Source organism: Panicum virgatum, chromosome 5N (genome assembly GCF_016808335.1).
Source record: "Panicum virgatum strain AP13 chromosome 5N, P.virgatum_v5, whole genome shotgun sequence".
Taxonomy (NCBI): Eukaryota; Viridiplantae; Streptophyta; class Magnoliopsida; order Poales; family Poaceae; genus Panicum; species Panicum virgatum.
In genome coordinates this window covers 60,371,570-60,438,496 of record NC_053149.1, presented here as the reverse complement: position 1 = coordinate 60,438,496, position 66,927 = coordinate 60,371,570, and the positions used below count along the sequence as shown (strand labels likewise).

Genomic DNA, 66,927 nt, shown 5'->3' with positions numbered 1-66,927 from the left:
GAGAAGTCTGATCAGAAAACCCTTTCCTAATCCAAAATTCACACGGTTTCCCACCCTCACGCAGCGAGAAAGAAAGAAAACAATTCCACTGTTACGTAGGCATCCAAGACAGATACAGAGAAAATCCAGCGCCGTCGTTCCCCATCCAGCATTCACGGAATATCCAAAAAGGAAAGGCAAGAAATCAGAGAGAGAGAGAGAGACGCACAGCCGGAGATTGGCGCGCACCCCCGCCGTCTTGCCGATGATACCACCGCCGCCACCGACGCCGCGCAAGTGATTTTAACCTAGGTCTGGTCTGGTTAAACCCGCGGGGCTTAACCTTTCGGATATTTGTAGGCCTCGAACCGACTCGAGGTCGATGAGCTGTTAAGGCGTTCTCGCCTTCCTGGCTACGTCACACTGCAATGTCGGTTACCGTTGTTTTGTCTCACTGCTAAGTGGACCCGTGTTACCCAAAATACATGAAAACAACCAGGTTTTAACTTGTGATTAATGTCACAACAATAGACACATCTTGGTGCTCACGCAAAACGTGCACGATTTTGTAGGGTCCATCGGCTAAACCATAGATTCAGCAAGTTTTTACCCACTGCATACTTCCATTCAGTTATAAGTTTCATAACCGGACAAATAAGCTCCCCGTACTGAGCAACAGAACTGATACCAAAGATGCAATCTATTCATCGGCCGGCCTATTTACATCAGAAAACGCAGCATCAGTATCAGCTGGTGTCTCTTCGCTAGTGGCCGGATGCAAAATCGCCGACTCTGCCTCAGGTCCACGCAAACTAAAACCCTGAAGAATAAGCATTGCTGCCGAAATTCAAGGCCCCAGCTTCAAATTGAGTGTTTGGCATGGCCAATGATGCAGCCTAGAGCTTCAGTACGAGGCCAAGGGGGCTGTGATCACTGGCAGAGATGTCCGGAAGAATATATGAATCGTGCACCTTTTCCGCAATAGACTCCGACACAAGAAAGTAATCCAGGCGCCAACCTTCAATCCAATGAACAGACAAATAAAAAGTGAAATAGTGAGCATGATCTTCAGTTATGTTGAAACAATGAATGAATATACAAATTTTGACATAGAGATTGTGCATCATGGATGTAAGAGAATGCCCAACAACCATGCAAAATAGTATGATAACAATAACTATGGTAAATTAAAAAAAAATGAGACAGAAGAGGCAGACTGCCTCCCCGCATTACACTTAGAAGAAGGCAGGACTCGAACCCGGGTCTGCTGGCTGAGAGCGAGCTCCACTAGCCAGCAGCCCGCGAGAGCGTCTGCATAACTATGGTAAATTACAGAAGCCTCCAGGCATCATGGCATAAAATGCGTAAGTTTGTAAGCGGGTGTTGCTTACATATTTCATAAACACACAATGCCTGGTGGCAAAGCCCATGTCAACGAGTACATAGTACATTATTTCAAAAAAAAAAACGAGTACATGGTACATACCTTTATTTGTTTTACGGCCATTATGCCTGTAACCCCAATAACTATATGCAACAACATTGGGATGCTGTTTCCGAAACATGTCAACAAATCCTTTGGACAAAAAGTTAGTCTCAAATGATTCTCTTTCTTCGTTTGTGAAGCCAGCACTTTTACGATTGCCCTGGACAAAAATGTGTTAAACATCAGTGAAGACTACCTAGAAAGAAAAGTTTGAAGAAGCTTAAGATGAACTGACATTGTCTATACACAACCAGATTTTGGTCACCAGGCACATATGTATGTATGAGCACCAGGGTGTACAGGTAGCTCAAATACAGCTGAAGCTGATAATGCAATGTAGGTTTAACACTTTAACTACCTCACAGCTTGGGCAAACTTTACTCTTCAAACTTTCTACAAATTTGACTGGACCACAACTCTCTTGTCTAACAAAGACAATCTAAAAATCTAAAATAACGGTTCTTTCTATATTTTGAAACAAGCATTTCTCCATAATTCTACTTTCTTATAAGGATGGTAATGTTTGTAGCATAAAGCAATAGCCACATATAGCATACAGTTAAGTGTAAGATTACCAATCTAAATCCATTCCAAATAAAACAATTCGAACAGATGGTTACTCACAGCAGGATCGTGGATATCAATCTCCTGATGGGCACAGTTAAGATCACCAGTTAGTATGACAGGCTTTGATTTTTCCAATTCCTGAATGATCATAAGATATACAAAGGGTTATGTAAGAACTTAGAAGCATGCCTTTTTTAAAAAAAAATGTATTGGCAGCTGCTTGCTACTGAAACCTATAAATTCAGGATGTGGAATTATGTTTGAAAAAACATGCAGATCTGACTAGCATGTTGCACATCACAACAGCTGTGGAGAAAGTAAAAGATGCCTAAGGTTTAGAAACATAGATGGTCATTCCACTGAAAAAAAAATCATGTTCAGATATGCTAGCTTGATTGGTAAAGAAATAGGCAGAGATTCAGAGATGATAGCCAACAAAAGAAAGAGGATGAGAACTGAATGATGCCCAAAATTATTGTATTAAATTTTTATATCCGCCACTCTAATTAAATTGGACATTTTGATGCATATTGTTATGGACCTGCCCAGTAATTGCAGCCTAGTTCACATATGCCCTAAATCCTATATGTTTGGAATTTTTTATCCCTCATCAAAATAGGTGCCAAGTAGCACAAAGAAACATGTATCCCTTGGAGGAACATGGCCTGTGAACAGTAAGGACTGAGGAATAGGAAGGAAAAGAAAAGAATCAATGCAGTGGAGAAAATGACATAAAGGTAAACGGGACATATAGTTTTGTTTCAGTAAAGATGTACTTTAATCTTTTAAAAAGAAAAGGATAAGTACCATAAGAAAATACTTCAAAATAATCAGAATAAAAAGGACATACTTTCATGTAGTTACCAAGGGATGGATCCCACTCTGTGACCCTGTAAGTCTGCGCAAATAGATACTCATGGATTTCAGATTTTAACCTCAGGTGGCTTATACTATCAAAGAAAATACAAATGATTTACCAGTCTTCTTAGACCATCACCAGAATTCGGCACATAAGCAGTTAGCAAGTAGAAGTCATCAAATTCCACAGTCACAACCCTCCCTTCAGTATCATGGTCTGGTACACCAAGCCCGTACTTGATCGAGAGGGGTTTCACCTAAAGGAAACACAGGACAAATGATCAATAGAAAAAAAATGAATATAACAATAGTCTTGGCATTGTATTTGTTGAGGCAGAAGTTTATGCATAAGGAGACTTTGTAATCAATTGGAGCATAAGAAAGTTAACTAATGATCAGGCCAGTATCAGAATAGGAGATATCTATTTGTCTAGTTATAACCTAAAAATCAGATACATTGACCCATGACTAATCGGGAATCACCAGACCAGTATAACCCACAAGGGAAGAAGAAACTATAACTCTGAAGGTATTTTGAGCTAGATATTTTAGACATTTTATTCCTATTAAAGTAAATCTCTAGCTGACTTATATTTCAGAAAGGGTTTAGGATTGAAGAGATATAAGTGTGATTATCCTCAAGTGAGGGAGCATATCCTGGCTGTTCCTTCTTTCCATTTTTTGTAAAGTTTCTGTGCAGTAAGTTCAAAGGCAGTAAAACAGAACAAACAAATAGGTCTCCAAGTGGAGCTCTATTTCTACTAGTCTACTAGTTATATGCATGAAGCATTAGGCAGGTGATGCATACTCGTGAAATTATTGCTGTTCCTGAATAGCCAAGCTTTGACACACTGCATGTCCAGAAACTATTTGTGTATCCATCAAGCAGAGTATCCTTAATAACTTCAACATCCTTCTCCTGGACAACAAAAGCAAAGATAATGAATGTATCATCAGGAAACGATTCAGAAAGTATAAAAGGTGCCATGTCAAGCGAACATAACTCAAATCTTGCCTGCATTTTTGTCTCTTGTAGGCATAGCACATCAAAGTCCTCCCTCTCTGCTAACTGCTGCACAGAGAAGCCTCTTGATTTGAGCAATGCTTTCAATCCATTGACATTCCATGACAGAATCTTCAGAGCCCGTGTAGCCTTGCTTAGAGGTGGAGGCCTCATAGTCTTAGGGTTGTAAGGAATCCACCCGGCTTGTGGTTTCTTATGTACAAGTACAGTCCAAGGTTCTGAATTGTCATTAGGACTTAATCCTGCCTTAGGAACGGCCCCTTTAACTGTAGTAGCGTAACCAGCAGTTAGCCAAGAGGAAAGTAATTTCAAACAAAAAGGAAGTTCAAGTAAAGACAAGTGAAAAAATGTGCTGCGTACCAACAAGTGTTTCCTTCTGGACTGAAGTCTTATTAATCTTGCCATTACTCACAGAATTCTCCTCAAGAGTAGTGGTCTTGATTAACTTCTGTTTTGTTCTACTTCTTTTATTGCTAGGAGTTTCAGATATAACCTCAGAACTTTCTAGTTTTTGTTCAACCACAACTGAAGCACCACTTTTTCTTTTTAAAGGTTCCTCCGAGGGGCTAACCAGCTCAGAAGATGACTTCCCCCCTTTACCTGTGGAGAGGAAAAAAGCTTCCAGCTAAAATGCTTCATAATAATATAGTATTTAAAAGGACAGCATATCAAATCAAGGCTATTAAAGATGCATTCATGCCCCTGCGGCCCTGCCTTTCCTCCATCATAAAACCTTGCAGTGCTGATATTGCAAAGCCACAAGAGTTCCAAGAGAAGTCATCCAAGAAACAGACATGTTTGGTTCACTATTTCACTTGCTACCTACAGTGTAATTTCAAGGGGCAAATCTGACCATTATACTATCTTATTGGTGAGAGACAGAGAGAGTATAACTGAAACTAACGAGTTCTAATGAAGAAAACAATGATTCAGTTCAAATTTACTGCTACAAATATGAAGTATCCATACCATTTCCTTCCACCCCTAGAGAATCCATCAGTGCTGATACTAAATCTTTCTTGGTGCCTTTCCCAGAAACACCCATCCTCCTTCAAGATTTAGTTCACAAAAAGAGTTGATAGGACAAATCAACCATCAACAATAGGAAATGCAGAATTGGGAGAATTTGAACCTTGTAAGCTCCCTGAGCTCTTTCACCGTCATTGATTGGAGCTGGCTAGGGTCACTCCTCACTCGCTCCATCTCCAAATCACTTCCAGCAGCATCTTCCTAGAGTCCAAACAGAAAGGTATAAGATGGCAGTAGGAGAATATGAGCACAAAGTGGAAAGAAGACCAACCTCCTCTATGACTGACTTCTCATCATTCTTGATCTCAGTTTTCTTAGAGACAGCTCTGCGTGAATATGTAGCTCGCATTCCGTCCATCATGAAGTTCAGATTTGTCAGCACGGACTTTCTGGAACTAAAATTCGCACCTCGGAGCCCACAGCTTCACCAGTGAAAAAGAAAAGTCAAAGTTTCACCATCTACAGATTAACCCTTCCAGGTTAAAGTGATTCTTATGACAATGAATTTAGGTAAGAGATAAACTGTGGGCAAACATCCTCAAAGCATTGTTGGAGATTTCTAGATCGATGTAGGGTTTCACGCTATCTCAGATGAGTTTGAGGCCAAGCAATTTCATAAAATAAAACCTGAAGCCCACCAGCCCCATGACCGGAGCCATATGTTTCATAATCATATTTCTTGACTGAATTGCGTAATCCACCTCAAGGACGCTGTTGACATTTGAAAGCATACGAGAAAAGGAAATAGGGATTTCCATTGGCGGCCAAACCCTCGCCCCCCAATTGAGCTGCTGCTCCTCAGATGGCCGAAGAACCAAATCGACACAGACCGCACGGGCTAAACCGACCCGACGGTAGCCAATGCGCCATAGGAGAGGAGAGAGAGCGGGGGGATAGGCACCGTACTGGTAGATGAGGAGGAGGGAGGCGCCGCGCAGCAGCAGTGGCATCGGTCGGCGAGCGAGTGCGCGGAGGCGCCGCGACGTGGAGCGGAAAGCCCTGAAGGAAGGAGGTGGGGGTGCGCTCGGCTCGGCGTGGCGAAGTGGGCTGTGGGCCTGTGGGGACCGTGCTACAACAACAACAGTGTGCGGCGCGTTTCGGCATATTAGGCCCGTTCTGATGGCTGCACTCCAATCCCGGCCCGCCTAGCAAAACCAGCGGGATCTTCAGTTTACAGTCAGTCTGCCATTGGCACTAGACCAATCTTCTGGATGATTTACCAAACTTCTTCCGGATGATTGATTTTGTTGACCCAAAAAATTCAATTAATTTTAAACCAACCATAATTCCATAGTCTATAGCATTAGCTAATGTGCGCATATGATTAAGGATGCAATTCGTAAATACTTTGAATCATTGGATGGATCAATACGTTGCTAAAATGAATTTACAGTATTTACATAATTAATTTGAATGGATAGTAAATTAGTGTAGCATGCTAATATAATCAATACGTTGCTGAATCCTCAAACATTTTTTTCCTTTTGTACTCGCATTGGAATTTGAAATGCGTTATCCAAAACACAAGCGGAGAAACTTGCTCATTGGAAAATCACCACAGGAGCATATGTACAATAATCCACAAGATTGTTAATCAATTGAACGAGAAAAAAAACCAACAGATGAGAGTTCAGTTTGCTGCGCTACATATTCTACTCGGGATCGGATCATCGGAGCTCTGATTCGATCGTGCATGAGATCAGATCGCAGAGAAGACGTGCATTTTTACAGGAGGAAATGCTGCAGATATCTGAGCCCCTCGTCGGCGCTCACGTACCGGCACTCGCACATCACTCCGAGCCTCACCTTCTCGACCACCCTCTCCTCCCCGGCCAGCTCCACGACCACCTCCGCCTCCAGCCTCTGGCCCCCGCAGCCCGGCGCGGGCAGCCTCGCCGCGACCCCGGCCTCCCCTCTACCGCCGAAGCGGACAGCGCCCGCCGTCCTCGCCGCCGGCACCTTGGCGTCCATCATCAAGACCGCCGCGGGCGCGCCGCCGTCCCAACGGTCACCCGTCCGCACCGCCGTCCACCGGACGCGCCACTCGCCCGGCCCGATCGCCGCGCTCCGGGCGCTCAGGTCGACCCCGAACAGGAACAGCCCCGCGGCGTTCTTGACGCCACCGGCCTCGGCGGCGGCGACCGCGAAGGAGACGATGCTCTCGCCCCCGGCCGTGGAGATGTCGACGGCGAAGGCGACGTCGGCGAGGGCGAGGCGCGGGGCCGGCAGCGCGCGGCAGCGGTTGGACGCGGACCGGAACAGCGCGAAGAGGCGGCGGTGCGGGGAGGATGAGGAGGAGCGCTGCTGCCGGCCGCTGGCGGTCTCGGGGAGGTGGCGGAGGAGGCCGAGCGCGGAGGGGTAGTGCTGCGCGCAGAGCCGCGCCCAGAGGTAGTCGGCCGCGAAGGCGGCGTGCCACGACGTGGAGACGCAGGAGGCCGCCGCCAGCGACGTGGCGTCGAGGAACGGCGCGACGAGGGGCAGCGCCTCCCACGGGGGAGGCGGCGGCGGCGCCCGCCGCGCCGTCGGCACTGCCGGCGCCTCGCCCTCGCGCATCTCAGCTCGGGTTGTTGCTTGCCGGGTTCGTAACCGGAAGCAGCTTGCCAGCTTGGTGGTGTAACTGACTGGTGTCCGTGTCTCGGGCTTGCGTAGATGGAGCCGTGCGCGTCGGCCGGCGGGTGGCGTGCGCTTATATCACCTGTGGCGCGTACGCTCGTCGAAGTACGGCAAGGGTCGCGGGGAAGGAAAGGCTAGCGGTGCCCGGCGGGAGAAGGCTGGGCTTGGGCACGCGCGCCTGGGCGGTGTGTGCGCGCGGGTGGCGCACACGTGTCTGGGAGGATGGCGGTGGTGCGGCGCGTGCACGGCGCGTGGCGCGCGGGGAGACGCCGTCGAAGGGAGCGTGCCGAGAGGGCGGGCCACGGTGCCACGCCCGCTTTCGGACGGGACGGGCACGAGACCTAAGACCTTCATCCAACATCCATGTTCGTTGTTATCAAAAAAAAAAAACATCCATGTTCGTTCGTCGGGACGGGACCGGGGCTATCGCTGCTCCGGGGCTCGAGAGGTGGTATGTGATCAACTGGTCATGCCCAAGACAGTCAATCCGTCACGTCCAGCTCAGCTCAGCCAATTAAATCCAGCCAAACAGGTTATAATACAAGGATGTAAATTTAGTAAAAAAAATAATATAGAACTCAGACTTAGCACCGGATCTAACATTTTCCCTTCTGCTAGCAGAACATCTTCCATCCTTGGAGCGTCTATTCCTCGCTACATGCAATTAGAATCGATCTAATAGTAGCAGCGAGCGCCCTCACTTCTCCTGGTTCCGGTGCCACCACCTCCGCAGCCTTCTCCTCACCTCGCGCGCCAGTGACGGCCCATCGGATGTTTGGCCCCATCCGGCCAGCGGCGCATCCGTGCCGCCTCACCCTCCACCGGCAGACCCACCACCACCAGACCGCCCCGCCCCCCTCATGTAGAGCCGCTTGCCATTGGGAGCTCCGACAACCCTAGAACCCTGAAGGCTCCGCCATCTCGACCACTGCCTGACCGCCGTCGACCTCGCCTGCATGCGGCCGCTCCACTCACCTACCACCTCTCCCCCTCTCCTAGCTCGCCGATCCGCTCTCGGGGAAAAAGATGAACAGGGGCGGGGCCACTTTTGCGACGTGTTGGCTGCTACCCGCTCGCGATGTATAGATTTCGCCGTTATTGAACCTTGGCTGGAATTGTTGTAGCCTGCAAAATAGTCCAAAATTCAGTCGAACGCGAGCTAAGAACAATCGATTCATAAACCACACAACAGACAACACAGACAAACACATCGTGTGCGTTGCTGACAGTCGAGAAGAAACCCGAGCATATCACGCCACTCGCTTCCGCACTTGTGCCCGGCGCGAACGGCCTCTTGCAGTAGCTGGCGACGTACACGACCCTGGGCATGCTGATGATCTCCTCGATGCCCTCGTCGACCTTGAAGCACAGGCACGGCACGTCCACCTCCCGGTAGGTGTCGCAGGCTCGCAGCACGCCTGTGACGGGATCTCCTTCGGGCTTCCGGCTGCATGACGTACATGATGCACATGCACCGCGGGATCAGCGAGAAGAGGTCCGATCCGAGACGCAGCTGGTGGCCTCTTCGGTGCCTGTGGCGGCTGGTATCTCTCCCTCTCGGGCCGTCGCCGTCGTCGCAACCACTGCGAAGGCGAGGGCGACCCAGAACAATCAACAAGCCCAGAGTTCCCGCCATAGCCCATATGGTACCTGCTAGCGTGCGTCTACTTCGCCAGGCTCTTGTCAGTGTTTTGAGTGGGATGGGCGGATGGTTAATTGAGTTTATATAAAGCTTGTTGTAGGAAGAAAAAAAATCTTTTTGATAGGATTCAATAATTATTAGTGCATATTTAAGATATGTAAGAAAATTGAACTCCTAATTAATAAGATACAGATATCTTTGAGCACATATTCGGTTAGGAATATTTATTGCTATGGATATGCATATGTCTTGGTATAAATTTTTTGCAGATTTTTTTTTCAAAGAATACTTTTATAGAAATTAATTGGTGTGTTTTTACCATCTCCCAACCTCATAACCATTCACAGGTTGTCTCGTCTGACATCACATGATGACGAAACATGTGCTACAATGACGGATCCAAGACTTTAACTTTTGGGGAGACTTGTTTCTCTTCTTCCTCCTCGTCTATAGCTAAAAATTGTTAGAGGGACTTTGGGAAGACTCCACGGATCCATGGGTAGAGTGGCTCCAGCCCCCCTGTCCCCACGTAGCAAGATGATGCCTAGCTAGCATGATACCTCTGACCAAGCAAAAACAAATTCTGAAAGAGATAAAAATACATATGCAACCACTCTTAACTAATTAATCACCACTATAATAATACGGTATCTTTGGATAAATCTTGCTAAGCCACCTCTTTTCCTCTCGTTTAATCAGACAACTCATAAAAATTTCCTTTTTCTTCCTCGTACGTTCTAATTTCAGTTATTACGGTGCCCAAAACACCTCCTGCTGTTTGTATATATTTAGGTATTATAACAGACTTATGTCTCTCTATTTTTCTGTTCCTATTTGGAGAAATATGGATCACAAATAAGTTCACGCTGAACAATCAGGAAATTTGAGAAGCCTTTATTAGCTCACAATATTTTCGATCACGAATGGATCTGTCTCGTGCCTTACAGTAGTCTCAACACAACCTCAGATTGCACATTTATCAGAAGGTAGATCAGCTAGGCAGTTGAGATCTAAGGACTACATCGAGCACTTCCCATCCTGTGGTCTGTTCATTTTGCTGCTGGAACTGTGTAGCCTGAAAAAAAATTTAACTCAGGTCAGAACAATTACCATGGATTGTTCATAATTAGTGCATATTTGTAGTTCAAATTAGTCTACACAATATTTGTGAAAAGATCCACATAAAACACTTACTTCCGCACTTGAAGCCATGGGAAAATGGCCTCTTGCATTTGTCGGCAACATACACAACCTTCTCCACGCACACCACCTTCTCAATCTCCTTGGTGACCTTGGCGCACAGGCACGGAATATTCACCTTTTGGACCACACCACAGCAGCCATCTGAAGGAGGCATCTTTGGGTTCGCGGGGAACATCACATATTGCTTGCATTCTCTCACCAGGCTTGAGAGGTCTTGTTCGCAATCCTCAGCCTGGCTGCCCAGTATGGATATGGCTACTACAAAAGCAAGGATTGCGAGGAATTTCGCCATGGCTATTATATCTACTAGTAGTGGGGCTTCTCTTGGATGCTAGCACAAGAACTATCTGTTTTTCCTGTGAGTGTTTTGAGAATGGTAGTCGGGTATATAGAAGCCTTGAGGGAAGGTCTGCTACTATTTTTTAAGTGTCCATATTAGCCATCGGATACGCAATCAATGGCTAGGATCCATGTGGGACAGGCTATATGGACAAGTGTCATCATTAGTGTTGCATGTTAGACAAGTGTCAAATACTAGTGTTGCATGTTAGACAGGTGTAAAAATTGATGCCAATACACATACAAGTGGCAGAATTGATTGTAATAGATATACAAGAGATGCTTTAATATCGATAAATGTCCAAACTGATGTTACCATGCCTGCACGTGTTAAAGTTGGTCCTGACTATACTGATGTGTGTTAAGATTGGTGCTACTACAGACACATTTATAATAATAGTGCCACCGCATGGACAACTTTCACCGGTCTTATTAATAGCATCTTGGTTGGCATATCATATAAGGATATGATGTATGCATACCACTGTATTCATGCTGGAGATAATATATAATCAAAAATATATTCATTATGAGAGTATACCTATCCTACAACATAATTTAGCTATCATTCATTCATACGAGATATTTTTAGTATATAGTTTCAAGAAAATTAAAAAAACAAAACAAATAAAGCCAGGAATATGCAAACGTAGACCACATCAGCAATAGAGTAGATGGTGAGATGATCACCCGTAAATACGTTCAGTACATGTGTCGGTACCTCTGGATTAGGTTACCCCTCTTGCTGTGTTAAGACTCGCGTAGTTATCCGTAACTACGCCCTAAGGGGCTGAGCAGCCAGACCCCTGGGGTCCGGCTCCATCTCACCAGACCAACGGTCTCGGACCCGCTTCCCGCTCGGGGACGGGTCCGGTGTCACCACGTGTCCTAGAGGTGTTTCTGTGTCTAGGCGAGAGCCTCGTAGTTATCTTTGAGTACGCGCTGACGGCCTGAGCAGCCAGACCCTCGCGGTCCGAGGCCCTTCTCACCCGGTCAGCGGCCCCGGACCCGTCCCTTGCTAGGGAAGGGTCCGGTGACGCCACGTGTCCCGGAGAAGGGGGCGCTCAGCCAAAACAGCCGGGGTCCCGGACCCCCAAATACTATCCGGACCCCTCAACGGGGAGGGAACAGACACCCCGCCTGAGGGGGTCCGGAGCCACCATGTATCCGCAGGCGCAGGCACGCGCGCGGCTGCGAGGCTTCCTCGGGAAGACTTGCCAACCTACCGCATTCAATACAGGAGGCGTTAAGTGCGCTCTGCCACAGCAGAGCCCGAGGTGACTTTTGCCAGGCTAAACTGTTTGATCGCGCGTTACCAAGGCGCACAGTGCAGCCGCTGGCGCCACCCACGCAACGCCCATCAGTCTGCAACGCCAGTTAGACACGACAGCTCGGCGACGGAGTATCATAACGCCTACGCGGTAGACCCAACAGTCTATGCCGCAACCTACACCGCCTCAACGGGCGCCTCGCCGATGGGACAGGTGAAGACCCCTCCTCGGTCAGAGAGTCTACAGGGCGATGAAGCGTATCCGGCAAAAGATTCTCCATCACTATAGCACGACAATGTCTTTTTCATGGTATACTATACATCCTTGTTGGGTCCACCTGTCGGGGTCCAACGCCTGTGTACGCGTCCACCTTGCGCTATAAAAGGGGGACGCCCGCTAGAGAAGAACTCAAGTCCAAAGAAGGGGACTTGAGAGGCAGAGGATAGAATCATCCACGGACACAAGAGCAATAGAACTCTCAGTGGACGTAGGGTATTACGCTCCGGCAGCCCGAACCACTCTAAACCTGCTGTGTTCATCGTGTTCTTCCAGCGAGATCGAACTAGTCCTAGCTAACCCCCGAGTACTCTCCCTCTGGGCTTAGACGGGTGCATTCCGCCACCTGGCTGTGGTTTACCACACCACGACATTTGGTGCGCCAGATAGGGGCACTTTAGCTGGTCTTAGTTCATCTTTGCTCGTCTCCATGGTTCGGGTGGACGACGTGGAGATGACGGAGGGTGTGGCGTCATCCGCGCCACACGCCTCTCGCCTTCCTGCGCCAGGGGCAACCGTGCCCGTGGAGCAGCCACCATCGGCGGCGGCGCGCGCTGCTCGTCAGCAAGAGTCAGGGCGCCCATCAAGGGCCCCCTCACAAGCTGCGAGCGGCGGAGGGCTGGCAGCGGCTAGGGAGTTGCTTCGCAACCCTCCGGCTGCTGCAGCCTCGCCAGACGCCCTGAGGCAGTGGCGGGATGACGTAGACCATCTCCTCCATCTGGCTCAGGCCTCCCTCAGTTCTGCAAGGATTGAGCAACGACCTCCGCCTGGCAATGCGGTGGTACCATACCACCGGCGCCAGGGCGGTGCGTCGGCGTCCGTGCGCTCCCCCACGGTGAGGGGTGCACGAACAGAAGACCTGCGGGCGGAGCTCAACCGCAGGCGTGCGGGTGAGGACGCCCGCATCTCCGTGGAGAGGGCGCGAGAGCGTCGCCTCAACATTGAGGGCCGCAACCTCAACGCCGACTTGGACGCAGCGGTACCCAAGCCTCCGGTGAATGCCCGGATACAGGCGGGCACCCCGGTGGCTGGGGTAGGCTGCGCTGCGCTGGCGGATCACCTCCGCGCGGTGGCATGGCCGTCCAAGTTCCGCCCCCACCTGCCGGAGAAATACAATGGTACCACTAACCCATCGGAATTCCTGCAGGTGTACGTTACCGCCATCACAGCAGCTGGTGGTAACGACGCCATCATGGCAAGCTACTTTCATGTAGCCTTGACTGGGCCAGCCCAGACTTGGCTCATGAACCTCACTCCTGGGATGATTCAGTCCTGGGAGGAGCTCTACGCGAGGTTCACTGCGAACTTCGCCAGTGCATACCAGCAGCATGGTGTGGAGGCTCACCTCCATGCCGTGAGGCAGAAACCCGGAGAGACGCTCCGGGCATTCATCTCGTGCTTCACCAAGGTACGGGGTACCATTCCTCGTATCTTTGATGCATCTATTATCACTGCTTTCTGCCAGGGAGTACGTGATGAGAAGATGCTTGAGAAGCTGGCGATGCACGAGGTGGAAAGCGTTACCACACTTTTCTCCCTGGCCGACAAGTGTGCCAGGGCCGCTGAGGGCCACGCATGGCACTCAGCCCCCCAAGACGGAGACGCCAAAGCTGGTGGCTCCAGTGCTACCGCCCAGGGCGGTGGCAAGAAGAAGAAGAACAAGAATCGAAGTCGCGGGGAGCCGCAACCCGGCGGTCCAGTCGCTGTTGCGGTGGCACCAGCTGTTGCGGCAGCGGCTGGGGGCCAGAATGCGCATGGAAAATGCCCGCGCCCACAAGGTGGCAGTGGAGGTTCATGCCCAGTGCATCCCACCATTCGCCACAGCGCTGCTGACTGTCGCGAGATCCAAAAACTCGCGAAGCGGGTCAGTGAGTGGCGTGAGCAGTCCTCCAAGGACGGCTCACCCCCTCCTCGCCAGCGGTCTGGCAAGGAGAAAGCCTCCGACAGCGGAACCGCTGCCGGGGAGAAGGAGCTGGGGTACCAATCCCCCGCTCGGGAGCTGAAGGGCGTGTACCACGACGACAACTCCGACTCCGACAACGACGACCGCCGCAAGAAGCTGTACGTAATATACGATGGAAGCTGGGAGCTTATCTCCTGGCGGGACGTGAAGGCCCTTCGCCGAGAGGTCCTCTCGGTGAAGCCGGGGGTCCCAAAGGCGGCGCCGCACCACAGGTGGATGAACACCATCATCTCTTTCGGGCCGTCCGACTGCCCGGAGAACATGGCCGGGGCTGGTGTACTACCTCTAGTCACCGCCCCTATCATAGCCAACATCAGGCTCTATCACGTGCTGATAGACGGTGGGGCTGGCCTCAACGTCATCAGCTATGCAGCGTTCAAGCAGCTGCAGATCCCGGAGTCCAAGCTGACTCCCTCTCGCCCATTCTCTAGAGTGGGCCCACATCCAGTGTTCCCTCTGGGGAGCATCACTCTGCCGGTCACGTTCGGGACCGAGGAGAACTTCCGCACAGAGAGCGTCTAGTTCGATGTTGCGGAGGTGAACCTCCTGTTCAATGCCATCATTGGCCGGTCGGCACTCTACCGCTTCATGGCCATTGCCCATTGGCCGTATTTGGTCCTGAAGATGCCTTCCCCTGCCGGTGTCCTCACCGTGCGGGGTGACCGCACCGCTGCCATCGCTGCAGTTGAGAGACTGCATGCTGTGGCGGCAGAAGCTGCATGATCCGAGGAGGACCCATCCACCTCGCATCCCAGGGCGCCTGCAAAGGCACCTAAGGTTCAGCCGTCTGATCCAGACAATGTTCCTGTGAAGACGGTGCAGATCGGAGTGGACTCCTCCAGGACCACCCGCATTGCGGGAAACCTGGAGGAGAAATAGGAAGTTGCGCTCATCACTTTCCTCCGGGAAAATGTGGACGTGTTTGCCTGGGAACCGTCGCAGATGCCCGGGATCCCCAGGGAAGTGATTGAGCACAATCTGAGAATCTACCCCGACGCCACGCCGGTACGCCAGAAGCCTCGGAAGCAGTCCGTGGAGCGGCAGAACTTCATCCGTGAAGAAGTCCGCAAGCTGCTACACGCTGGCTTCATCTAGGAGGTCCACCACCCCGAGTGGTTGGCCAACCCGGTCGTCGTCCCAAAGGCCAACGGGAAGCTTCGGATGTGCATCGACTACACCAGCCTCAACAAGGCATGTCCTAGAGACCCCTATCCTCTTCCACATATCGATCAGATCGTGGACTCCACCTCCGGATGTGATCTTTTGTCTTTCCTAGATGCATACTCTGGTTTCCACCAGATTCAAATGTCTAGAGAGGATAGGAAGCATAGTGCTTTTGTAACAGTGGATGGACTTTATTGCTATATTGTCATGCCATATGGTCTGAGGAATGCCTTGCCTACGTTTGTACGAGCTATGAACAAAACTTTCTGTAATCTAATTAGAGATATTATTGAGGTGTATGTTGATGACATTGTGGTCAAGACTAAGGTAGGGTCAACACTAGTTGAGGACCTGTCCCTCGTCTTCAACCGGCTACACGCCACACGCACGAAGCTGAATCCCGAAAAGTGCATCTTCGGCGTCTCGGCAGGGAAGCTGCTGGGTTTTCTGGTCTCACATCGAGGCACCGAGGCAAATCCAGCCAAGATTAAAGCGATCGAGGCGATGAGGCCTCCTGGCTGCATCAAGGACGTCCAGTAGCTTACTGGATCTCTTGCCGCTCTTAGCCGCTTCATATCGAGGCTGGCTGAGAGGGCCCTTTCCTTCTTCAAGCTATTGAGGAGGTCCAGTCCATTCTCTTGGACTGAAGAGGCTGAACAAGCCTTCCAGGAGCTGAAGCAGCATCTCACCTCACTGCCAGTATTGGTGACTCCAGAGCCAGGTGAGACATTGTTTTTGTATCTTGCTGCGTCTGCAGAGGCGGTCAGCATGGTGCTGGTCGCCGAAAGGACGGAGCAAGCTCGCCAGGGGGACACCAGGGTCTCCCCAGCCAAGGATGGTGAGCCGGACCCCGGACATGGGGGTCCGGAGGAGCCTCGTCCCAGTGGGAACCCAGAACCGCTGGGGGCCCAAGGACCTAACGTGGTGGATAAAGGCGAGCCGGACCCGGTCGCCAGGGTCCGGACCATCCAGAAGCCAGTCTACTACGTCAGTGAAGTCCTCCACAAGGCAAAGACCAGTTATCAAGAGACGGATAAGCTTATCTATGCCATACTTATTGCGTCCAGGAAACTGCGCCACTACTTACAGGCACACCGAGTTGTCGTAGTGACCTCTTACCCGCTAAGAGCGGTCCTGCACAACTCCAACGCCATGGGCAACATCGTCAAGTGGGCAGCATAGTTGTCTGAGTTCCAGCTGGACTTCCAGCCCCGCCATGCAGTTAAGAGCCAAGTCCTGGCTGATTTCATAGCGGAATGAACTCCTTCCCCAAGCAATTCTGGGGGTCCGGACCTCAACGCCGGACCCCCAGAGCTGGAAGTCAGGACACCAATCTTCACCGAGCCCCACTGAACACTCTTCTTCGACGGGTCCGTCCGCAAGAAGTGGGCCGGAGCTGGTGTGGTCCTCATCGACCCAAGCGGAGATCAGCTGAAGTACATGGTGCACCTTGAGTTCAAGGCCACCAACAACAAGTCCTGTCTCTCGGGGTCCGGCAGCTCCTGGTGAAGGGGGATTCTCAGCTAATCATCAAGCAGGTCCGAGGGGATTGCAGCTGCAACAACCCCCAGCTCGCGGCATACCTCAACCACGTGAGGAAGCTCGAGAAGGACTTCGATGCCTTGGAACTGCAACATGTTCCCTGCGAACTCAACTCGGCAGCAGATGATCTCTCCGCGAGAGCATCTACCTGGGCATCTGTGCCCGAGGGCGTCTTCGAAAGATGGCTGCTGAAACCTACCGCCCAGCCTGCCGAACTGGGTGAAGGGGATTAATCTAGCACCTCGAAGCTAGCGGTCCCAGCGGCATTCCACCTGTGGTGCCCGCCCTGGGTTGTGAGCTCTGTTGAGGATCCTGGAGACCTCATAGAGCCACTCCCACCTGCTCAGGGAGCTCCCGATGCATGGATCTCCGAGATCCGGGACTACCTGAAAGACAATATCCTCCCTGATGACGATGTGTCCACTGAGCGCATAGTACGATTGGCTAAACGCTACGCGGTGGTAAAAGGAGATCTCTACCGCCGTGGCGCCAATGGTATCCTCATGCGGTGCATTTCCTAGGGAGAGGGTCGCGAGTTGCTCGTGGAGATCCATGGAGGTGAGTCTGGAAGTCATTCCTCATCTCGCACGCTTGTTGGCAAGGCCTTTCGGCATGGCTTCTACTGGCCGACAGCACTCCAGGATGCGGCTGAGCTGGTAAAGTCCTGCAAAGCATGCCAGTTTCATGCAAAGCAAATACACACACCGGCTCAAGCTCTGCAAATGATCCTGCCCTCATGTCCATTCACCGTATGGGCGTGGATATCCTGGGGCCGTTCCCCCGGGCCGTCGGCGGGTACCGGTTCCTCTACGTCGCCATCGACAAGTTCACAAAGTGGCCGGAGGTTACCCCTATGGTAAACATCACTAAAAAGTCAACAGTCGCATTCCTCAAGTCCATTGTGTGCAGATTTGGCGTCCCAAACCGCATCATCGCGGACAACAGGACCAAATTCAAAAGCAGACTCTTCCAAGAGTACTGCGAGGACATCGGCATCCAGCTATGCTTTGCGTCCGTGGCACACCCCCGCAGCAATGGACAGGTCGAAAGAGCGAATGCAGAGATCCTCAGGGGACTCAAGACCCGCACCTACAACTGCTTGAAGAAGCATGGTGCCAAATGGGTTGATGAGCTTCCGTGCGTGCTATGGGGAAACCGGACCACACCCAGCCGAGGCACCGGGGAGACTCCATTCTTCCTGGTCTACGGGGCTGAAGCATGCCTTCCCCTAGAAATTCACCTGGGCTCACCACGGGTCCAGGGTTTTGACGAATCCATGCAGGAGCAGCTGCGGCGAGACGATGTGGACTTCGTTGACGAACGAAGGTGGCGAGCAGCAATCCGAAATGCACGCTACAACCAGGCGCTCAGGCGCTATCATCAACGGTTCGTGCACAGTAGGGAGCTCCGGGCTGGCGACCTCGTCCTGAGACGGATCCTGAACCGAGCAGGGCTCCACAAACTCTCCCCTAGCTGGGAGGGGCCCTTCAAGGTTACAGAAGTATGCCGGCCCGGATGCGTTCGCCTTGCCACAGAAGATGGGGTGCCGCTGCCCAGTCCATGAAATATAGAGCATATGCGTAAGTTTTACACTTAGGCAGAGCAGGGAAATGAACTTTTTATTTGTAATAAGATAGAATCAGCGTGCGGCCAAGAGCGGTTGGGGTCCGCCCTCGTAAACCCGGCCTCTGGCATCCATCGCACCGTCGGCTAGCATTAACGTGCGGCCCAGAACGGTAGAGGTCCGCCCTCGTAAACCCGGCCTCTGGCATCCATCGCGCAAGCCATGTATATCAAGTTGCAAAGGAAAGATTTGCTCCCAGTTCTGTTTTTGTGTCAAATTTTATTTCGCATTTTGATTCTCGAAATTTTACTTTTCTAACCCCCGCGCGGACTTCCACTCTGGTCGCTGCAGCTAAGATCTGTATTGAGTTGCGGGACTGCCGTACAGGTCCGGACCCTCTTGCTGCTGGGAGAGGGGTCCGGACCCCTAGGGACATGCTCTGGAGAGGGGGTGCTTGTTTCCTGGGGTGGTCCAGAGTCCTGTGTAGCCGCTTAGCCGGTTCCGTACCCAAAGCCTACACACTCCACTACCCTGTAACGAGTACTCTAGTACCCGGAGCTGGGTAATTAGGGGCCCGGACCTCGTTCTAGCTCAAGGGTTGGCTTCCTGAGTCCTACACGGCAGGTCCAGCTCCAAATCTTAAAGGATCAAGTACGACAGAATGACATCACCCACTGTTAGGAGGGGTCTGGAACATCGAAGCCAGGTCCGGTAAAGTCGTGTTTGTTTCCTGGAGTGGTCCGAAGCCCTGTGTAGTGCTTTAGCTTGGTTCCGAACCCTAAGCCTACACACTCCACCACTCTGTAATGAGCATTAAACTGCCTAGACCTGTGTATCCGGAGCTCCGGACCTCGTACTAGCCTGGGGGCCGGTCCAGAACAAGTCCCGCGGGCCTGCTACTAAGTTTCGACATTGAGTGGTATGCAGGTTAGGCCTAGACTGGTGGTAGCTAGCCTCAAACCATTGAGCCTACCTACCCGGGGGTCCCGGCATCCGCTTTAAAGCTTCATGTAGATTGAGGTCCAGTCTCTATAGTAGACAGACTCAAAACAACTGAGCCTGTCTCCCAGGGGGCCCGGGGTGTTTGCTTTGAGCCAGACATCATGGATCGATTCTGCATACGTCAAACAACTAAGTTGCAGTATCATTACTACCATACAAGCGAGTTTGATTTTCCTCTATGTAGTTTTTTCTGCTATACAGGGAATAAGTCACTCGTTCGAGTTGCAATTTATGCTACACCTATGCCCATGGACACTTGCTCAACCTCATACGGGGGTCCGGAGTGTCTACTTCGGCTCTGGTGGTAGATAGGTCCTAACAACTGAACCTATCTACCAGGGGGCCAGTGCGCCGGGGTGCTGTATACCGCAACAGAGCAACTGACAAACAGCTAAGATGAAATTTTCTTCTATTCAAAATTTCAACAAGTACAATGTTTTTACATTTACATAATACAGAAAGCAAAAGTACAATGTCCAGCTCAGGGATCTGCAGGCTCCCGCTTGAAGTAAGCAGCGACGAAGTCGACGACGTCCCGCACGCTTTCTCGAGCAGAGGCCTCCGTCTCCGCCACTGGACCATCGACCACGGGGGCTAGCGAGATGGTTGGGTCGTGGCTCCGGAGGCAAGTCAGAATGTGCTCCGCCACCATCCGGATCAGCTCACGGTCCTCGGCTTCAAGCTGGCCAGAAAGGATCGGCTCCAGACGCCGGAGTCTGTCTGAAGCAGAGTTCAGCACTGGGAGGGCGTCAGCAATCAAAGCTGGCGGCCCCGCCACTTGGATTGGACTCATTCCAAGTAGCTTCCGGACCACCTCCTGTACCGCCTCCTGCACCCGGGTGTCCAGGGCTTCCTTGGCCGCCTCCACCTCGCGGGTCCTCTCCTCGAGCTCGGCCTTCTTCTTCGCCGCCGACTCCTTCATTGACTTGAGGGCCTCGCGCTGGCGCACGAGCTGGAGCTCCATGTTGTTGGTGAGGGATTCCCGCCTTGCAAGGGACTTCCTATCCTTCTCAAGCTCCATCTCGGTAGTAGTCTGCTTGCTGGCAGCCTCCTGCAGCTCCTGGCGCCATTGGTGCAGGCACCCGGAGAGCTTGTCGAACTCCAGCTTGTGGACCTCAAGTCCCTGACAGCAAGACTCGAACTCGGACCACTGCGCCACAAGGCTGGCCTCCTCTTTGGCAAATGCCGCCTCTCGCTGCGCCAGGGCCTTCTCCCGGCTCGCCACCGCAACCTCCCGGTCGAACACCTTCGTACGCCCCTCCAAGCGGGTGTGCCAGTCGCCGAAGCGCTGGCGCTCGCTCTCCAGGGCCGCCCACTCCCGCCGGAAGGCCACCTCGGCAGTAGAGGTTGCCTCTTCTATGGTCCGCCGGACCCGGACCAGCACCTGGGGAGCGGAGCTGCTTCCTTCTCCGGGGGACCCTGCAGGAGCTGCCTACCAGAGACCTCCTCCAGCTCCTCCTCTGCCGCAGGTTGAGCGCTGGGGGAGGGGACGTCCGGTACAGACGCCGGGACCTCAGGAACCGAGGAGCTCGCCGTTGCCGCGCCTGCCGCCGCTGCGCTCGCCGTCGCCAAGACCGGTGTCGGCGCGACTGTTGCCGGGGCCGGGGCCTCGGGGGCCACCACGTCGGGTGTGGCTGCGCCTGGCACTGGCGCATCCGCCACCGCCGTGTTGGGTGTGGCTACGCCTGGCACCGGCGCATCCACCGCCGCCGCGTCAGGCATTGCTGTGCCTGATGCTGGCGCACCCTCCGTCGTCGCGTTGGGCGCCACCGGGTTAGCGGAAGCCGCCGCACCCGAGCTCCCCGCACCCGCCGTCGCCGCCGAGGTCCCGGTCGCCTGAACCCCCTGCTAACGAGCCAGCGGCGGTGGAAGAACTACTTGGGCGCAGGGCCCTGGCAAACAAAGAGAAGAAGCCTTCAGCAAAAAGCGGAGCACCAAGAATAAGGGGAGTGAGCGAAATAACACTTACCCTGAAGCGCCGGGTCTCTAGCGTCCACAGAGGCTCGGTGATTGCTTCTGCTGCTGCTGTTGCTCCCGTGGCAGCGGCGGAGGCGCATCCCGTGGCTGCTGCTGCTGCCGGGGGGAGACATCTCTCGGCGGCGGTGGTGGCGGTGCGGCTACCCCGGAGGTCCCGCGAGGGCCGGGGGCCCGGGAGCTACCCTGGCCCGTGTCCTCAGCGGTCCTCTAACGCTTCGCGGCGGGCTCCACAACTGGGGTCCCGTCGCCCCGGTGCGACCTGCGTCGGCCCGCTTCCCCCGACGACGCGCCGGAGCTGCCCCGGGCCTGGCTGGAACCGCTCGTGGCGGCGCTACCAGCCACAGCCTGCTTGCCCTTGGTAGTGGGACCGGACCCCGTGGCGCTCGGCACGGCTTGCTCCTCGGATGCACCAGGGATCCGGATCCCACGGTTCGGGTCGCCTCCAGTCTGGCGCGGTGCCAACCCACCGTCGTCGAGGGTCGGCAGGGTGGCCAGCACCGCTGTCCTCAGGCGTGAGTCCTCGCAGAGGGGAACGACACCCTGAGGAAAGATCAGGTGCTCCGGGATGAAGATTTCCCCCGTCACCGCCCGCACCAGGACCTCCAGGGATTCCTAGGTCAGATCGCTCCCCTCTCCGCGGTGGGTCCTGCTGCAGTCGTTAGGGCCAGTGAAGCTCCAAGAAGGACGCGGCCACTATTTCAGGGGAGCGATCCAGCGCTTCAGGAAATCCCCGAGCACGTGCAGCGAGGAGAGGCCGCCCTCTGCCAGCGACCTGATCTTGCTCAGCACGGGGTCGAACGCCGGCGGTAGGGACGGCTTGGCCCGCCAGGACTGGCTGTCGGTGGCGGGTCCCTCGGTCGGCAAGACGAGGCGCTCGTTGGCTTCGGCAGTGGCGATCACCCATTCTTTGCGCCACTCCTCCCACTTCCCGCCAGTGAGGCTGGGAATGTAGGGCGTCGGCAGGTCGCTCCTTGTCTGGAAGTAGTACGCCCCCACCTCATCCTTACCCTTCCCGGACTTCACCAGGACGAAGAAGTGGCGGAAGAGGATGACGCAGGGCCGCACCCCCATGAACATCTCGCATAGATGGACGAAGATGGACGTCAGGAGGAGGGAGTGGGGCGTGAGGTGCTAGAGTTGGAGGCCGAAGTCTTCCAGCAGCAACAGCAGGAATAAAGAGACCGGCAGGCCCACGCCGGTGGAAATGTGCGAAATGAACATCACAAATTCCCCGGCGCGCAGATTGCTGAGGGGAACCAAGCCTGCTCTAATCCCCCAGACAGTCTCCTGTGGACTCCACCCAAGCAGGCGGCGCACTGTGTTCAGCTCCTCCTCGATCTGGAAACGACGGGGTGAGCGAGGGACGCCATCTCGCTGTGAAGGGGTGGAGCAATCAACGCAGAAGAGCAAGGGAAGAGGAGGCTCGAAGGCAAAGGGGCGCAAAGGTTGGAAGGGAGAAGGCGAATACGGAAAACTAACCGCGCTATGCGGCTTGTCCCTTATGAAGCCTGACCCAACCAGCGCGCCCCCAGAACCGTCGCTGGAACCCAAGCGGCGCCCACGCCTGGTGTTAACCGCCCAGTCCATGACAAGGGGGCCCAGGCCCGCCTGTCAGGGAGGGCGGGTAACAAACAAAGGTGTGATAAGGCGGGATCTGAACCGTCGCCCGCGCGCGAAGCGAGGCGGAAGCTGAGCTGACGTGCGCGCATTAAGCGCTGGCATGACTAGGCTTTTCGGGAACTGCGCTGGTGGTAAATATCCCGTTTACTCCGTCCGCAACAATGCCGAGCGTCGCTCGCTTGACTATGTGTACCACTGTGCGTGGGGGCCACGAGTCAGTAAACCGTTGCGATGTGATGAGGCAGCGAAAAACCCGATGGATGATCAAAGCCGGACAAGACTCCTGCAGTAAGAGGCTTCAAGCTATGCAGAGCCAAATCATAGTATTGGCCCCACCTGCGGGTTCGTCACCTCTCCCTAGGTGGGCCCGGGGGCTACTGTCGGTACCCTGTAGCAGGGATACCCACTCGCATAGTCATCCGCGACTACGCCATAAAGGGTGGAGCTACCGGGCCCCACGGGTCAGGCCCCTACCTCACCAGGACAACGGCCCCGGACCCGCTCCCAGCTCTGGGACGGGTCCGGTGATGCCACGTGTCCCTGAGGAGGGGAAGCTCCGAGCCAACGGCCGAGGGCGCGGACCCCCCATAGGGGTCCGGGACCTCCTCGTGCCCATCCGGGCCTCCCACGAGTGGAGAACCCGCGTACCGCCGGTGGGGGTCCGGAGCCGCCACGTGTCCCGCAGGCCCGGGCGCGGGCGCGGGCGCGAGTCTTCCGCTGAAAGACTCGCCCACCCACCGCATTCAATGCGGGTGGTTGAGGCGTGCTCTGCCGCGGCGGCACGCGGGGCAGCCTGTGTCATGTCTCACTGTGGACCGCGTATTACCGAGGTACACAGTGCAGCCGCCTGCGCCGTATCCACGCAGAGCCCGTCTGCCGCATTAATTGGATACGACGACACGGCACTTTTCCATCATGCCGCCTGCGCCGCAAGCTACACGGCCCGTTCAGCCACGCTGCAGGCGACGCCGCAAGCTACGCCTGGTGCCGTTTCGACAAGACAGGGCAAAGCACGCCGGTCGGAAGATCCCCGCGGGCAGGCAAGAAAATCCAGGAATAAGATCTCTTTCGCCTGCAACGCCATAATGTATGGACAGTACGTTGTCTTATACTACATCGTTTGGGCCCACCTGTCGAGACCCAGCGGCCATGTACGCGCCTCTCTTGAGATATAAAGGGGAGGTGCTCGCTGCACAGGACGAACCCTCTCGGACACACACAGACACACACTGGACTCAGCACCAGAGACGCCAAGACTCTCTCGAGACTAAGGCAATACAACACACAGTGGACGTAGGGTATTACGCTCCGGCGGCCCGAACCACTCTAAACCTGCTGTGTTCATCGTGTTCTTCCAGCGAGATCGAACTAGCCCTAGCTAACCCCCGAGTACTCTCCCTCTGGGCTTAGGCGGTGCATTCCGCCACCCGGCTGTGATTTACCACACCACGACAACATGTCATGAAAACAAACTTATTCAGCGGAGGGGACAGTCTGACGGTACAGACTACATCTCTCGTCGCGGACAGACGAGCAGAACAGAAGGATGTACACAGTACATAAGGTAGTGAGGAAAATGGCATCGTTCGTTCTTATTCGACACATGACACGAGCATCAAGGGAGCAAGCCACCGGGAACGTGATAGCCTGCAAAAAGAGAATTCAAACACGACAGTTGATAAGTCTGCCTTCCGGTCCAGCATACGTTTCTGGTTGTGCATGGTATACTCGTGGTAGTGAACATGAAACATTCAAACTTACTTCCACAGTTGGAGCCTGGCCGGAGGGGCCTCTTGCAGTAGCTGGCGACGTAGACGACCTTGTCCATGCAGATGAACGTCTCCACCGTCGGGGTGACCTTGGAGCAGAGGCACGGTATGTTGGCCCTCTGGATCACGCCGCAGCAGACCGACGACGGCGGGATCTTGGGGTCGGCCGGGAACTTGACATAGTCCTGGCAGTTGGCGATCAGGTTCTGCAGGTCCTGGTCGCAGTTCGGCGGCACGTCGGTGGCGGCGGTCGTCGTCGTCGTCGCCGGCCTCGCCGCCGCTGCGGCCATTGCGATGCTGAGCAAAACCATGCACGCGAGGAACAGCTTTGTCGCCATGGTAGCTGCTGCTGCTAGCCTACGCTGCTACGCAACTGTGACCTGCTAACTCTGGAATGTGGTTTGCCCAACGGGATGTCTGGGTTTATGTAGGATCATGGTCCGTATAACAAGACAAAGTACCGTGGGTGTGCATGGCAGATACCTTGGTTTTGCCGTACGTTTTCTACAGCCGTCCAGCCACGGCAAAACACAGCAGACCGGAGTCACCGGAGCATTTTATACAAAAAAGATCGTCAGAGCCGGTAATCACACTCGACGTCAATCTGTGATTGACGCAGATGTCGCATCGGCGCTTTGATATTTCCCCCCATGGCATGGATAAAATAATTCCAGATTTCAGGAGTAATGGAGTATAGTGGTTTTTCTATTTGATTTCTCGGGAAGTGAAGAACATAATCAAATTTCTGAAGTTGACACTAACGTATCGTTCGGTGCAACTCTGTACTTAAAACACTAATCATCAAGGATGAGGCTGAAAAATGTGGCGTCCAAATGACGGATGCGTCAGCAATATTTACAAGGCGTCCATACATTCATCATGGGATTATTCAGTTCACTCCAGGAGACAGGATGTCCCTTTCGTCTTTTCTTTTCTTTTAGCTGGCCGACCCAGCTGCATTTTTTTTTTGTAAAACTTGCAGTTCTTAGATGTTGCCGTACTCGTTTACCATTCCTCATGCCGAAACAAACTTCAGTCCACTAATTTCAATGACTTGATTCTGTTGTAAGTGTGGCAGGGTGACGATTGATTAATGAAAGAGACAACTACACGGAGAGACATATCCGTTTAGCATTAGCTGGAGAGCTCTCCACTTTTTTTTTTCCAACTACGTCAGATTGGAATGGAAATAACTCAACCTCCCCTCCCACATGATTATAGTTGGCCATTTGGTTCAAAGTCCATGGGGGCACGAGGCCCGACCCAATTTAGCCTGACCCGAGCACGGCCCTGGCCCAAGGATTTTTGGGCTCCGAGCAGCACGGGCCCGATTGTCAGGCCGTGCCTGGGCCTCTTTGTCGGCCCGTTGAACATGTCCAGGCATGGCCTGAAATAGGCGGTCCAATCGGCCCGATGGGTGGCACGATAAACCCATTCAAATATCAGCCCTCGCCAACCAAAAAAGTTATTTTTTAAAAAATTCTTATACTATAATATTACTTTTCCATAACTTTCACAAAGTATAAAAGTTATTTTTCTTAATAAAGGCATGTATCATAAAAGTTACATTTTATAGTAATAATGTAGTAATAAGTTACTTTTTTATTTTTCATGAAGTATATAGTTACTTTATTAACACTGGATTGTAAAATTAATAACAACTTTCCTTTCTTGGAGATCCGATGCGATTATATGTTCCATCTTTAAGAAAATTTGAGTGTTCTCCTTTTAAGATTAAATGGAGAGGCCTCTCCATTTAGATTTTCTCTAAATTATCTTTTGGAGAGTCATTTGAGTGAAAATTATTTTCCATATCTTTGTCTTTTCCAACCGCTCTTCTATATCTTATTTGTAGTCTAGAGAGTCGGTCTTACTCTCTATCTTTGGCTAACATGAAATCTGGAATAGAGGATATCTATATTTGGATATTCATTTGAAAAGCTTGTTGGAGGCTAATTTTTCATCAAAATCTCTATTCCTATAAATTAGAAAAGATATAAAGAGTCTCTTGGAAATGCTCTAATTCTCTAAACACGACACAGGGTCAGTTAGTTAATTGACCATTCAGTTTAACTTGCGGACCTCTGCTTGGTTTCGTGGATGATATATCTCAGTCAGAGGGTTAGCCTCGTGACCAGAGCAACTCTGTAGCGGCATATCGGCAGAGACAGGGAAGGTTTTGGCTGTAATATCCGAAATTCAGAACTAGCACAAGTGTCCATGAAGCTTTCAGAGTTCAGAAGCTTGCTGGTGGTGCTACAGAATGCCACGGAAGTCAACAGGAAAATGGAGTCAAAACACTTCGTACAAATACGTGTACTATTGATGTACAGATTTATAATACAAGCAACTGTAGAATACACGCTGTGCGCTGATGTATAATGCAGCGCCAACTTATGGCATATCAAAAATAAAAAGATGCTAATCCACAGCTTCGTAGCTTCCTTGCTGGAGCTCATTTCACAATTCTAAACTGGTCCCGTACTTCCATTGTACCTGAGTTTACAAACTGAAGAAAACAGAGTAACAGCTGTTCAGACAAACACCATATATATGGTGGATATTTTTTTCACAATTTCTGGAATTAGTTATGTTACAAGTCCTGTTGGTAATGTAGTTTTCTTTGTACTGCCACTTCCAATCTGAAGTACTATTTCAGACACACGAAAAGAGAAGTCTGGGTAAAAAAGGAAAGACAGAACTGACCTGAACCAAAACATCAGTTCTTGTAGCACGCACCCTGGCATATCCAAACTCCGAAACCCTGGATGAGCTCCACTTGTTCAACTGAATATTCGGAAATCAAGGCAAAGGTTGTTAACGAGTGTATCGGACATCAGTTGCCCCACTAGTTCAAGATTGCGCACTGCTTGCTTTGGAGAGCATAGAAAAGATTTGTCACTGCTCTTACCACAATCTTAGGGAATTTGTCCAAGCTGAATCCTCCAGCTCCAACAATGGCATGAACTGGCGCGGTATAGTTGCTGGTGTCATAAGTATCAATTCCACTTGCGTCCTTCTTTGGCATGCCTTTGCAATTGTTCTTATATAATGCACAAGTCCTCTCGTAGTTGTGTACATGGCCGAAGAAAACCAAATCCACCTGCTCACCGCAAAACCAAAACTTGTTAGCACAGTCAGCGTATTCCGATCCCATTTCTTTTCACAGCAGTGTGGTGCAGTCAGCTTCAGTTTTGAAGTGTGATTTGTTACCTGGTACTTCAGCAATAGTGGCTCGACAGATGTTACAAAAATAAGATCCACATTGGCTGGTATGCCGATATGGGAGGAATACATCGGTCTGTGCCTGCAATTTTCATTGAAGTAGCTGCTCATTTCATTTCTTGTATCTGAACGGCACATATTTCAGAATCAAGAGGAACATAGTAATGGAAAAGCCCGGGTTGCAACTTTTTTGATCCACACGAACTGTCTGTAGCCAAGGTATTTTCATAACAAACATGAGTATGTAATGTAACTCACCCAATGAAAATTACCCATGGTGTCCTCGATCTATTTACTGACGACAAATCTTGATTCATCCATTTGTACTACTCAAACAATACACTTTTCAGATAAGCAATACGCAGATTTCAAAGACTGAACAACAAAATGAAAGGTTGCAGTGCAGTTGATTATATACCTGCTCCGATTTCTCTGACCAGTCATGCTCAGTGGACATCACAACAAAGTGAACACTCCCTTGCTCAATTGAATACCATGGTTTATCCTTACTGACAACAGGCATGCGGAAATAGGATTCATACGCGACTCCGCATTCTCCACCTGAATCTGGGGTCACATACACAGATCCAGAATGTGCATAATCCCTGAGGAAGACACCACAAGTTCATGGCCAATGATGGGGCATTTTCGCAATGCAAACCCACTATTCAGATTGCACCGGCAGTATAAGATTCTGAAAGCAGCAGTTACCTTTCATGATTACCAATAGCGGTCATGTACGAAATTTGAGAAGCTAGTGGATTGATGAGGTGAAGGAAGAAGTCCCATTCAACCAGGAAGCCTGTAGCATAGCTGATGTCGCCTATATGGAAGATCGAATCGACCTTTCCAGTTTCGATTTCTTTAGCAACGGCCTTGACCACAGAAATTGATCCAGGCTGCAAATGTGTGCCGTGACAAGCCATGAGCAATGAGCATTGCTATTGACATTGGTATGTAATATTCAGAATTAATGCGATCAGAGCATCTCATGTGGAAACATACAAATTTCATACAAAGGATCTAGCACTAGGCAATTTTTGCACTACCTGAATGTAGTGTTCCACTGATGGGTCCAACGGTGCCTTCCCCATATCACCATAGATCACGAAGGATGTCTCGTCTGAACCCGCGGCTGGTGGAGTTCTGAATTTGTTTGTGCCACTCCAACCCACAGAATCACTGCACAGGCACAAACTCAAAAGCTGTGAGCACTCATGAACCATCTCAGTCAGTCCTTAGCCATCAGAACGTTTCTAACATCCATGGTATTTTATAATTCCCTGCTAGTCAAATGTTTGCAAGGAAATGTTCGTTTCAGAAAAAAAATGTTTGCAAGGAAATTAGTTGTAGGACTTTACAGGAGAACTTTACCTTCCGTAACGGTAGTTGTAGAACTGAGAAGGCTGGAGGCCGGTCATGACGGCCGAGTGGATGTAGCCAGGGTCATGCCACCCAAAATCCTTGGCAGGGCTTGGTAACCCGGGGATACCTGCACGAGGATAAGTAATAAGTTTATCAAACGAATCCTCCCCAGAATTAAATATGGTCACATTTCTGCGAACACCGTCCTCCCAGAGTCCCATTGAAGAACATCAGCAGAAGATCAGTACTCACTGCACATATCCTTCTGCGTGAACGTTGCGATTTGAGAAGCAGCGGACTTGCCGGCACCGTACTGAACCTGCTGCGGCCTCCCGTCGCCGCTCACCCACGTAAGCCTCATCTGCAACCACCACGCGCCCATCGCTCAGGCACGGGCTAGCGCCGTACAGAGTTCTGCGCCTGAAGGAAGGAAAGGCGCGGCGGAAGCGGCGGGATCGCTCACCGATGTGGCCGTGGAGTCGGTGCTGGAGAGGTGGCCGTAGAGCGGGCTGGCCGGGTTCGCGAACCGGAGCGCGCCGGAGCGCTTGAGGACGCACGGCGTCCCGAAGCCGCCGGCGAAGAGCACGAACTCGACGTCGGAGCGGAAGTTGACGACGTGGAAGGTGAGCGTGGCGGCGCAGGTGCGGACGCGGCAGGCGCCCGACGCGCCGCGCTTCTGGCACGCCGCGTTCTCGCAGCCCAGATAGCCGGGGTCGCTCGTCAGGTGCTGGGCCTGCGCAACCACGTAGACGGCCCGCGTCAAATAACCCAAGCTGAGCTGGGCCCGGAACTTGGTCTCGGCCCACTACCCACAATAATCTAGGCCCTGAGTTGGCCCAAAAAGCCCTGTGCGATTCGTTCGTCATTACGCTAGTAGAGATTCGTCATACACCACCAAACTTTCTAAGTTCTGCCTACACAGATTGCCCGTTTAAAACATGCAACGCACGACGCCACGCATGTGGTGGTGATGGAACGTACGGCCCATAAGACCATAAGTGTGGTCGATGTTTGCACGCTAGCTCGGGCTTGCTTCATTCATGGATGGCTTCTTGTGAGCGAGGCTTGCGAGCATTGATCTAGACATGTTGCATTGGGTACCGGAGTGTGTCCTAACGAAATGCTACAATGAGCAGTGCCTTTTCGTAAACTCAGCAACTTCTTTAATAATGAAGCAAAATCTTGAACATGACAGTAACAAGTTCACATAGCACAATTCATGGCAACTCCGATCCCGTCATTACATACTCCTTCCATCCCAAAATAATTGTTATAAAAAATTTCAGATATATTGCTCACCTTAAGAAATAACTTTGTTACCCTTAATTACTTCTAGCAATTGTGATTGAAAACCGTGTTATTTATTTGGTTTTCTAGATCCTCGATAAATATATATACATTGGAACTCGAAAAGTAACATCTACTAAATATTTGATTGGCTCAATACGTTTTTATATACAATATTTTCTTACTATTTTTGCAAAATATTTTTAACATAATCAAAATGTTTTATTAGTACTAATTAGATTATATCATTACAAGCTAAAACAACACTCTCTATGGGATAAAATTTGAATGCTAAAATTACATTTATTTTGGGATAGAGGGAGTAGGCATTAGGCAAAAGATAAACTAGAGAAAAGAAAAAGGTTATTAGTTATTTACCTTCACCAATTTTTTTAAAGAGAGAGACAAAAAGGTTACCTTAACAGGGTAGTGGCACAGGAGCGGGAGACGCGCTAGATCACCAGTCTGGACGTAGTTCGAACCGCCGAAAGGGCACCCGGTGACACTGCATGCGCATGCGGCCGCCGTTCACGGGAGATCCCCGTACGTCAAGCCGATCGATCGAAATTCGAAACAATCATTCAAGTAATGCATGGATTGCTAGTCGCTCCTCTCGTTTCTGAATTTACCTGGAGTTGGAAGGCGTGATCATGGCGACCCAGTCGTTGCGGTCGGGCCTGAGGACGCCGGCGACGGTCACCTTGACGAACGCCGACGCTGATCGCCAGGTACGGGCCTGGGTTCAGGCACGACCCCAGCAACTTCCGGTTCACCGTCCTGAACTCCGACTTCCCCGCGAAGCTCTCGTGCAGCATCTCCGGCGGCGGCAGCGGCGGCGTCGTCGTCGAGAACGACACGGTGGCGCAGAGGCCGAGGAGCACGAGCAGGGCCGTATGTAGGCCCGTGCGGGCCGTGCGACCGCACAGGGCCCCCAAATTTTAGGGGCCCCAAAATATAACGAGTATACTAGGTATAGTTATATAGTAGATTTTGTTTTAGTTATATTTTGATCCAATACGAAGCAAATTGTAGCCCAAATATGTCATAGAAGAGGAAATATGCCGCTTGACCATTGTCTTTCAATCAAATCTGCAGATCACAGTGCAATCTTTTTCGCTTCCACTATAACCGCTCGCCAGGCACGGCACAAGTCAGTCACGTCTGCACTTCCACCTTCCGGATTTCACTGGGCACTCGCAGGCGCAACGATGGTACTAGGGTTCAGTTCATAGTTTCGCACAGGGCCTTCGAATTTGCCGGTACGGCCCTGAGCACGAGCAGCGCGACGCCAGAACCGGAGAGATCCATGGCAACTGCCCCCGCGCGCGTGTGTGCCTACGTGCGGCCGCGCACAAAATGTGCCCGAGCTAAGCTTATATAAGCAGCGAGAGGAGGCGCGCGCGCGGCTCCACTGTTGCCCGTTTGGGACTACACCGACACATAACTTTTTTCCAAAAAAAAAAGAGAAAAAAACATCAACCTTCCGTATATATAATGGCATCTCCAGCACCCATTAATTGGCCAGGATGGATGGGATAGATGGTCTGCTGGAGCACTACAATCCTTTGAATGGCAGTTTCTTGGGTATTACAGATGAGATGAGTAATTGGTGATGCTCTGATCTAAACATCGAGAGGGCTTTTGAGAACTAGTGGTAAAGCAGTAGGAATGCACCATGTTGGTTGTAAGGTTTGAGTGAAAGGGGCTTGAATGGCGGTCCGGCCGGATGCTATGCTAATGGACTGGAGCAAGTCCCTTGAATTCTAAAAACAAATCGATAGGAAAATTGATGCGGGAATAAAATGTTTTTAGAGATTTTAACAGAAAAATATGTGACGGGCCAAAGGGTAGTTTCTTCTTTTGTGCTTTGTAACAGTGTAAATAAATATGGTTGTCCAACCATATGTTACTGTGTATATTGGACTAGACGATCTGATTTTTTTTATTTAAACAGAGCCGAGCCTATTGCATTGTGTACACCTATATCTTTAACTGTATATATAGGCACAGTTCTGTTTAGTGTAAAAAAATATCAAATCCACTAGTCCAAAATATACTGCAGTGCAGCCCAATTTGTGTAGGCTATTGGCTGTTTCAACATAACATTAAGGAACTAATATGAAAAGGGACGTCTATTCATGTAAATTGTCATTGTACACGTGTATATGTAGAATAATACACACTAATGTAGTAATGTGTGATTCAGCAACTATTTACAGTATAACAAAAAATAAACAAGTTTTCTTTGCTGCAGCTATTGTTGAATTATCAGGCTTGGGGTCTTCTTTGCTGAAGATCCCTTCACAATTCTAAATTGGTCCCGGACCTCCATCGTACTTGAGTTTACAAACTGAATAAAACATGGTAGCAGTTGTTCAGACTTCAATGGCAAATGCAGAACAAGTTAGAAGCACCAAAAAAAGGAAGCTTTCCCACATTTTTTGGGAGTTTGTTGCGTTAACCACGTTAAACTTTTGATGAACTCTTTTGAACATTAAGGGAAAGATAACACACCTGAACAAGCATGTCGGCTCTTGTGGCATGAACCCTGGCATAGCCGAACTCTGAAACCCTCGATATGCTCCAGGTCTCCCCCTAAATATTTGTAACATTGAGCGAAAAAAATGTTAACAACCGTATCAATTCCTAAAGCTAATTGGATCATTGTTAATGACCAATAACTTAAAGATTAAGTGTTGCCTGGTTTGACGGACATATATGACTTGTTACGATAACTCTTACATTGTTAGGGAAGTTATCCAAGCTGAACCCTCCTGCCCCAACAATAGCATGAACTGGTGCGGTATAGTTGCTGTTGTCATAGACGTCAATTCCGCTTGCATCCTTTGTTGGCATGCCATTGCAGTTTCCCTGGTATACTGCACAAGTCCTCTCATAGTTGTGTACATGTCCGAAGAAAACCAAATCCACCTACTCCCCACATAACCAAAACATGTCACTATAGATTGCACATTGTGATCCGACAACTATTATTTCAGGAATAATGTGGTGCAATGTATTCTGAACTCTCAGTGTCATTCTTTACCTGGTAGTTGAGCAGGAGTGGCTCAACAGACGCAACAAAGTTGGAATCCACATTGGGCAGTATACCGCCATGGGAGGAATACATCGGTCTATGCCTGCAATGGCGAGCGAAATGCCAGATGTTATTTATTGTATCTCACAGGCACAGGACAGATTCCAGAATACAAAATAAACCAAGGAAATAAAAGGCCAATATGATGCTGCAGCCAGGTTTCCCTGCCTGATCAATCTTTAGCAGAGCTATTGGCAGAAGAAAATTTAAGTAGTTCACTCACCCAATGAAGATTACCCATGGTGTTCTTGATCTATCAATCGATGACAAATCTTCGTCCATCCAATTGTACTAATCATTAATCAAACAATGAAGTTGTCAGAGCAGATTCTATGTTTCCAAGACCTGAAACAGAAGAAGATAAGGTACAGAGAATTATATACCTGCTCTGACTTCTCTGACCACTCATGCTCGGTAGACATCACAATGAAATGAACGCTCCCTTGTTCGATTGAATACCATGGCTTGTCCTTACTGACAGCAGGCATGGGGAAGTATGACTCGTAGGCGACTCCACATTCACCACCTGAATCAGGAGTCACATACACAGATGCAGAGTTCGCGTAATCCCTGAATCATGATAACAATGGTGCATTATATCACCATGTAAAGCCATTATTACTCAAATTTCAATATTTCACTGAAGGTGCAGGAATGCGAACTGCAGAACTCACCTTTCGTGATTGCCAATGGCGGTCATGTAGGAAACTTGAGAAGCAAGTGGCGTGATTAGGTGAAGGAAGAAGTCCCATTCCACCAGGAAGCCCGTAGCGTAGCTGATGTCTCCTATATGGAAGATGGAGTCGACTTTTCCTGTTTGGATCTCTTTAGCCACTGCCTTGGCCACAGAAATCGATCCAGGCTGCAAATGTGTGGCATATAAATAAACAGTGCATTCAGACTGAAGCATCTCTTGCTTCGAAGGCAACAATTTCACCTACCTGGATGTAGTGTTCCACTGATGGATCCAGCGGAGCCTTCCCCATATCACCATAGATCACAAAGGATAGCTCATCTGAACCTGGAGCTGGTGGAGTTCTGAATTTAATCGTGTCACTCCAACCCACAGAATCACTGCACAAACAAGAAGCCACAAATTGCTAATCAAATTCTTTTTTTTTCCTTTTGTAAGGATCTGGTTGCAGGAGAACTCAGACTCTACCTTCCATAGCGGTAGGTGTAAGATTGGGAAGGCTGGAGCCCAGTCATGACGGCCGAATGGATGTAGCCGGGGTCATGCCATCCGAAATCCTTGGCAGGGCTCGGCAACACGGAGATACCTGCACGCGGCCGATTCCCCCCCCCCCCCCCCCCCCCCCCCCCCCCGAGGAAACTCAAAAATCAACAACACGGTGGCATTTCCTTTTACAGTATAGTTCTCCATTTTGCGAAATCCCCAATAATATATGGATTACTCACTGCACATATCATCCTGCGTGAAGGTTGCAACTTCAGAAGTAGAGGACTTTCCGTCTCCGTACTGAACTTGCTGCGGGTTCGCGTCTCCGCTCACCCAGGTAAGCCTCATCTGATACAGACCCAGTCTCCAGCGCTCAGATTAGCTGAGTCAGATACAAGCGCCGCCCGCGCCTGCATTTGCGGAGAGGGCAAGGTGGGACAGGAGTGGCTGTTGCTCACCGAGGTGGCCTTGGAGTCGGTGCTGGAGAGGTGACCGTAGAGCGGGCTGGCGGGGTTCGCGAACCGGAGCGCGCCGGAGCGCTTGAGGAGGCACGGCGTCTTGAAGCCGCCGGAGAAGAGCACGAACTCGACGTCGGTGCGGAAGTTGACTATGTGGAAGGTGAGCGTGGCGGCGCAGGTCCGGGCCTTGCAGGCGCCGGACGCGTCGCGCTTCCCGCACCCGGCGTTCTTGCAGCCCATGTAGCCGGGGTCGCTTGTCAGGTACTGGGCCTGCAAATCAGAGCCGGGCTTGATAAGCCCATGTGTACTCGGCCCACTATATGGGAACGGCCCTAACTAGATGTTGATTAGCCTTGCTCCTTGCACGGATATGCTCGGGAGGCAAATGCATGGACATGCTGTACTGAATAGAGGACCATGTCTTTGTCAATACTACTTAATTAAGCCAGCACTGTCTTCTCATAAATTCAGCAACCTCTCTCTGAATTCAGGAAAAATCGGCGCAGGAACAAGTCCATAGAGCGAGTAATTCGCGACTAGTACCGTTAGTAGAGTAGCTTGTTAAGGAACAGCCAGCGCGTACAAAAACTGGAAGCTGGAGAAGAAGCTGACCTTGACAGGGTAGTGGCACAGAAGCGGGAGAGTCGCCAGGTCGCCGGTCTCCACGTAGTTCACGCCGCTCAGCGGACAACCAGAGACGCTGCGCGTGCACGCATCAGCGAACTTGGCGCGCGGTGCATGAGAACGACAGAAAACGATCGGATTGATGAAGCGGTGGTAATGGTGTAAGCACCTGGAGTTGGAAGGCGTGATCATGGCGACCCAGTCGGAGGCGTCGGGCCTGAGGACGCCGGCGACGGTGACCTTGACGAAGGCCTCGTCGGGGAGCGGCGCCCCGCCGGTGCTGACATTGATCGCCAGGTACGGGCTCGGGTTGAGGCACGACTGGAACTCCTTCCGGTTCACCGTCCTGAACTCCGACTTGCCCGCGTAGCTCCCGTGCAGTATCTCCGGCGGCGGCGGCGGCAGAGGCGCCGAGCTCGAGGCCGCGCCGCCGTACAGCAGGCCGAGGAGCACGAGCAGCGGCGGGACGACGCCGGAGATGAAGAGACCCATCGCACGCAGCAGCTACGTGTGCGGCCGTCGCGCGCGCGAAATAATGTGCCTGGAGGGCAGCCTGCTAATAAGCTTATTATATGCGGGGCCCCGACGGCCGCAGCAACGGCAACGGCACGCCTCCCCCGCCGCGCCCGTGTGGACGGCGATTAGCGAGGCGTCGCCGCGACGGACGCATCTCGCAGTCGCAGTCGCAGGCAGGGGGGCAGCGGAGGCACTGAGAGGCGGAGAGGGAAGCGTCCAGCTGCCTCCTGCGTCCACGAGAGGGGAACCGAACAGCTGCCTCCTGCGTCCGTGGCCGCGCCGCGCTGTACGTGAACGGGCGGAGCTGCCGATCCCCTCTCGCTTGTTTGTGCGACCGTCGCCATCACCATCAGAGGCCTTATGAACCCGGCCGATTAATTACCGCCAGCCTTGCGGCCCCGTACGTTGCCAGTTGATGGGTCATCTCCGTTCCTACGGCGAGCAACATAAATGGCGGCGGCCGGTGAGGCAAAGGAAAAGACCCGAGGCTGGCAAGTACTCCACTCTACAGTAGGATCAGAGCTGCTGCAACCGAGCGCCTCCGGCCGGCTTTTTTTTTTTCGAAAGATCCGGCCGGCTTTGCGATGCCTCAACCGAACGCGAGGACGGAACACGTGCACGGCCGGCCGGCGTCCGGCGAGACGAGCCGCCGCGATGGGCGCATTGATGAGTCGTCGCCACGGGCGGTAGTTTTCAGACGGATGGAGACGGTTGCTGAAGGCGGAGTTTCAATTGGCTAGTGGCTGCTGCACCGCCTCCGCACGGCTCGCCGATCCCCGCGGAATATGCCTCTGCTTCTCCATCGGAGCAGCAGGAGCCGCACAACTTGTTGGATATATATGTTTGGATGTTTACTGCAATCTCAAGCATGATGATACTGGATCGAAATTGAAAACATGACTCAAGCATGATGATACTGGATCGAAATTGAAACATGACTTGGCGTGAACGCTGCTCCACCGGTACAAGCCTAGCACTAGCACAGGACCAGGGCGTCACGCCATCGCGCACGTCGAGCCACTATGGTTTAGCCAAAGATGGTGTGCGACTGAGAGGTCAAATTGGTGTCAATATGAACGAGATCAGAGAAAACTGGCCAGGCCGCGTTCCCGTGATGGCATTAATCATTAGAGGGCTGCCGCTGCACGGTATCCTGCTGGGTAGCCGTCCAGTTTCAGGTTTAGGGCATGGGGGGTGAGCTCTCACAACATTTCTACTGGTATCCGTGCCCTAGCAGCCTCTCCGATATTTTTAAGAGCATCTCCAACTGATTACTCATACCTCATACTTTAAATATTCTCTCTCCATTACCAATAGCTACTTTTATTTTTTAGATAATGGTTGCTACAGCAGATTACCAAAATTTAATCACTAATAATAGGGTAGAGGAAAAATCCCCTTCATTTAGATGAGAGAGATATGTGTTTTGGTGATTACTAAAAACTTATAGGTAATGGGGATAGGATTGGTAATCTGTTGGAACACCTCCATCACCAAAACATCAATTTTTTGTATTGGAGAGAGGGATAAGTAATCTGTTGGAGATGCTCTAAGCACAGCCACTAGCTATGATTCTGAACAAAAAAAAAAGTCGTGAAACTTACATCTGCAGCAATAATGATGTTTCACATGCAAACGCTTTTGATACAGATACAACAACTAAATACTATACAAAAGAGAACTTGAGGTCATCGGTCAGTAATTTCCGATAGGCACATATGAGTACCTTCAAAAGTAGCGCACAAAAAAAAAATATTACAATCTACCCCTATTGTGCAGAAGAAAGACAGAGTAGAAGATATGGCACCTGGGCAGACAGTTATTGACACTGGAGCTGGAAACTGTTAGCAACAAAATCACCTGAATAAATGATCGCATAGTTTATTGGCAAAATGGTGGGAGCTGAAACCCAAATGGTAACTTCCTTTCAGACTCTTTGAAAGGCCACATCAGCAAAAGTTCATGGAAATCACAAGCAGCAACTAAATGAAATTTCCTCATCTAACATCTGCAGTCTAGTAAGAAGAGTAAAGCCCAGAATCACAAAATTATGACTGCAGAAATGCATTCAGAATCATCCAAAAGCCAAGGAATTCAGCAATGAGTATGCCTTGCTTAAATAAACTCTTGATCTTGTATTCCTATATGCACACAAATCGTCTATATAACCTACGGAGTAGATCCTTCTTCCAATGTTTCAGTGTGCCATGCCATCCACTGGACCATACCAACTACAACTACAATCCATTACCTCAAACATTTATGTGGGAGTTTGTATTTATCTGGTTGATCTACTCTTTCGGATTACATCAGACAACAAGTAGACCTATCCTCTGAATACCTCCACGATGAGACAAACCAAAGAATCTAGCGTCCACCATTCTACCAAAAAATTTGGAGGCACAACAAAACCATGCAAAGAATCAACTGACAAAAGCAGATGGTAAACCCTGGGGTCCATCCACCTTAATAGAACTCAAACCTGTGTTCTTCCGCACATTATGCTCATCCATCAACCTCCTAACCTTCATCATATCATCCCACCGCCCACACATGGCATAAAGGTCAGATATCAACATATATAATCCAGTGTTTTAATCAGATATCTCCAGGGCCAATGCTTTCTCCATTCCCTCGATGGCAATCTTAACATTCTTGAACTTCTTGCATGCTGCCAGCAATGATGTCCAGATGAAGACATTTGGTTCGACTTTCATGGTTTTGATAACCTCATAAGCATCCTCCAATAGCCTTGCCTTCCCATAGAGATCAACCATGCACCCATAGTGATGTATATTTGGCTCAAGGCAATATCTGTCAACCATAAGCTTAAAGAACTCCCTCCCTTTCTCCACCAGCCCAGCATTCACACATGCGCTGAGCACCGCTGTGAATGTCATCTCATTTGGTTGCACTCTTCTTTGACACATTTCCTCAAATAGCTGAACAGCCTCCTTGTTGCGCAAATGTGAAGCCATACCACAGATCATAGCTGTCCAGTGCATAACATTCCTATTAGGCACCCGAGAAAACACACGGGTGGCATAGTCAAGGTGGCCGGCCTTGGCGTAGCAATCAATGAGCGTTGTCCCGAGGTGCATACTGGTAGGCAGCGTGCAGCGTACAACATAACCGTGAACCGATCTGCAGAACGGCGGCAACAAGCCAGCTGAAGTGCAGGCTGTGAGGAGGGTAGTGAGCATGATACAATCCACAGCAATATTGGTGGTAAATGTCACCGAACGGAAGAGAGCAAACCCGTCAGCGAGGCGACCACGTGAGAAATAGCAAGCAAGCATGGTCGACCAAGACACGGCCTCCTTGTCGGGGATACCATCGAAGAATGCGCGCGCGGAATCGAGGTCGGAGGAGCGGCACAGTGACGCGAGCATGATGTTAAGGACGTAGATGTTGCATGTGGCGGGGGGTATTTGATCGAACAGTTGGTGGGCGGCGGACGGGGAGAGGAGCGAGTAGGAGCGGAGGAGCGAGGAGGCGACGTGGGGGTAGGCAATGAGGTTGGACCTGAGCAGGTGGCCGTGGAAGTGGGAGAGGAGCGGGAGTGAGGAGGCGGCGGAGAGCGGCTTGAGAGCGAGCACGGCGGCGCGCGAGGCGAGGTAGGATGGGTCCGAGGGGCGGAGACGGAGGCGGAGGAGGGAGTAGAGATGGAGTGCCGAGGACGGGCAGGCGGCCCCGCGGAGGGCGTTGAGGAGGTCGCCGGCGGCCAGGTGATGAGTAAGGGACATTGGGCAGGGAGCAGGGGGTGCGACAGCGACGGCGCCGGCGCCGCCGCGGCGGGTTCGGATGAACCCAGGGGGCGGGGAGCGATGGGCCGTGGCGCGCGGTGGCCGGTGGCTCGGCCTAGCGTTGGCATTATTTTGGGTCGGGCAGGTTGTGGGGCGCCCAGTATACTGCGAGGAGAAAGGCCCGTTTAGTCCTCCGGATGCTGATATATCGGCCGAATTTCGGTCTCCGAGTCGAGTAGAAATACGTGTACTTGCTGTACAAGTTTGTCAATATAATCTGTTATAATCTGTTGCTGTATATGCGGGATTGTGGATAGGTCATGACCTGCCCAACACAACCATGTCCCTATGCAGGGGAGAGAAGCATATGGTAGTTGACATCAGATCCAAACAAAAAGGGCCATGTCAAAGGAAACTAGCTTTCTTGGTCAAGTTTTCATCATGTAATGGACTTGGACTCTGCTTGGCCCATCAGATTCTTGAAGATAGGCTTCTATATTTAGGCTTCAATCAAAGATACTAATTAGTGTTGGTATAGGACTCTGATTGGTCCAACAAATCTACAAGAGGTAGTTCCCTATAAGGAAAAAAAAGAGCAAATCTTGGGGTGGTTTCTTGGCCTATAAATATGCAAGTTTAGATTCCATGATAATTCCTTAAAATTACAGATCTGGTGGTGCTAGGGTTTTGCAATTGTCTTCAAGGTGATCAAGGGACAAAAGGAATTGGCATTGAAGGATCTTGAGCTGATCATACCAAGAACCCCTTCAAACCTTTGGGCTCCTTGATCTGATCCATATCAAAATTAAGGCCTGCAGTTGTAAGGCAACGAGGGATAAGATCTGATCACATCAAGAACACTTCAAAGACTTGGAGGTGTTTTGATCTGATCTATATCAACCTGCAGTTGGAAGCCATCAAGGGGAAATAACAAGATTGACTTGCTATTCATGAGGTAAGTTAATAGAGTTCATTGCCGTTTTAATTTCTATTATCCTTGAGACATAGTATGATCTGGATGTGTTCATTCTTCATGGATGATATCTGTTTTCTTTCTATATGTTTTGTTTTGTTTCGTTTTCCACAAATCGATTGTCTTTCCTCTTCCCAATCATCTTTCAAGTAGACTCATCCCACGTGAGCAGCAAGCACATATGCATCGATCTCTCGTAGTTGCACCCGTCTGTCTCCTCCTGTGTGCACAGCTTGCAAATACAGTTTGGTTTAGCCGGATGGGTAGATTAGTCCATTTCTTAACCCAAATACTCATGGGATTCTGGTATGTTCCCACCGTTTTTCTCTTGATATGGGAACTACTCCTTCCATTTCAATTTATAAGTTATTCCAACTTTTTTTGGAGAGTTAAACTATTTTTATGTTTAACCAAAATTATAGGAAAGATTACAAAGCTTTATAGCACCAAATAGATATATATATATACTATGAAATTATATTTAATAAAAAACTAATGAGATTTATTTGGTATCACAAATGTTAGTACTTTATTGTATAAATTTGATCAAATTTAGAATATTTAATTCTCTTAAAAGTTGAAATCACTTACAATTTGGAACGGACGGAGTAGTTCGTAATGGAGAGACCTGCTAGCTAGTATATATCCTACACGTACTAGTTCTTTTGATAGAACTTGACACACTTCATTGATCTCTTAGTATCTTTATAAGAACTAACAAAACACCACAAAATGTTACATTTTATCTTCAATCATGTCAAGTTGGGAGCATCGAGTATGTAAAAATTCTTGGTTAGCAAATCTCAATCTAATCCAATACATAGGTGTCAAGTGTCTCCAAACCCCCCCTCTCAACCTTATTCTACTCCTTCCGACCTCCACCCCGATTCACCATCAATCCCTTCTTAGGCCAGTCTCAATAGAGTTTCATGAAGGGTTTTATGACATTAAATATCATCAATTTTGCTGAAAATTTCATGAGATGTGAGGAGAGTTTCATCACCATACTGGTACACTTACCTGTGTCATAAAATTGTGCACTGAGACCGGCCTTAGTAGGCCCCTACCTCTCTCCTTATTTGTTTTATTCCCCAACTCCAGCGAGATCTGTTTTCGTGTTCCATCTTTGGCTACTTTCGACTCCATCTTCGATTAGTTCCTACCTACTTCCTGACTCCGGTGAGATTCAGACCCGACTTCTCCACCTTTACCGTGTTGACTCCATCTTCGGCCCTGCGAGGATAGTGTTTGAGAAGTTAGGGTTTGTTGTTAGGTTTAGAGGTCAGGTTTACCTTACCCTCTAGGTTTAAATGGAAGGGCGTCGAAGTAGATGGTGTATGGGTAAGGCGGCGCCACGGCAAGGGGCTAGTGGGGTGGGTGACATTGAAGGTGGTTGAGTTATCATTAGTCGTGGACGACTGTCGTGAATTTGACACCCGGAAAACATATAGTAGTAGAGAGTTTGATAGCGGAAGCAAATTGACGACATCCAGTTGGGAATTCGACGATGGAAGTGAAGAGATTGAGAAGGACAACATCTAGAGGCTAAAATAATAAATCAATTTGTAAAGAACCAATTTTACAAATTTCTTGTAGGCTGTTATGAATTTGGTATCTATTTGGTTGGTATCTAATTTCTAGAATTTTGCAAGCCGTACTCCTATATACGATTTCTTGTTAAAATTTTGGCGTACACCAGAATTTTGGGTAGCCAAACAGCAAACAAAACGCGCCCTCGGCTAGTCGGGCTTCTGGCCACGCCGCGCGACTCCTTCCCCGCCGCCCTACGTGCCCACCGCCGGCGATACGACGCTTCTGCGTTCGCCTCTACCCGCCCACAGCTACTTGCATTCGCTCCGCCTCCACCTGTACGTGCGGTTGTTCGAGAGCGCCGCCGCTTGCAATTCACCTGTGCTGACCTGGCTGTATACATAGCCGCCACCTGAAGTGGTCGACGATGTCAGGCACGCTGTCACTGGTGAGATCGTCTTCCCAAGCTCAGGGATCACGCGTCGAGTGCCTGTGCCTTAGCCTGCCACCATGCCTGAGTTGCCATCGATAGCTACTGCTTCGCGAGTCGCTGACACCGAGCACGCCTCAGAGCATCCTGGCATCGCACCGTGGCTCCGATCGCGGTGACAGCGCGGCTGCCGGGAAGTTCGTGCAGCGTTGCGAGCCCACACACAAGGGTCGTCGTGGCAGTGTTCGGGTTGACGAACCTGTTCGACGGAAGTCTTGAGCGGCGAGACGTTTTCATGATTTGCTTCAATTCTTCTTCTTCTTCACTTCCAGCGAATTTTCCTTTGACAAATAAAATACTCTTGTAAATGTTTTCGGCCAGTCAATGAAATTTCTGGTTTTAAAGAAAAAGCTTGTTTTTGTCTTTTCGAAGCGCCGTTGTGTTCCATGTGTTGGTACTCTCACCATCGTCCCCACTAACCGCTCCCTCCGCTCTGGAATATGAACAGCAACCGCCCCACCGACGTGGTGACGGCGGACGCCATGGACGCGCAGGTGGACATCAAGCCCTTCTTGTCCCCGATCACCGCCATTCCTATCCAGCGGGGCCTCCACGGGCCCAGCACCTTTCAGGCAGCGGCGACGCAATCGGAGCGCGGCGGCGCTCGAGTGCTAACCGGGGTGCAACCGCAAACTCTGGCGGAAGCGGCGTGCGTCCTCAACCGGGCAGCTTCGGAGCTGTCGGGTGGCATCGGCGATCGGACCTGTGGCGCCGACGAGGCATCCGAGGGCACCTCGGCTCGTCGCCCTTGCCCTGCACCACGGTTGAGCAGGAAGTTCTGGGGCGCCGGCGATTACGATGCGGGGGCCGGGAGCTCTGCGCCACAGCCGAGTATGCCACAATGCTGAAGCATTTCGTGCAAAATTTGGAACTCCTTCGTACTGCGCCTAACCCTCGACGTTGCCCACTTTTGCTCTGTTGCAGCTGTGCAGAATCGCATGTGTGTTCACCCTGAATTTCTCCACTCCAACGCGACTTCGCATAAATGGCCATTTGGAGGTAAGATTTTGTGCGCAGGCTTTTTCCAGACTAGAATCTTACAGTTACATTGTGAACTCGGTTTGCCTTGTTACAGCGGTGGCAGAGTTGTTGGACAACGCGGTAGATGAGGTAATAAAGCACCTTCATTGTTTCATTTTCACGCTTCGATTATTCATTGTTGAATATGTGATTGGATTATGTTCTGTTGAACAGATTGAAAATAGTGGTGCTACAAAAATATTGGTGGACAAAGTCATCGACAACCGGAACGGATCACCAGCTTTGCTAGTTCAAGGTTCTGATAACTAACTACCATGTTATATTCTTGTTTCCTTCACTTAATCTGACAACATTTTGAAGTAACATTTGATCTGGATAATAAAGAACTAAGGCCCTGTTTGTTTACCCCTCAGATTATATAATCTGACAGCATGAACTTGCAAAGCTGCCTGATCCTTTTTTTATGCAATTTGTATGAACTAGAGAGTCTGGTCAATGCTTGCACCGTAATGAGATTGCATTTGAAAATCTGGGTACGAATGCCATGTCTCTAATTTGAAACTGACGGAGTGCATATTTTCTGGTTGCCATACAGATGATGGTGGAGGCATGGATCCTGATTCCTTGAGGCGTTGCATGAGCTTTGGATTTTCAGAGAAACAATCAGGATCTTCGATTGGACAATGTATCGCCTACTAACTCTGTTTTATCCTATTCTAAAAAAAAACTAACTCTGTTATATAATCAGCTAGTCATCTCCCAAAAACTGGATGACTAACATTTTGGCATTTACCACTCTGATCAGATGGAAATGGATTTAAGACTAGCACAATGCGGCTCGGGGCAGATGTTATTGTTTTCAGCCGTTGCACAAAGAGCGGGTACAAACTCACTCATATTTCTTTCCTTCTGCAAACTACTTTTCTTTCTGAGTTGAAAAAATGCCAATTTATTGGTTGATTTCAGTGGGCCTACTCAATCCATTGGTCTCCTCTCTTACACTTTCTTGGTGGAAACTGGCCAGACAGATGTTGTAGTTCCTGTGGTATGCTGTGTGATTTTATTTTTATTTTTTTGCACAAGACTATGCACCACTTTCTTTGTTTCTGATGATATGTTTTCTCTTTTTAGGTGGAATACAAATGCAATCTATTAAGAGGACAAACTACACGACTGGAGCGACATGGTTCAGAACACTTCTCCTCAAATTTGTCAGTGTTGTTGAAATGGTCTCCTTTTGCAACAGAAGAAGAGTTATTGAAGAATGTATGATCATCCATTCCATGTCTAGAGATACAATATTTAATTTGCTCCAATTGGTTGTTAATAAATTGACTAACTTAGACCTTAACAAAGCTACAAGTTGGACATATTCCTTTCTATTTGGAAATGCATTTTAGGTGCAACTAGTATAATCTCATCTAGTATTTATTAGTAATGAAGACCCTATCCAAAATGCTAATGGTTGTTTTAATCTGTGGTTGATGAACAGTTCAGCGATATTGGCCCACATGGCACCAAGATTATAGTGTTCAATTTGTGGTCCAACGATGATGGTAATTTGGAGCTCGACTTTGACACAAATCCAGAGGTAACCATCAGATATCTCACTTGAATGATTTAGCTTAATTATTGTGTTATTAAAGTAATATCCTTAACTCTGAATTATAATTGAACTCTGTTGGACAGCTGTTAAACTTTGCATTGTCTTGCAGATTCTTTCTGAAAAAGGATTTTGTTTACGTTGCACATCGTTACAGTGCTTCTTCTTGCTGTTTATTTGTATTTCAGGATATTATGATTAGCGGCGCGCCAAAACCAGAAGAGATTAGTAACGCTGTGAAAAGGACTAATGAGAATCATTTGGCTAATCGACTGCGCTATTCTCTTAGGGTGAGTGTCATATGGTTGGCCAATCCTGCAGTCCTGCACAATACACATGAGTTGGGTTGCTGACATATCATTCTGCAGGTCTACATTTCTGTCTTGTATCTGGAGCTACCAGATTACTTCAAAATCATACTTCGAGAAAAAGAAGTTAAGCGTCATTGCATTGCTGCTGATATAATATATCCTGAATGCATCAGTTATAAACCCCAAATTTCCGGAAGACAAGAGGTTTGTCCGGAAATAAGAACAACCTTTTGTTAGCTTGACAACATTGGTCGCTCGCTTACTCTTACATGTGTAGTTTTAATACTCTTGTTTCTCCATTTTGTACTTGCTTTGGTTGATTCAGGCTGAGGTTATTACGATCATTGGATTCTTAGATGGCGCTCCAACAATTAGCGTACATGGATTTAATATCTATCATAGGAATCGCCTTATTTTGGTGAGCTTCTGATCGCTTACATTCATTCACTTTGCTTGATGATGCACCAACATAAAAATAAGGTTCACATAATCCAACATTTTTTTCAAAAAAAAAATCTATGTATTGCAGCCGTTTCATCGAGCTCTGAGTTCTGCAAGCAGTAAAGGTAGAGGTGTCGCTGGAGTACTTGACGCAGACTTCATCAAGCCGACTCACGACAAACAGGACTTTGAGAAGTCACAGCTGTTTCAGAGGCTGATGAACCGCTTGAGAGACATGACTACCGAGTACTGGTACGTTACAGGTTCTGTCTCCATACCATGCGTGATAGTAGTAGTTTCTTTCAAATCTAGTTTGCACCAAAGCTTGCTTCGGCCCAATGATCACCACGCAATGTTTCGGTTCCTCAGGGATATCTATTGTCACAAGATCGGATATGGGAAAACGCCACGCGTGCGGGCGGCTCCCATTCCTCCTCCTCGTCCTCCTCCAGTAATGCTGCCAATGGAGAGTGGTACTGCTGAACCATTAGAGGGGACTGCACCTGCACCTGTAGTGTCATTGCCACCCTTGAGACCCCAGGGCACCTGCGTGAACGCAGTTCCAATTGCTATTGCACCCCCTAGTTTTGGCTCAGCCCCTGCCGGTGCTGGAACAGCGGGTGTTGCACCACGAGCTCCTACTGGTCACTCCCCGTCAGACACGCAGATCATGCAAGCCAACCAGAGGACCTCATCTTCCTTGGCTCCTGGCCCTGATTTGAAAAGAAAACGGAGCGATCGCGATGCTGCTCTGACGGTTCCATTAGAAAAGCGCGCCACGCATGATTTGGTCGGCAGCAGCTCCTCTGGTGACCAGGTTAGTACAGACAATCATGCTGCTCGTCCATGCCACTCTGTTTCTGCACTCTGTCATCCCCCCAATCAAACCATGGCAACGTCCGTTGTGTGGAAAGCTAATGCCTCCAGATGGCACAGGTATGCCAGTATACGCGAGATCGAGAGCGGAGGGAGTTCTCCTTCCTGAAGATGGAGAATCGGATGCTCCGTGAAGAGTGAGTCCGACATCGGTCTTACTTCCATTTCACCCTATAGTGATCTTAGCAAGATGTAACCGTTTTTTTTTTGTTTCTTTGCATTTTGTGGTGTAGGTGCTCACAATTTGAGATGCAAGAGAAGGAGCTACTGCAGAAGGTAATTTGTCTGCCCACCCTGCGTGGTTGTCACTCGTCAGCAGAACTGGGCGTCCGATTCCGAACCGCGATTTGCACCGTGCTGACGAACCTGACGAACTTTGATCTGCTTGTGCCGAACAGGAGCAGGATCTGCAGATCCAGATTGACCAGGCGAAGGAGCAGTACAGCAGCCTGCTGAACGAGTACGTCTCGGTGGTGGCGGAGGCTCCGGCACCGAAACGAACCAAACCATAGGCAGGCGTCCTCGTTTTTCTGAAGTCACCCCACCACGCCGCGCGATTTGGTCGCGCTCGAGCTCTCTTGGACATGTGGACATGGACATCTTCAGCGTGCCAGAGAACAGAGCGCGCAAGCAAGCAGCCAAACACCGTGCTTGAAGCGGGCGGTGCTTTTGGAATTGGACTGCCACGGCCAGTGTTGGCATATAGCTCGAACGGAGCGCACCCGTCAGGGGCCTGGTGTTTCTTCTCCGTGGTTGCAATGCGTCTAGGAACTTTGAGTACTAAAAAAACTGGCTGTCTTGTGTGTAGACGGTTTCTCGATGGGATTGAAATGTGCTCAACTGCTGATGCTTTTTTTTTTTTTTGTGGAATTGAGAAACTGGGATGCAAAATTAGCAAAAAAAAATGAGAAACTGTTACTTCCCTCCCAGCCTCCCAGGCTGGTTTGGTTGCTGTAGGGATGGTTGTGGTGGCCCATGATGCGCCCGTGGACTGTGGTTTAGTTGCAGCCGTAAAGTTTTTGAAATAGAATTTTTATAGATTAATTATAAACTAATTACAGAACTCGTAGGTAAACTAGGAGACGAATTCATTAAAATTAATTAATTTATCATTAGCATATATTTACTGTAGCAATTTAGTGTCTAATAATAGTCTAATTAGGCTCATTAGATTCGTCTCGCAATTTACAAGCAAACTATATAATTTATTTTTCATTTTTTAGATTTAATACTTCATACATGTATTTAAGATTTCTTTTTGATGTGATAATTTTTGAAATTTTAAATTTTGCAACTAGCGTTAATCTCGCGAGATATACATATACTTCGTGTTGAAGTCACCCGTTGCCACTTTAAAGGCAACCGCATGTCCGCATCCGAAATTCCGAATAGCGAGCACCGCCCGCCCGCCGGCTGGCCGCACACGCTCGACACGCGGTCCGCCACAGCCAGTCCACGGCGGATCTCCACCCAACTCCCCCACCCCCTTCCACGATTCCACCGGCTGACCGGCCCCTGTGTTCCTCTTCCTCCGCCTACCACTACCAGCCGCGGCAACACCGCCCCTCCTCGCGCCTGGAACCCCGCCGGATTTCCCCAAACCCAGCCGGGCGGGACCCCGCGGGACACCGCCAAATCTCCCCCCACCAAATCCGCCGGCCGGAGCCGAAGCGACGCTAGCCGCAGCCGCGGCCGCAGCGATGGAGCTGGCGTCGACCGACCTCGCGGCGCTGGGCGCGGCGGAGCTGGTCCGCGCCTCGGCCTCGATCCCGCGCGCGGCGCCGCGCACCTTCGCGCTGCTCACCGCCTGCCTCGTCTTCCCGCTCTCCTTCGCCGTGCTCGCCCACTCCCTCTTCACCCACCCCGTCGTGCGCCGCATCCAGAGCGCCGGCTCCGGCGCCCGCTCCGCGGAGTGGCTCGAGCTCTTCGCCTACCAGTTCCTTTACCTCATCGTCCTCTTCACCTTCTCCCTCCTCTCCACCGCCGCCGCCGTCTTCACCGTCGCCTCGCTCTACGCCAGCAAGCCCGCCTCCATCTCCGCCTCGCTCGCCGCGCTGCCCCCAATCCTGCCCCGCCTCCTCCGCACCTTCCTCTGGGTCTCCCTCCTCATGCTCGCCTACCACCTCGTCTTCGCCCTCGCCGTCCTCCTCCTCATCGTCGTCTTCATCCCCAACGGCGCCTCCGAGTCCACCCCTCCCTCCCTCTCCTTCGTCCTCTTCCTCATCGTCGTCGTCTTCGTCTTCCTCGGGATCCACGTCTACATCTCCGCGCTCTGGCACCTCGCCAGCGTCATCTCCGTGCTCGAGCCGGTCTGCGGGCTCGCCGCCATGGCCAAGAGCAAGCAGCTGCTCCAGGGGCGCACCGCCATCGCCGCCACGCTCGTCGTCTCCTACTTCGCGGTCTGCGGCGTCACCTCGTTGCTCTTCCGTGCCGCCGTCGTCAAGGGGCGCGGCGAGGAGGGGAGCTTCGGCCTGGCCTTGCCCGGGCGGCTGCTCGTCGGCGCCGTGCTCGTCTGCGTCCTTGTCTGTGTCAATTTGCTGGGTTTGCTGGTGCAGAGCGTGTTCTACTACGCTTGCAAGGCCTTCCACAACCAGCAGATTGACAGGTCCGCACTGTACGAGCACCTCGGAGGGTACCTTGGGGAGTACGTCCCGCTCAAGAGCAATATCCAGATGGAGAACCTTGAGATTGGAGCTTAGAGGAAGGGTAAGCTGCTCACCTCTTTGCTTCATACCAAGCGGTGCCTGGTGAATCTTGCTCAAAAGAAGAGTGATTTTCTAGGTGCTACTTATTTTTCCTGTTGCTCTTTCAGTGTAGTAAGTAGTTCTGTAGCTTGTAATCTGTAAGTGATAGTGCACAGTATGGAACCACTGTGCGGAATGGAACGGAGATGTAAGAACAAGGTTATCTCTCGTCTGGCAGCAAAACCATGTCCTTGTTTACCTAGCTTTCCTGCGAGTCATGCAATTGCTATTGATGTTGACTGTGATTACTGATTCGTGGTTCTAAGGTTGACGAGCAGAGGTTGGCAGTGTATAGCTGATTTTTCTTTGCTAATGTCTGCCAGACTGCCGGTGCTCGTGATTTACTTGGTGAAATATCTTCCTTTCCAGTTCCAGTGGCTAGTAACACTCTAGTAAGAAATTGTGTGGAATTGATGTTGATTATATTGACACTCTAGACAAACTGTATATCACGACCATGGTTTTTCATTCAGGCTTTCTGTTAAATGCTGTGTCTGAATATGTTCCTGAAACATTCGTGTGAAATCTATGTTTTATTGGTTCTTATTATCACGATCATGATTTCCATTGTTACATCAGGAAGCAAAACCTTGTTGAAATTGAGAGCTTTATCTAAAAGAATTTCAGAGATGCTAGGTTCTTGGTTAAATTGTATATTTGTCCTCTTTTTGTGCATTATTTGCCCGTGATTTCCAACCTTCCTGATATTACAAACTTTATAGTTAGTGTTAGGCCTTTCTTGCATCTGGACTCGGATGAATGGTGTATTGGTGTTGTTATGAGACAAACGATACAGCCATTCACATGGAGCTTGTAAGTTGTAAGTGAAAAGCACAGATCACTGTGAAGCAATACAAGTGATTGCTGACCAATCAGTTACTCCTATATCCCATCGCATTCTTCAGGAAAGAGGTTGCCAGTAGATGAATCATTTGATGCGTAATTTGTTGCAACTGCTTAACTCTGATAGAACTTTTTGCTTCCTGCAATGTACTAGTCACATTCATAGTCGGAACATGTTCATGTGAAGGGCCTGAAATTTTGTCATAGTTTGGAGTATATGTTTGTCTGCTGTATTTTGTTGCTGCCGTGTCAGAATGCATTACCCATGTGAAGGGCCTGAAATGCCGTCTTGTTTTGCTCACTGAAGTAAAATGTTCATGTGGCGGGCTTCTCTGCTAAGACGAGTGATTTCTGTGTTTCCTTCTGCGTATGCTAATGATGAATCTTGATATGTTAAATTTCTTAAAGAATTTCTGCAGCCCCCTGAGCCAGCTACTGAGTCAAACTTTCTGGTCAGCCTGTTGACCTGTTCTGAAGATGTGGGTGTTGACACTCAAAATTGACATATCGAACTACACCGGTCAGACCTCAGGTCGGTCTGGACAGAGTTTTCAAAATGCAAAATGGACTTCACCATTGCGTAGATCTCGTCGAGACGATCAAAATGCACTGCACCCCGGCAGACCAGTCAGACCGGTCTACAGGAGCGGTCAGACCGGTCCAAACAGTCCAGACCGAGTTAGGAGTTGTATTTTAGCACGGAATTAATTAGGGTTTCGACTCCTAATGGAATAAGTCCATCCCTCCCTATAAATATAAAGAGTCACGGCCGATTGAGAACATCAAATCCAATCGAACCAATCAAATACATTTATCTTTTATCGTCTTTACCTTTTTTCTTTACCTTAGTTTTTCCAACCTTGACATGCTGTTCTTCTCTCGTTTCCATGGCGTTTGAAGACGTCCTAACTGGTCTGTCGAGCCTAGAGCAACCCTACGCGTGCTTGTCCCGACGGAATTCCTCTCGGGTGAGCATTCGTCAAATTGTCGCCGTTCTGCACAGCGTCCGGTCTGACCAGTCCAGATAACCGGTCTGACCGCTCCAGTCATGGCGCTGCAAGGAGCTCCTCGCGGTGCGCGATCTAGCGCGATCGTCGTCAATGGTGAGGACCCTGCAAGTCTGTCTGAAACTGCACTCCACAGGAGGCAGCAACTGTGCGTACGAGAATGTGGTGGACCACACCGCAGGCGAGTTCCGATCCGGCTTGTCTGACTTGCTGAAGCAAAGTCAGCAAAAGCTACAGTAAATTGTGTCTGGATGAACAGTAGTCAACGCCGCAGGCCTACCGGGTTTCGCCACAGTTCAGAAGGTAACTGCTGCATTGCGTATGCTTGCATATGGAGGGCCTGCGGACCGGCTTGATGATTATATTCGTATGGGAGAGAGCACGATCCTTGAGTGTGTCGATGAATTCACTAGGACAGTGGTTGAGCTCTATGGGAAATCATTTCTTAGGCCACCTAATGCTGAAGATATTGCTAGGCTTCTTCAGAAAGCTGAAGAGAGAGGGTTTCCTGGTATGATCGGCAGTATTGATTGTATGCATTGGGAGTGGGAGAAGTGCCCTACAGCTTGGCACGGCCAGTACAAGGGTCATTTCAAGAAACCCACAATTATTCTTGAGGCTGTAGCAAGCTATGACCTTAGAATTTGGCATGCATTCTTTGGCATGCCAGGATCTTGTAATGATATTAATGTCTTACATCGATCGCCAGTGTTTGACGACCTTGCCAGAGGCATTGGACCTGCAGTGAAATTCAAGGTTAACGGGAGGGATTATGATATGTGATATTATCTTGCCGATGGTATCTATCCTCCTTGGGCTACTTTGATCAATGGCGTCTCTAGCCCTCAAAGCAATAAGCACAAGTACTTCACACTTAAACAAGCAGCATACCGAAAGGATGTGGAGCGTACATTTGGTGTGCTGCAAGCAAAGTATGCAATCATAAAAGGACCAGCTCGGAGGTTTAAGCCAGTAGCCCTGAAGTATATAGTTGATTGCATAATCATTCTGCATAATATGGGTATTGATTATGAGAAAGGGATGGAGGAGCTGAGAATTGAATATTATGATGGCGCAACAACGCCAAGGTTAGATTCTAATCGAAACATTCCAGAAGTTCGTCAATTGATTGCACGACACCGGCAAATCCAAAGCTGACCAGCAAATGAACAGCTCAAGGCTGATCTGATAGAGCACGTTTGGAACAAGTTCGGGGCTCAGTAGGTTAGTTTTAAATTTTCAATAACATGTACCTCAAGTTTTAAATTTTCAATAACACGTACTTCTTCTCTTAAATTTATTTGACATTGATAGCTAATGCAAGTATGTATGATCACATTCTTTTGTGCAGGAGCATCTCTGAGAATTTTGGAAAGGAAGGTGTGCCATGGAGCAAGTTGCTACATGTATTTTGGTGCCATGATTTGTCCTAAAATCAATGCCAAAATATTGTATACCATATATTCCATTACAATGGCAAGATGTGTGGGCGTTAAACAAACCTGTTACCCATTGATTCGTAGAACAAATGATGAGCTTGTCATGCAATTTGGTCTAAAGATGATAAATTTCTCAATGTCTGAAAATGATATAGGTAGCATACAACACACTATCATCTGAATTCATAACAAAGCAACTAGTTCAACACATATTATTACAGGTAGTGCACACTATTACACCTATTGCCCCCTAGGGCCACTGGAACCATCACCTCTCAGGCTCATTGCGGAGATTTGTTTCTGTTTGTTGATGTAGTAGTCCTGAACCCATGGTGACAGCTTCTCGAGATCCATGCTCATGACCCGTTCCTCCCGATCTGCCTTCTGCAGTTCGAGTAGCTCTCTCTGTATCTGCACCTGGTCTTTCTGGACTTGCAACTGCTCTTCCTGTAGAGCGAGTTTGCGATCTGAGCGAGAAGCGATGTCCTTGGCTTCTTCCTTGGTTGCAGCCTCAACCCGTACTTCATAAGCATTGCGGTCCATGGGCATTTTTTGCAGCACTTCAAGGCAAGCTGAAGAGGCAGTGCTGCTGGTACGCGGCTTCTTTGCCCTATCCCTGCCATTTGGCCTATCAATTCTAGGCGGGAGTGTGGCATCTGTGCTTGCCTTGGCAAGTTCAGTAGATTGCTCCCCATTGCTTGCAGACATGGAAGCGAGCCACTCGTTCCATTTCATCTCATTGCGTAACATGTACCAACAATGAATGAACTTGAAAGTGGATTCGACAATACCCTCATACATCTGGAGGGCGTCTTTGACCTGCACATATATTCACCAGTTTAAACTTGGAGCTCTCTTTTTATTTTAATGTCGCAAAAATCAGAAAGAATGTACTAGGATTTATGCAATGCTAATAGTAGCACTAGAGCTTATAGTTCCTTGCCTTGTCATCTTCACTCTTGCCACTTTGGTTTTTCCTTTCAACCTCAGCGTAGAACCCACAGAATCTTGAAGTATCCTTCTGGATATCGCCCCACCTGTGCTGCAGTGAAGATTTTGACCTTGGGCAGTTGTGTTCTTCGCAGTAAGCTATTATTCTTGCCCAGTATGATCCCGATGACTGGTTCACTGCCACAATAGGATCCTTGCTCACGTTCAAGTATGCTGAGCATAAGATTTCATCCTCCTTTGTGTTGAAGTTCTTCAAACGTTTGGGTCCAAGTCCGCCTTTCCTAGGCTTTGCTGGTTTTGCTGGCATAGGGTTCATGTTTTCGGATCCCTGAAAATAGATACCGACAATATAGTCAGTGCAATAACACATTCGACAACGATTTGAGAACACAATTCAATTCTACTAGAATTTCAATGTCGTACCTCAGGAGTGAAGTTGTTAAGTTGCTGATCAGTTGGCATGTAGGTTTCATCTATGTCGATGCCAGGGGTGTAATTCACCTCACCCAACTGCTGAGAAGCAACACCGATTCCTTGCCACAAGTTGTCCATTAATTCCCTATCACATATGAAAATTCAGTATGGTGAAGAATAGAGGGCAGCTCATGGAAACAAACAAATTTGCAGTCACTTGAACACAAACAGAGGGGCATTGCATAAACACAACAAATTATTATAACAGAGAAAAATAGATTTCATGTGAGGGAGAGAGAGAAAACTAGGACAGAGAATGTAAAAATAGATTTCAAGTAGACAATTTCTTCATACAATCTTCATCAATTGGTCAGGAAAATCATTCAAAGCAGTGGATCTATGGGGAGTATGATATCGCATCCCTGAATCAACTAGTTCCCACACGGGTAAAAATACCCCGCCCTCTGCACTTCATCCACCACTGCATCAAGCCCTATACCACCAATCCAGACTATGCAGAGCAAAGATCTCACCTAGCAACGACCGTAGCCGGAGCCGACGAAGAACCAGTGCTTCCGGGTGAGGAGGGGCGTTGGGATTGGGTGCGCCGCCGCCACTTCCGTCATCCTCTCCTTGCTCCTGTGCTTTCCCGCTGCCGTGCCCTCTTCGATCTTGCCTTGGACTCCAGCTCGAGGTCACCGCGGCCGGGAAAGGGGGCGTCGGCGCGAGGTTTGCCGAGGGCAGAGAGGAGCGCGAGACAGACGCGTCGGCATTTGGGTCCGTGTGGATGTGCGGGGAGAGAGAGGATGCGGTGAGGAGAGAGAACGCGTGGATATGAGGTGCATGGGGGCGGCTCCTTTTTTACACGACCGCATCCGCACCCCGCTGCAAAGCGCTATAGTCGTCACGCGATGCGCATCTGCTCTTTTTTCTGCATGTGCGACGAGATGGGGGATCTACTGGAAACAGCCTAAGAGAGCGGAGCCGGGTGAGGTATGCGAGCTCGGCCACGGCGAGGCGTTGATTTGGAGCGCCCTAGTTCAATGGGTTTGGTAGAGGGCACCGTATCCTATGGAAACCAGCCCACCTGTGCAAACTTTAGAAACTCCAATCTACACCGCAGGATCACCATCCGAAGGCACTGGACAAAGATGGGGAAAATTTGCACTTAGCCCCCTGCCTCCGTTCCATCCGGCGAGCGAAGCGCCGTTCCGTCTGGCCACCCCATTCGCTTCTGTCTGCCTCCGTCCGTGCCGTTTCCATCCAGGAGGTGCGCCCCCGTCCGCTGCCGGCGGCCTCCATCTCCAGCAGCGATGCCGCCCCTCAGAAGTTGTACAGCGCCGTCGGCATCCGAAGCCCGGCTGCACAGCCGCACTCCAAAGCCCAGCAGCGCCTCCGCTGCCCGATTCCCCTCCAGCAACGCCGCCGGCCGATTCCTTAGCAGCGCCGCCGCCGCCCGATCCCCTCCAGCACCGCCGCCATGGACCAGGCTTCTGCCATGGAGGACGGGGCCGACCGCGAGGCCATGGATGTGGTTTGGCGCTGATTTAGCGCTGCCCGCTCTGGGCGCCCCTCCCTGTGGATTCTGCTGTTCCCCTGAATGTTTGTAGGCTTCAGCTGTGCCTCTGAATGTTGTCTCTGTTGTAGCTCAATGGATGTACAGTTTTGTTCAGTTTGAAATGGGAAAAAGATTAGATTTTGTCCTCAAATTGTCTAGTGCAAAATGAATGTCTGAGAAATTTGACAACCCAGAAATGATGTATCCTCATGGCTCTCCCCGGTCTCCCAAAGTTTGGAAATTTAATGTACTCCTAATAACAGCTTTAAACAAGAAGTTGCAGCATACCTTTGGGAGGTCATCAAGTTGAATATTTGGTCGGTAGATTGTTTTTTAGCCTAATGACTTGATCCCACACTTCTGCACACAAGTTTGTTTCCTTTTCCTATGCTGCAAAAGAAAATGCCAAGTTTTCAAATAAATTTTATGACATCACAATAAGATAGGTGCACAGCCAGTGAGCCAGGAGGACTGATGGACAGTACAAATTAAACTATAGCACGGTGAGCTAAACCAAAATATACTAAAACTCTGAAAAAAATTGTAGTAACTATCCCAGGTTGAACCCTGAAAATTTTCTTGTTCTACATCACCTCAGGACATCATGCTATCAGTTGCTTGATTCAGAAACTATGCTAACCATCTGCATGTTTGCCTTTGGCGATAGTAAGCAGCTGTCGTGTTATACTGAAATTAGTGTCATACTAGCTTGATTCATTCTAGGTTTGGAAATTAGTGTCATACTAGCTTGATTCATACTAGGTTTGGACTGAACACATTTCAAACTAAATCATTTCAAATGGCAGAACACAATTCAATTGCTGGAGCCTTCCTATTGTAAACCAATTCTGCAGATCCTGATTCTTGTGTTCAATGAGACATGTTTGTTTTCATATTGTGAATAGTTAAATCTGAACATGTATGCTCTTGTTATGGGTACATGCTGCCAAACTTGAGTAAAAAAAGGTCAATTCAGTTTGTTGTATACTATCAATTTCAGAAATATTACAGGTGAACTGCTGCCAAAATCTGAAATGCAACAAGAGCTTCTTATCTCAGACATGTTTCCCATGGACAAATTTCATTCATATGCAAGAGATGGTACATAGTTTGGCATCAGCTACAATATTTTGAACAGCTACAATCTGAATTGCAACAAGAGCTTCACTATGCCTGTAATTTGACCACTTCAAAATAGCGCTAATTTCAACCAATACAGAAGCATTCCTAGCTAAGGCATCAGCTACATATTTTAATCAGCTTGTACTCCTTCAGTGTTCTCAAAATGCCGTAAATGAGCCCAGTCTGATGAATCCCTGATGATTGCACTGATTGCACAGCAGACGGAGTGGAGAAATTGATGCCCCGTGCAGCAAAGGCTGCTCAAACAATAGCAAAACGTGTAAGATTAAACTGGATGATGCATAACATTTTCACTGGAACTTCCAGAGAAAGAGATCGAGGTACCTTGGTACCTGCAGATGGAAAGAAATGCAGCAGAGGTTCAGTTTCATTGGGGAGGCAAGGGCCTGGAGTGCAGCTAGCCCCGGGAGGCCGAGCTACTACCGTAGCGATAGCTGCTGCTCGTACAGCTAGCCTCGTCGGGCTGCGGCGGCGCCCACGCGCCGGCGAACGAGCGGCGGCGACCTTGGCGACCAGAGGGAGGCGGCGGCGAACCGAGGGATCCGTCCCTGGTGGAGGCGGCGGTCTTGTTGGCCCTAGGGCACGGAACGAAGGGGAGGCGGTGGAGGGCGGCGGCACTCCAGGCGAGGCAAGGGCGGCAGCGCTCTGCCAGGAGCCGGCGGAAGAAACCCTAGGCGGCGGCGTCTTGGGGAGAAGAAGCGCGACGCCCCCTGCGCGAGACCCAGAACGAATGAACGGAGGGGAGGCCGCGGCTGACGGAACGGAACGGAGGGGCGGAATTGCAAGAACGCGCAGCGAAGGTGGGGGGGGGGGAGGCGGGCGTCAGTGTAAAAATTCCCCAGATCTGTCCGGTGCCTTCGGATGGGGATCCGGTGGTGTCTGTTGGAGTTTACAAAGTTTGCACAAAATCTTGATTTCCGTAGGATATGGTGCCTCGGTGGTAGAGAGGTTGTACCTTACCTTTGTACACTACACACGATCTGCCAACGTGTTTCCTTAGCGCGTGCCTGGCGTGTAACATATCCTCTCGCCGCACCCAACTCATCTGTGATTAAATGAAACAGCTCATCACCTCGCTTGACACCTAAGCGCGTCACCAGGAATCCAGGATCTGCCCCTTACCGTGACCGTAGAAAAGGTAACCGTGGGAGACTGGGAGGCGTAGGCCGTAGGGTCGGCACATCCTTGACGGCACTAGCTCTCCCTTGTAGATCGAGGCCATGGCGAGCGACAGCCTCCGCGTGTTCCTGGTCCTCCTCGTCGCGCAGGTCTGCCTGCTCGTGGCGATGGCGGCGTCGGCGGTGCACGGCAGGCCGGGGCCCGGCCCTGTGGCCGTGGAGACGATTCCGGCGTGTTGCTTCTACCACCCCGAGTGCTGCCAGAGGTCGGCGCCGGCGCCAAGCCCTGACCCCGTGGCCCGTGGGTTGCCGTCTCTCCTCCCGGTGTTCTAGCGTGATCAGTTGCAGACTTGCAGTAGGGTGATAGAGATTGTTGTTTGGATGCACGGATGCAATGCTGAACTGCTGATGTTTTAGCTCCGTCATTGTACTGATCACTTGCCTAATAAAATGGGAAGGATAAGTTTGGTTTCAGATCAGGTTACGTGACTATGCTCAGTTCTTTCTGCAGCTCGTTTCTGTTATCTGAACAAAGTTATGTGACGGAGAGAGAGGCTTGTTCTGAAGATTTTGTTTATGAATACAAATTCTGAGACATGCTGTGGATTCTACACTTGCTGATTGCAGTTCTGATGATTTTGCTAATCATGCTATGCTTCTCTCTTATGCTGCTGGAATATATCACGATTTGCTTTCTTCGTCATATGGATTTTGGCCGACGATGGTGAACGTGGTTCTGACCCTGCCAGATTTTAATTGTGTAAATTGTGCCTCAGTAGTGGTGGAAACTAGAGAACATCTCTTCCTGGCTTGTGGCTTTGCAAAGCAATGTTGGGCAACATTGGGCTTAAATAGTGCACAAAAATATACACCCTTCTGAGATCTTGGAGCACTTTAAAGCAACACTCCAAGTGCCTTTTTTTCATGGAAATCATCATCTTGATGAGCTGGAGTATCTGGGGAGTCAGAAATGGAAAAATCTTTGAGGGCAAGAACAATTCTCTTCAGACTTGCAGGGAGAATTTTATTTCAGAATTTGCACCGGCTATCCATCGTGCAAAAGCAAGATTTGTTCAGCCAACGTCTAATTGTCTAGATGCTTATATCTCTTCCTGATTTATTGTAAACTCTTGTAACTTTCTTTATTAATCTAATATATATCCAGTAGGGGGCTTCCCCCCTCCTGTTCCATCAAAAAAAAATGCATCCATATATTAGATTACACAAAGAAAAAATATAGGACATGCCAAATAGTAATAGTAAGTAACTATGAACAAAAGGCTAAAAAAAAGAGGCTAGAACCATAATCAGAATTGATGTGAACTGTTTTTCGATAAAAAAAATGATGTGAACTACCTTCATACTAGGATAACAGGAACATAGGAAAACTGATATATATTAGTGAAGTTTACAGTTTGATACACCTCATGATACAGAGTATACATATTATTCTGGGCTAATCCCTACCCTGGGTATGGAATAGGCTATTCCATACCCGAGCCAACCCACGCACGGTGCGATCGCGCCTGCCGGGCGTGGAGCCAGCCGAGCGCATGCGGTTTTCCTCCCGTCGTGGTTTTTTTTCTCCTCCAGCCTTCGCAGGACTGGTTTTCCATCGAGAGCCGGGTTTTCACATGTTTTTTTTTCCTGGTTGGTCTGGTCCAAGAGACGTGTGAACCAGTTGTTTTTTTAATCGTTAGGTGCTTAGGCGTGCGAGCACAGGTTAGAAGCTAATTTGGAGGAGCGGGGTCAACTACATACGCATACGTGTGGAAGATGTCAAGGAGTACATCAGTTTTTTTAGATGAGTATTTCTTGAAGAATCCCCAACTTACAAAGAGCAATTCAAGTTTGTCTTGGATGAAGATTCTCCATTTATTATGTTGAAACTTGCAACCTTTGAAAGCAAATATATCCAGGCAATGTTGAATTTTCTAGAACTAAATGTGTGCGCATTGCATCTCTGAACCACCACACACCGGTGGACCAAACATGGCTCATATTGCTAAACTGACTAAGATGCATCGTACCTCAAAATACTGGATGTGAGACTGCACAGTTACAGCAGGAACTGGCAATTGGTTCACGAGAAAGATGGGAATGAGATACAGGCTAATCCACTAATGCCCAAATACAATTGCAGTTATCTCCCTTGACCTGATGAACCGGCAATGCCTCCATTAGCTGCAGAGTTTTGATAGTGCAAACAGCTTCTGCCCAGATTTTAATTATTTTTCCTTCCGTCCCCTGGCAGAACATTGAATGTATCAATCAAAGGCATAGTGCATGTATCACATGCATATAGATGGAACAAGGCATATTTGTCAGACAAAATATAGTACAATAAACCATTATTTCCTCTCTTGAGTTAGATTAGCAAAGTATATTGATCCGAACATATGATCTCATATATAAGGCATTAGGCAATTAAACGATCCAGGATTTGGCCTAGTACCAAATATTTGGTTGGCTAGTCCAATCTCTACAAACTTTGGATGTACACGTGAAGTCATTAGGCTCAATCAGATCGATTACGAACTACAGCCACGCTGAACAGGAAGGTGATGCAGAAACTTGGATCGAAAATCAAATAAATCACTAACAAAATCAAAGAACTGGATGGGATTTGTCTGTATTATACCTGGAATTACACCACTGTGCGCAGCTGCACTTGCCGATCCGGTGATGTGAAACTCGTTGTCCACCTCCAGAAACCTCGTAGCAGCTTGCTCGATGCCATTTCCATTGGATCCCCCACGACTGCCAGCTCCATGCCGTCACAGCTGACTGATTCCCCGCATCCGCATGCTGAACAACGCCGCCGCCGCTGCAGCCGAGGCCGCTTCTGTGCCCACCGCTACTTCCGTCTAGAATGTTGCAAGCACAACCTGGAACGATGATGACGTACGTGAGCAAGGACGGATCGGGTTGGGAAATCGAGGGAAAGCTAGACAGATCGAATCGGAGATTCGGAGTGGAGTATGAGTGAGCACCTCACGCAGCAGGGGGGAGATCAAAAATCTTCATTCATCGTCCTCCGGAGACGGGAGGACGGCCTCGCGGAACAAGGTCGGGAGGACGGCCTTGCGGAACGGGGAGGGATGAGGGAGCACCGTTGGAGGAGGGGAGTGGCGTCGACCCCCGTCCCCACGCCGTCGGAGGAGGGGAGCGGCGCCGGGAAAGAGAGCGACGTCACCGGGGGGGGGGAGGAGGGGGGTCACCGAGAGGGATTGGATCCGTCGGAGGGGAGTGGTGTCGACCCCCGTCTCCACGCCGTCGATGGAGGGGAGCGGCTCCGGGAAGGAGAGCGATGTCGCGGTGGGGTGCGGCGCCTGGAGGGATTGGGGCCGCGTGAGTGGGAGGAAGCTGCGACCGGCAAGGAGGTGCGGAAGGGAGCCGGGTGGTTGGGCATGGGGACGGAGGTGGAGGTGGTGGCGATGTCCACGCAGACCGGGGCGAACCGGTTGGAGAAAACCGGAAGCGGCGACCGGGACCAGGCGGATCGGGTGCGCGCTGGCTCGGGTATGGAATAGCTTATTCCAGGTTCTAAATAGACCTATTATATATATATATATATATATATATATATATATATATATATAATAGGGCCTTTCTCATAGTTATTTCAGTATCCACAAGCAACATTAACACCAGCACATAACTGACAAAACACCAAGGCAAACAAGGGAAATTTCAACCTCTCATGCACAGCTCAACTCAAAGGTGGGAAGAAAATACTGTAATACTGTAACATGTTTTAGCATATGAAAGCCACATGAACATTATCATCACTGCAGTAAAGCCCAGGCTGCTGAGTGTAACCTTGCTTAGACAGCATTTCACGTGCTTTCATCACTAGATCCTTGTTTGTCACCTTCCCGTGCTTGCCTGCAAGAATAGTTTGTATAGCATTGCTGAGAGCACCAAATGAGACACCCTGTGGTGTGGTTGCATCGGCCGATGTTTGGTTGGTTTGGCACCCACTGATCACAATTCCATTGTTGGGTGCCCAGGACTTAGTCCCGGCATACACCTCATCAACACTGTGAACCTCTTGCTCTAAGGCTGGCTTGAAAGCTTCCTCCTCATTGCCTTCAAGCTTAGCCTTCAGGAACTCCTGAGCAAGGGCACCAACCATGCCCATGACACCACCACTACCACCATGCTCACCTGACTGGCCCTGATGGAACTTTCCGAGCATGACCTTCATGAACTTCTTTATCTTTGGGCTTGCGTCATCACCAAAGATGTTGAAGAGTGTCATCCGGATTGAACCTACATCAATGTCATCCTTTCCAGTTTGTTCCTTGAGCATTTCTATCAGTGTTGATAGTGGTAGGGAGCGGTTTTTGATACGACCATCCCCACTCGGCTGTTCGGAAGCCTCATCCTGGTCATCACCTCCATGGTGGCTATGGCTATGGCGGCTATGAGGGATGTGGATTCCTTTTGACTCGAACACATCGCGGACAGTCTCCTTGAGAAATGACCGGAAGCCGCTGCCAGAACCAGAATCAGGTTGCTCTTCAGGTTCACGGGACTGAGTCTTATTCTGCCTGGTGCTATTACCTATCTGCTCCTTAGCACTGTCCAGTAGGCCACCACTGTGGCACGAGTCAGAAACTATGGTAAATAGGCAGCCATAAGGGACCTTCTGCACAAGCTCCCTAAAATCCTGATCTGCAGAACGCATGAATATTAGGAACTTTGGTAAGTGGCAGCCTTTGTTTGGACTGATCATCACAAGAATTCTATTTTCCAAATGATACAAAAATTAACATTGAAGAGACAGTTCAGGGATGAGAGTGAAATTAATGAAGTAAAGATGCAAGGCATACTAGCAAATTGACAGCAGGGACTCATCATCTAAAGTGCAATATGAAAACCCCATTTGCGACAGAAAAAAAATGATAACAGATATAGCCCATGCTAAAAAACTGGGTACCTAAAATCAGGCAAAAGCACTTCACCATCCTTAAATAAAAATATATTGTATTTCTGGCAAGAGTTCATTTAGACTTACATAGAACTAATTATATTTCACCGACCCTAAATAAAACTACTTATCACCTTGTTTCAATTTTATTTGAACAGCACATAACTTTCGCTCAATCGAAACAAAAAATTCAAGACAAAAGGTTGATTAAAAGTTGATATTGCCTCCAAATTGTCACCTCATGCACCAAATTCTTACGGCATAATATGTGCACAACAAAACAACAAAAAGGGTAAATAATATAATGCAGCCAAGTTCCTGTAGTAACAGTTTCAGCTGTTTAACTGAGTCCTGGTTTATCTTAGTCTAAGATTTTTCTTCAGAAGTACCTTTGGTTCTAGATTCAGTCAGATCATTCTAATAGGTACACATTATTAAAACCAGATGCATTTAGACTTGCCACAGCGCAAAAAGACCAATGGAAGCCTAACAAATCTTTAGCAAGTTTTCATTCAAATCACAAAGTAGCAACCAGCCATATGATGTAATACAGGCTGCGTTTAGTTCCCAAAAATTTTCACCTCGAAATTTGTGACTTTCCCTTTGGACACATGTATAAAACACTAAATGTAATTAAATAACAAAACTAATTACACAGTTTGGATGTACACGACGAGACGAATCTTTTGAGCCTAATTAGTGCATGATTAGCCATAAGTGCTACAGTAACCCACATGTGCTAATGATGCGGTCAAATGCCTCAAAAGATTCGTCTCGTGGTTTCCAATGAGTTCTGAAATTAATTTTTTAATTAGTGTTCGAAAAGCCCTCCCGACATCTAGTCAAACATTGACGTGACACCCAAAAAATTTTGTGTTTGGGAACGCCCCCACAATTAAGTTTTTAGACTGCTCACAGTCCAATCCTGGTCCTGGAACAGATCCACATCACGTAGGCGCTGACCAATCTCTTCCACGATTGGATTCACCTCAAAGGCAGTAAATAAGGCACCAGATTACTTGCTAATCCTACCACTTCACCATTTCCTGATCACTTGAATAATAAGAGAAGAGGCGGGGGGAGGAAGATGAAGCACGCAGGGGAAGAAAGTTAGATCCCCGATCGCACCTGTGATGAGGTTCATGTCGCAGGGCACGATGCACTCGTCGTAGCCGGTGTCGTCGTGCTGGCCGGTCTCGGCGGGCAGGCGCGTGCCGTGGCCGCTGTAGTGGAAGAAGAGGAAGTCCCCGGGGCGGGCGTCCGCGACGAGGCGGGCGAGGGCGCGGCGGATGTTGGCCCCCGTGGGCTGCGGCCCCGAGCGGTCCTTGTCGGAGAGGACCCGGATGTCGTCCTCGTCGAAGCCGAAGCGGTCGACGAGACAGCGGTGCATGCGGTCGACGTCGTTGTGGCAGCCCTTGAGCTCGGCCTTGGAGCCCGGGTAGTTGATCCCCACCAGGAGCGCGCGCTTGCGGCCGCCCATCGCGCGCCCTCGCGCCGGCCGGCCCGGATCTGTCGTCGCCGGTGGGGTTGGGGGTGGCCGGAGCCGAGCAGCCGCCGGGCGCGGGATTCGTCGGTCGGTGGTGGTCGGGGAAATGGCCTGGCCTCTTCTGGTGGCGCGTCGCGTCAGTGTCGATCGATTGGCCTCTTGCGTTTCCGATCTGACTCGTGGGGGCTCGGGATTGGTGGCGGGGGCGTGCCCGGCCCCGGGTGGCAAAATATTTCGCCGCGTCGGCTACCTGGTTGGCTATGGCTGCCGTTGCCGTCAGCGCGTCGATGCAGGTTCTTTTGGGCCTGGCATCGGCAATTTGATATGGCTATGGCTATGGCTATGGCTATGGCTATGGCTGATAGCAATCTGATTGTGTGTGGGCAGCAGGTTTCCCAAACCAAAATCTGATCACTCCATCGAAGCTGTACCGATAAAGGGCGTTAACTATGACTAAATTGTGGAGGTTCTGAGATGAGGAATGGCAAATATGGCCTTTCTCCCTGTAGTCTGTAGATTGGTCATGGATCTTCTGGAGAATTCATGACCGATGAGTTGTTTACTTCCTGCAGAAAGTTGGTATGGACAGCATGTAATATCTGAAAGCATGGGTGTGATTTTCCGGCGAAATACCCTATTTTGACAGCATGTACTAGTTGCCATGGAACTCATCACACAACACAATTGAGACATGAAAACTGCGGACACAGGTATCGGAGACAAAACTAGGACTGGATCCTGATCCTCTCCATGCACCCGGGGACGAATTATTGATTCAGCTTTCCCCTGGACCCCTCTAAACATTTTGACTTGGATTGTACCTTTTCTCCTATCGATGTTGCAGTGGCGGAGCACATATCTCCTAGTCCTAGATGTGAGGAAGCTTGGAGGTGAGGTTGGTTGATTAACCGGAACGGAACTGCCCGTCATGTTTAGATGACTTCTTGCCCCCTCAGCCTGATGCAGCATTGCAGCCTGCAGGCACTGCAGCTACCTCATTTTGCGCGAGATCGTGAAATGTCCTAATGAAGAGGGACACCTTAGTTCCGTCCTCATTGATAGGACAGAAGTAAACATACACGCACACAAGGATGATAAGGAACGATTTGTTTAGCTTCAAGATTCATCATCAGAGTCCCAATCCCAACAACCAGCTCGCGACCTGCACCCATTTCCTATTTTAGTGGCGCCCGACTACAAGGTAGTAGAACCGTAGAAGCGAATTGGTCTTGTGCAGACCTGTGAAAGAAGAAATTTGAAGGTAGGAATGATTGGATGAGTGCGGTCATACCCACTGCCCATCACCCCATATGCCCTGACACTGAAAATACACAGGAAGACGGCATCAACTCCAGTGGGCTGATACTGAAAGCAGCTCATAAAAACTGCGGCCACATACCAAAGCATGCCCGGTGCGCCATGTCATTGGCATCATCACGATTCACCAAGCCAATCCATGGAATCGAAACCAAACCACTGGGCCGGTGGTCCTTGTCGTTCTTCCATGGTGAGATCTCGATCCTGGGAGCAGTAGGAAGAAAAACAATGGCACTGCAGTTGCAGCTTAATCATGGAGCTGCAGCTTGTGACCGGCCAGTTGCATCACGAGAAACGGAGCGCGGTAGCTTAACCGACCTCATAAAAACATGCAAACCAGCAACCTAACAGACAGAGGCACCACCCGCGGCACAAACAAT

At 49.8% G+C, this 66,927-nt stretch overlaps 9 protein-coding genes, 1 long non-coding RNA gene and 1 pseudogene across 10 annotated transcripts in view; 2 read left to right on the top strand and 9 right to left on the bottom strand.

Moving 5' to 3' along the window:
• Positions 1-360, bottom strand: part of LOC120672429 (DNA-(apurinic or apyrimidinic site) endonuclease, chloroplastic-like) — a 4,155-nt gene extending 3,795 nt beyond the window's left edge. Inside the window, exon 1 of the mRNA XM_039952822.1 lies at positions 209-360. The gene's annotated coding sequence lies outside the window, so the exon portion shown is untranslated. The remainder of the gene's footprint in view (positions 1-208) is intronic.
• Positions 361-562: 202 nt separating this feature from the next.
• Positions 563-7,599, bottom strand: LOC120672430 (DNA-(apurinic or apyrimidinic site) endonuclease, chloroplastic-like). Its single transcript, XM_039952824.1, has 12 exons — positions 6,721-7,599; positions 5,215-5,365; positions 5,047-5,144; positions 4,884-4,963; positions 4,275-4,514; positions 3,906-4,180; positions 3,699-3,809; positions 3,010-3,147; positions 2,883-2,930; positions 2,090-2,170; positions 1,466-1,625; positions 563-997 (listed from the first exon to the last, which is right to left on the bottom strand). Exons 1-12 carry the CDS (start codon positions 7,494-7,496, stop codon positions 876-878), a joined length of 2,280 nt encoding a protein of 759 aa, XP_039808758.1. The 5' UTR covers positions 7,497-7,599; the 3' UTR covers positions 563-875.
• A 2,471-nt stretch (positions 7,600-10,070) lies between these two features.
• LOC120676648 lies at positions 10,071-10,765 on the bottom strand. The gene is made up of 2 exons (XM_039957967.1): positions 10,393-10,765; positions 10,071-10,273 (listed from the first exon to the last, which is right to left on the bottom strand). Exons 1-2 carry the CDS (start codon positions 10,691-10,693, stop codon positions 10,248-10,250), a joined length of 327 nt encoding a protein of 108 aa, XP_039813901.1. The 5' UTR covers positions 10,694-10,765; the 3' UTR covers positions 10,071-10,247.
• Positions 10,766-27,132: 16,367 nt separating this feature from the next.
• LOC120673895 (probable inactive purple acid phosphatase 27) lies at positions 27,133-30,164 on the bottom strand. Its single transcript, XM_039954935.1, has 11 exons — positions 29,942-30,164; positions 29,731-29,839; positions 29,488-29,605; positions 29,163-29,295; positions 28,825-29,012; positions 28,532-28,718; positions 28,372-28,439; positions 28,102-28,195; positions 27,800-27,991; positions 27,595-27,675; positions 27,133-27,397 (listed from the first exon to the last, which is right to left on the bottom strand). The coding sequence occupies exons 2-11, from the start codon at positions 29,837-29,839 to the stop codon at positions 27,344-27,346; spliced, it is 1,224 nt and encodes a 407-aa protein (XP_039810869.1). The 5' UTR covers positions 29,942-30,164; the 3' UTR covers positions 27,133-27,343.
• Positions 30,165-32,877: 2,713 nt separating this feature from the next.
• LOC120673893 (probable inactive purple acid phosphatase 27) lies at positions 32,878-36,662 on the bottom strand. The gene is made up of 13 exons (XM_039954934.1): positions 36,294-36,662; positions 36,113-36,200; positions 35,501-35,770; positions 35,282-35,390; positions 35,025-35,142; positions 34,804-34,936; positions 34,537-34,724; positions 34,246-34,432; positions 34,086-34,153; positions 33,812-33,905; positions 33,508-33,696; positions 33,280-33,360; positions 32,878-33,115 (listed from the first exon to the last, which is right to left on the bottom strand). Exons 1-13 carry the CDS (start codon positions 36,614-36,616, stop codon positions 33,020-33,022), a joined length of 1,944 nt encoding a protein of 647 aa, XP_039810868.1. The 5' UTR covers positions 36,617-36,662; the 3' UTR covers positions 32,878-33,019.
• A 1,553-nt stretch (positions 36,663-38,215) lies between these two features.
• On the bottom strand, positions 38,216-40,536 carry LOC120676201 (annotated as a pseudogene).
• Positions 40,537-43,861: 3,325 nt separating this feature from the next.
• LOC120675018 (protein MICRORCHIDIA 6-like) lies at positions 43,862-48,237 on the top strand. Its single transcript, XM_039956107.1, has 17 exons — positions 43,862-44,210; positions 44,304-44,378; positions 44,455-44,489; positions 44,574-44,655; positions 44,956-45,045; positions 45,166-45,241; positions 45,327-45,405; positions 45,492-45,626; positions 45,853-45,951; positions 46,152-46,253; positions 46,332-46,478; positions 46,600-46,692; positions 46,804-46,967; positions 47,085-47,532; positions 47,643-47,728; positions 47,825-47,867; positions 47,990-48,237. Exons 1-17 carry the CDS (start codon positions 43,862-43,864, stop codon positions 48,101-48,103), a joined length of 2,217 nt encoding a protein of 738 aa, XP_039812041.1. The 3' UTR covers positions 48,104-48,237.
• A 746-nt stretch (positions 48,238-48,983) lies between these two features.
• LOC120675624 lies at positions 48,984-50,587 on the top strand. Its single transcript, XM_039956826.1, has one exon. It carries the CDS (start codon positions 49,292-49,294, stop codon positions 50,288-50,290), a length of 999 nt encoding a protein of 332 aa, XP_039812760.1. The 5' UTR covers positions 48,984-49,291; the 3' UTR covers positions 50,291-50,587.
• Positions 50,588-53,864: 3,277 nt separating this feature from the next.
• LOC120675017 lies at positions 53,865-55,227 on the bottom strand. Its single transcript, XM_039956106.1, has 3 exons — positions 54,999-55,227; positions 54,568-54,903; positions 53,865-54,443 (listed from the first exon to the last, which is right to left on the bottom strand). Exons 1-3 carry the CDS (start codon positions 55,125-55,127, stop codon positions 53,865-53,867), a joined length of 1,044 nt encoding a protein of 347 aa, XP_039812040.1. The 5' UTR covers positions 55,128-55,227.
• Positions 55,228-57,597: 2,370 nt separating this feature from the next.
• On the bottom strand, positions 57,598-58,182 carry LOC120676038. The gene is made up of 2 exons (XR_005675614.1): positions 58,015-58,182; positions 57,598-57,926 (listed from the first exon to the last, which is right to left on the bottom strand). It is a non-coding gene; the product is annotated as an uncharacterized LOC120676038 (long non-coding RNA).
• Positions 58,183-62,448: 4,266 nt separating this feature from the next.
• LOC120674032 (metacaspase-5-like) lies at positions 62,449-65,417 on the bottom strand. The gene is made up of 2 exons (XM_039955093.1): positions 64,873-65,417; positions 62,449-63,488 (listed from the first exon to the last, which is right to left on the bottom strand). Exons 1-2 carry the CDS (start codon positions 65,222-65,224, stop codon positions 62,566-62,568), a joined length of 1,275 nt encoding a protein of 424 aa, XP_039811027.1. The 5' UTR covers positions 65,225-65,417; the 3' UTR covers positions 62,449-62,565.
• Between the last annotated feature and the right edge of the window lie 1,510 nt (positions 65,418-66,927).

Bases quoted from the DNA above. Each gene is read 5' to 3' on its own strand.
- LOC120672430 (XM_039952824.1), bottom strand. From the start codon at position 7,496: ATGCGCGAGGGCGAGGCGCCGGCAGTGCCGACGGCGCGGCGGGCGCCG. The intron at 5,145-5,214 runs GTTGGTCTTCTT...TTTGGACTCTAG, and splicing joins AGAAGTCAGTCATAGAGGAG to GAAGATGCTGCTGGAAGTGA. The intron at 3,148-3,698 runs GTATGCATCACC...TGTTTCCTTTAG, and splicing joins GAACAGCAATAATTTCACGA to GTGAAACCCCTCTCGATCAA.
- LOC120676648 (XM_039957967.1), bottom strand. From the start codon at position 10,693: ATGGCGAAATTCCTCGCAATCCTTGCTTTTGTAGTAGCCATATCCATA. The intron at 10,274-10,392 runs GTAAGTGTTTTA...ATTTTTTTTCAG, and splicing joins CCATGGCTTCAAGTGCGGAA to GCTACACAGTTCCAGCAGCA.
- LOC120673895 (XM_039954935.1), bottom strand. From the start codon at position 29,839: ATGAGGCTTACGTGGGTGAGCGGCGACGGGAGGCCGCAGCAGGTTCAG. The intron at 29,296-29,487 runs GTAAAGTTCTCC...GTGCCTGTGCAG, and splicing joins TACAACTACCGTTACGGAAG to TGATTCTGTGGGTTGGAGTG. The intron at 27,398-27,594 runs GTCAGTTCTGTC...TGTTTTCTTCAG, and splicing joins GAACTGATGTTTTGGTTCAG to TTTGTAAACTCAGGTACAAT.
- LOC120673893 (XM_039954934.1), bottom strand. From the start codon at position 36,616: ATGGGTCTCTTCATCTCCGGCGTCGTCCCGCCGCTGCTCGTGCTCCTC. The intron at 35,391-35,500 runs GTGAGCAACAGC...GGTCTGTATCAG, and splicing joins CCGACTCCAAGGCCACCTCG to ATGAGGCTTACCTGGGTGAG. The intron at 33,361-33,507 runs GTAAGAGTTATC...ACAAATATTTAG, and splicing joins TGGATAACTTCCCTAACAAT to GGGGAGACCTGGAGCATATC.
- LOC120675018 (XM_039956107.1), top strand. From the start codon at position 43,862: ATGGACGCGCAGGTGGACATCAAGCCCTTCTTGTCCCCGATCACCGCC. The intron at 46,254-46,331 runs GTGAGTGTCATA...ATCATTCTGCAG, and splicing joins GACTGCGCTATTCTCTTAGG to GTCTACATTTCTGTCTTGTA. The intron at 47,868-47,989 runs GTAATTTGTCTG...TGTGCCGAACAG, and splicing joins AGAAGGAGCTACTGCAGAAG to GAGCAGGATCTGCAGATCCA.
- LOC120675624 (XM_039956826.1), top strand. From the start codon at position 49,292: ATGGAGCTGGCGTCGACCGACCTCGCGGCGCTGGGCGCGGCGGAGCTG.
- LOC120675017 (XM_039956106.1), bottom strand. From the start codon at position 55,127: ATGGACAACTTGTGGCAAGGAATCGGTGTTGCTTCTCAGCAGTTGGGT. The intron at 54,904-54,998 runs GTACGACATTGA...ATCTATTTTCAG, and splicing joins TTAACAACTTCACTCCTGAG to GGATCCGAAAACATGAACCC. The intron at 54,444-54,567 runs GCAAGGAACTAT...ATATATGTGCAG, and splicing joins GCAAGAGTGAAGATGACAAG to GTCAAAGACGCCCTCCAGAT.
- LOC120674032 (XM_039955093.1), bottom strand. From the start codon at position 65,224: ATGGGCGGCCGCAAGCGCGCGCTCCTGGTGGGGATCAACTACCCGGGC. The intron at 63,489-64,872 runs GTGCGATCGGGG...TGCGTTCTGCAG, and splicing joins CGACATGAACCTCATCACAG to ATCAGGATTTTAGGGAGCTT.